The 61,891-nt window shown below is 39.8% G+C and overlaps 1 protein-coding gene across 1 annotated transcript; it reads right to left on the minus strand.

The window, feature by feature from the left end:
• Nucleotides 1-7,784: 7,784 nt before the first annotated feature.
• On the minus strand, nucleotides 7,785-37,483 carry LOC116860692 (nuclear envelope pore membrane protein POM 121-like). The gene is made up of 3 exons (XM_032846864.1): nucleotides 37,411-37,483; nucleotides 28,085-29,405; nucleotides 7,785-7,952 (listed from the first exon to the last, which is right to left on the minus strand). The coding sequence occupies exons 1-3, from the start codon at nucleotides 37,481-37,483 to the stop codon at nucleotides 7,949-7,951; spliced, it is 1,398 nt and encodes a 465-aa protein (XP_032702755.1). The 3' UTR covers nucleotides 7,785-7,948.
• Nucleotides 37,484-61,891: the final 24,408 nt, after the last annotated feature.

Raw genomic sequence — 61,891 nt, forward strand, 5'->3', positions numbered from 1 at the left:
GAGGCCGGAGTCCCCGCTTCCTGGGATATAGGCTGTTTTCTTACTCTCTGTAAACCCTGCTTGGAACTTTGCATTCCTGGCCCGGAGAGGCAGCTGGAGAGTGTGCCGCCCCGGGACATGGACAGGGGAGCAGCGCCCCTTTGTGGTCAATGTTTGGTGGCTTCGAGGATGATGGGAAACCCTCCCAAGTCAGAGAGACTGCGGGGCCTAGGAGTACCTTATGAGTGAATTCGAGCCGCGGAACATTGTTTCTCCCACCAGACTGGGAAACGTTACAAGAAGAGGTTATGGCTGTCGTAAACTGGCCAGGTGGGAAATTAAAAATGAGATGCTCTTCCCGGAAGCCTTTAGGATCAAGGAATCCAAAGGCTTTCTTAAAAGTGCGTCTGCTTTGATCTAGCTGTTCCTTTTTTAGGGATTAATCTTGAAGTAGAAAAGGGGTAGTGAGTTAAAGGATTACACAGAAGCATTGCTTATCATAGCAAAATTAAGAAAAATATGCAATTGTTTAGACCACCGTGCAGTTATTAAAAATGATACTGTGACTATTTTGTCATTGAATTGACGACAAACGTTGCTAAATTAACTGAAAACAGGGTTTAAAACAATACATACACCCTTGTCACAGGTCGGGCTCTTCAGAGCAGATGGTGGAGAGACCATGGGTTGGAGAAGCGGCAATTAGGGATCCACATCTATGAAAGAAGTCAGCAGAAGCAGGTTTGGGCAGAGGGGGATGTGATACCGTAATGCTGGCTCAGCAGCGCTCAGCCGGCAGACAGGGATTCTGGAACAAGCATGACCCATGAGAGCTGGCTAGGTCAACACACAGGGGCCAGATCTTTACACCCACACCTCTCCCAGGCACAGGAAGGGGCTGCCAGGGAAGGGCCTGACCTCAGGAGGCATCTCTCTGCCTCTGAAGGTGACTGCTGGAGCTGATAGCCAAGGGCTGTGCCCTGAACAAACTCCTCGCAGGTGAGCCAGCAAGTCCCCCCTTCCAAGTAGCACATCTCTGTATCCACCACACCTTATGTGTATGTACATATATATGATACGTGTTTTCAGAAAATAAGAAAATAAGTTTGTGCCCCTGGGAAAAAAAATCCGAAGGAAGATAAAACAGGAACTCCAGTAGAACAACTCCGAAAACGTGAAGAGGCCTGTGATGGTTAATTTTATGTGTCACCTTGACTGGCCATGGTGATAGAGTTTTGGAATGCGTTGGTGAGGTCCGGAGCAGTCAGCAGAGAAAGAATTCTTGAGACATCTTTGGTGCAGAAAAGGCAATTTTATTAAAGCAGGGGGACAGGAGCCGTGGACAGAAAGAGCCGCTGCACTGGGGCTGTGCGGAGTGGCTGATTATATACTTGGGTGCTGGGGGAGGTAAGGAAAAAGGGAGGTGCCCAAAAGGACTTTCATATGCTGAAGAAGACTCAGTTACAGAGGTGTTGCTCTTGCCAAGTTAAGGTTGTTTTTCCTTCTATAAGGCATTAATAGGACAGCTGGGGGATGCCTGAGGAATGCTATACTCTATTACAACTCCTTGTCAATAGGCTGCAGGATATAAAGAAATTTAATTTTGTTTACATTCCCTTTGACTCTGTTTTCCACATCCCCACCGGTGGAGGGGAGGGTGATGTTAGGGCTCCAGGAAATTGAGTTATGGGTCTCTGGAAGTTAGGTAATTGGTTAAGAAATCTTTTCCCTTGTAAATCTCTAAGACATTGGTAAACTGATGACTCGGGTCCTCTAATTTTTATCAGTTCACCGTTTATTTTTCCTTTCCCTTAGCTTTCTGGCAGCCAGAAGTGCCTGAGGAATGCCAGCCACACACAGCCAACCTGGGAGTGGGTATGGGGGGCCGGGGTGGAGTGAGGTGTCAGCTTGTGCTTTGCCTTCAGCTTGCCTTCTGCTCCCTGGTCAGTGGGGTAGCCAGATCAAACATTGTTTCTGGGTGTGGCTGTGAACGTGTGTGTTTCTGGTTGAGATTAACATTGGAATCAGAGGACTCAGTAAAGTAGATTGCCCTCCCCAATGTGGGTATCATCCAGTCCCTTGAGGGCCTGGATAGAACAAATGGTGAGGGAAGGTAGAATTCACCCCTTTTCTACCTCATTGCTTAAGCTAGGACATCTGCCTTCTGCTCCCCACCCCTGGGACTCCTGGGTTACAGACCTTCAGACCTAGACTAGACTCTGCACCACTGGATTCCCTGGTTCTCTGGCCTTGAGACTCGAATTCAATTACACCACCAGCTTTTCCTGGTCTCCCATTTGCAGATGGTAGATGGTGGGATTTCTCAAACTCCATAATAATGTGAGCCAGTTCCTTGTAATAAATACCAGCTGTACACACAACACACCATTGGTTCTGTTTCTCTGGAGAATCTAAGACCCCAGGCATCCACAGAGCAAATATTATTACTCATCCTTCAATGAGGCACCCATAAGGTATCTGCCAGCTGCAGCATTTTGCTCCCAGGAGGTTAAACCTAGTGAGAAGGCCAAGGACTAGAAGAGACAGAGGAGGGATAGACTCAAAGCCAAGTCAAGCCTGAAACCAAGCCTCCCATTACAGGCTGATCTGTCCCACTGAGTAGAGCTCCAGCAAGGCTTAAGAGAGGCACCCTTTGTCTTCCAGGCAGCCCCTGGTATCCATAGCCTGGAGGACCATCCCACCAGAGTGGGTCCTGAATACCTGCCCCACACAGAAGTCTCATCTCCAGGCAATGCTCTCTCTGTTCAAGGCCTTTGCTCTTGCTGCCTGAGCAGGTCCAATGCTCCCTCCCTTTCCTCTGCCCCAAGCAGAAAGTCTCCTGTGACTACCCAGAATAAAGGGATCCACAGACATCTCAGGAAAGGGTGTCCTGCAGAACACTGCCAAGGGCCATGAGATCCCCACCCCCTGCCTCAGTTTACCCATGCCTCTAATGGGGTCCTCAAGGCACTGTGGATACAAAAGTCAATGAGTCAGAGCCCATGTCCTCAAGGCAGTGGGAGAAGGACTCCAGTGTGCAAACCCAATAGTGATGCTGCAGGAGAAGAGACTAAAGGTATAGGAGGGGACATGGTAGTTCTACCTGGTAGGTCATATGGGGACTATTGACTGGGCCCGCACCTGACCCCAGATGGAGATTCAGGATCCCAGGGCCTGAGTGTGTCTGTGTGGTGCTTGAAAGAAAAGGAAGCAAAAGCAGGGTGTCTGGCTTGGGGGTAAGAGTGGCAAAAGTTCCTCCTGCGGACCTGGAGCCCAAGAGCCTTCCGTCCTCCCCCGGGACTTGGATCTCCCTGGTTTCACTCCTGGTAGCGGAAGCAGGTAGGGGCTTTAGATTGAGGTGGGACCAGGAGCAGGATCAGGGCCTCAGGGGAGGGAGAAGATGAGAAGGTCCAGATGGGAATGTCTAGGAGGGGAAGAGAAGAGGAAGAAGTGGAGATGGGAAAGGAGGGAGTGGGGGGAGCTACGTTCCTGCCCTCTCTCTGGCTGGGGGTAGGAATGTGCAGCCTGTGAGTGCAGTCAAATACTGGAGCCCCAGCTAACTGCCCTCTGCCCGGGAAGAAAAAGAGTCCATGAGCCCAGCGCTGGCCAGGGGACTGTCAACTGCTGTTTTGTTAACCTTTGCCCCTGTAAGACATCTCTGCCTTGTGCCCTCTGCCTCCTGGTCTCCTTGGTTGCAAAGGCTGCTTTCCATAGGACTCATTACAGGGAACCCCACCCCACCCCCAGAGCACCAGCCAGCAGGACCTCAGGATCTCATGGTTTCCTGAGATGGGGAAGCTCAGCAAGCCTTTCGTAAAGCTAAATGATGTGTGTTGTTTGAAGCCACTAAGCTGGTGGCACTTTGGTCCAGTGGCAACAGGAAAAACACGTTCCCCCAGGGGAGCAATGTTCTTCCCCTCGAGGTGCCCGGATGCCAGTCCCTCTGATCTGCCCTAAAGCTCCCTGTTCCTGGCAGCTGGGCTCAGGTTCCCTTTTGGCCCGGGGAGGAATGGTCACTGTTCTTCTCTCTCAACTCCGACCCAGCAGAGCCCCAGGCCTTGGCAAACTGGCCAGGCCCTGCCAGCTGGTCTGCAGCTGCCTCACCAGTGGGACACCCGGCTGGACTTGAGGTGGTGGAGGGAATCAGAGATGCATTCAAGCCACCAGGAAACCAAGGTCTCCTGATGAGGGTTTTGGTTTAAAGATGGGTAAGACAGTGTTCAGCTTCCAAACCTTAGAAACACCTTGGAATCTGCTATGGACAGCAGGAGAGAATCTCTGTACCATGGTGCAGGACTGGCCAATACATTAGAACTATTTAGCCTTCCAGAGGAGAGAAAGGCTGCAGTGAAGGACCAGGGAGGGAGTTGGGGAGTATTCCTGGGGGGTTGTGCCTTCCTCTCCAGGATCTCCCTCCAGGGTTGACTGGTTGCATTCTGGACAGGCAGAGCTAGACAAGAGACCCCTCGGGTCCACCTCCTGGAACTTCCCCTAGTCTGCTTCCCGAGCTCTCTTTAGCCCTTAGAGCTGAGCCCAACCTCCTAAAACCCCCAGTGCTGCCTCCTTTTGGATGCTGTGAGCACTAAACGGCCCTCTGTCCCAGACCCCAACTCTCTGTTGTCCTTGACTTCCTTTCTCACCAGAGAGCACCACCAATGAGCTGGCCAAGCCTCCCAACCCCTCCCCGCAGGGCTGTTACTGCACCCTGGGCAGGGACCTTTATTTTTTTTCCCCTGCCCTGTTCACAATCCCACCCTCCTTTTATCCTATTCCCCCCATCTTCTCTAGAAATTCTCCACTTTTCTCCATTTTCACAGTGCTTTTTAAATGGGTTTGCTCTGTGCCTTAATGCAAGGAGCGTTGCTCTCCTGGGTCGGCCCTGTTGGGGTCCTTGGATCCTTCTGGGAGAGCACCTCAGACTGGGAGCTCCGCTTTCGCTATAGCAGGAAATTCCCCAACTACAGTTCAGTGAGCACAGAGGTGGTGCCCCCAGGAATCGCCCCCAGGTGGTCAGTGTGTATGCAAATGAGCTCGGAACCGGCCTGCCAGATTGGTGCCTCTCAGTCCCCATGTCCAGCGGGAGAGGAGCTCCCGCAGGCAGACCGGTGGCTCCAGATTGAATGAGGACCCAGCTTGGGGCGCTCTGCCAGCCACCTTCCTTCCTTCTGTGTCTGTCCCATTCCTCTCTCCTGTAATCCCCATTAGCGCTCTCTGAGTCCCCTTCCATGCTCCCTTTGGTTTCTTTCCAGCTTTGCCTGTTCTGCACCCTCTGCCCCCCACCCTCCCATTCTTAGTTGCCAAATTCTCCCATCTTGGCTTTCCCACCCCCAATGAAACACATCTGCCCCAATGTTTAGGAAACAGGGCAGCAGACAGCACCCCCAGACCTGGATATTTCCAACTCACATTGCGGAGATCACGGGGTGTAATATCAGTGAGCGCTTCCTGGCCTGGGTGACCAGGACACCATCACTCTCCCTTAATGATCCCACAGTCTGTACCAGTCTGACGCTCTTCTAGGCCCACTCATTTCCAGAGGGGGGGCGGCCCTGGGATGCTCTGAGAACGTTAGCATGTTCTCTTCCCAAGTCTGCTTCTCCTCTTCCAAAGCAGACCAGAGGGATAGGAGGGAGCAGAGTCCTGGGCACCTCCAGGCCTTTCAGGTTTAGGAATGAATGAGTGCGATCTGTTTCCCCAGCCAGCTCCCTTGGTCAATGGCTATTTCAAATGCGAAGATGTTGGAAGTGATAAATCCTATATCTGGTTGGTGATGAGGAAAAATGGGTCCTTTCACACATCACAGGAGGAAACATTTTCAGACCCTTGAAAACAATTTGACAACGCCTCATAGCATTAGAATATATCCTTGGGCCCTCTAATCTCATTTCTGGATATCTATTCTGAAGAAATAACTAATTAAGATCACATACAAGAAAGTTATTGCAAAAATCCTGGTGAGGGGGTACATTGCAGTTTCTCTCCCCCCTGGATTAGCACCATTAGGGTTGGTAGGATTAGGGTGTGGGGATTAGGGTTCTGGTGAGGACCTTAATGTTAGGATTGGAGTTAGGGCCTTAAATTTAAGACCTGAAGGTTAGGACTTGGGTTGGTCCTTTAGGTTTAAGGTGACCCTCAGGATTAGGGTCTTAAAAGGAAAGAGCTAGATCCCTATTAACTGATTCGTGCAGATCTCTTAGGTGTGTTGAGAGGCAGAGAAATATATATATTATAATCCCATTTTTGTAAAACAGGTGGTGACCAACTTTTTCTGTGTGCCATTTATGTATATACATATACATTCATTTGAGAATGTTAACATTGGATAAATGCAGGGGAAGAAGGGGGGAAAGAAGATTTTTTTTTTTGAAAGCTGCATTATAAAAGAAGGCATACCTACCTCTTTTGACACCACTGACTTAACAGGGAAATAAGCACTGGTCTACCATATTATACCCACCCACTTGTCCATGGACCCCTTGGTTTATAAGATGTGGGGTAGCCACATCCTTCAGGAAAGATCCAGGCCCTGCCTTTCAGGCAAAATGCAGCATCTCAGATAATAAACCTAAGGCCTCCGGGAGAGTGTCTCACCTGCAGAAGCCAGAGCATTGTGTTTTTTCAGGAGACCATTCAGAAGTGGAAGCAGGGGATACTCCTGCCTCAGGTCAGCCTCTGCCCCTCCAGGAACCCAGGATCTCTCAAGCTGTGCTAGACACTGCCCTTTGCACATAAGCCATGTGGCATTTGGCATGTCCTCTGAATCATCCATTATATCTGGAGGCCCTGAGCTGAGGGCCAGCCTGTTGTGTATCTATTTGATCACTGCTAGGGGAAGGACCAGGAGTTCTGGACACAGTCAACTTTCCCAGTCCCCTGGTACAGCCACACCCTGGGACTCAGCACCGGTTGTAGTAAACAAATGCAGTAAGGGTCTTACTGTGCCTGCACATGTCTGTCATTCCACAGTGAACAGCCCAAGAGATCTGCTATGGGACCTCCCCCTCCTTAATACCCTCGAAAGGCACTTGCGGGATCATTCCTCTCTCTAACACTAAGCTCTCCTCCTGGCAGATCTGTCTCTGTCCAGTCTAGAACAATGTAGCCCTCCTCTGGCACTGCCTTCACAGAGCCCTCTGTTCTGGGTTGATGGCACATCTTGCCTCAACCAACCCCTTGTCCTTCAGGAATTACCTCTGATTCAGGTCTCAGGCACCTTGTTCTCCTTCATTTTGAACTGCTGAAGCTCTTCCCTGTGTCTCTCATTATCCTCGAGCAGGAAACCAAGTTTGATTCAAAAAAAGCTAGCAATGGAGAAGATGAGTGGCTGGGAGTGGGACAATGGGATAAGAAGACAAGGGAAATTTGGAGGAGGGGACACAGGCAAGAGAGGAGGAGGGTGTCTGGGGTCAAAAGATTCTCTTTCCTCAACTCAGTCCCACATACTGATCTGAGCACCTATGGAGATGCTGATGGTGTTACTGAAGAGAGATTTTATGATGCTCTGGACATAAAAGCAGATGCTTCCATGTCATGACACAGACAGTAGATCTAGGGGGAGGAAGCAGTGCTTCCTGTGGGCTCTACATGAAGGCCAGCACCTCTGTTGGCACCTTGAAGAATGAGAAGTTGAGAAGCATCTATCTGGTCAGCCTCGGCCAATACATGAACATTCCCATGACAGCCAAGGGGAATGGGAGGATTTTCTAAGGGAGTGTGGGGCCGCAGATATGGCCGGCAGAGGAGGAAGAAGTCATAGGGGATAAAATGTACCAAACACAAGTAAAAGGCACATACCACAGTTAGCACTTTAGATGATTATCTTATTTAAGTATCAAAATGACCCTACATGGAATGTAATATTGCACTACAAGCACAGAGTAAAGCCTAGACACTCAGATTTGAGGGTTAGCTCATATGCAGAAGAGTCATGATGTCATGGTCCTCAAGTTTGCTCTGGATCTTAGCTCCATCATCTATAAAAGACAAAAATAATAGTGAACCACATGAGGAATAAAAAGGATAATAATGGCAAAGCACTTGACATCATGGAAGACTTATAGAAGCATTCTGTAACTCTTACTTATGATTATCCCTCTTTTATCTTTAAGGAAACAGGATCAGTAACTTACCCAACACATACGAGTCCACATTTCGATTACTGACTATGACACCAGAACACAAAATCTTGTCCATGGGAAAGTACTTGCCCAAAGACTCAAAACTTATAGTGTCTTCAAATAACCATGCCCTAATATCAGTGTGGGATATCAGGGGATATATCAGTGGGATATATCAGTGAGATATATCAGTGGGATGTATCAGGGGATATATGTATCAGCCTAAAAACTTTATACCTATCTATATTTCAAAAGTAAGGACTAAAAAAGTCATTGAAGAGGGGCGCCTGGGTGGCTCAGTGGGTTAAAGCCTCTGCCCGGGGTCCTGCTTCCCCCTCTCTCTCTGCCTACTTGTGGTCTCTGTCTGTCAAATAAATAAATAAAGTCTTTGGGGAAAAAAAAGTCATTGAAGATACAAAATAATCAAGAGAACTTACTCCCATACAGCCTCACTGCAGAAATTATTGAAGAATAATTTCAGCAAGAACAAAGGTGAACCTAGAGAACAGACCAGGAATACAGGAAAAAATGATCCCCCAAATGTTTATGTAATATAATTAGTTTCTTTACTCATTTAAAAAGCAGATGGGAATAGTTGAGGGGTATTGGGACTGTGCTAGGACCCTTGAGAAGAGGATACAAGTATGGGATAAATGAGACTTTTGTCAGAAAATGTAAAATTAAACTGATTTGGGGATAGGACTTCCAGAGTGTCAGAGTGAGGTGATCAGCAAAGCCTGTCCTCAAAGGCAGTGTTAGAGACACCAGCACCATAACAAGACGATATAAACTTACTATTTCCTGCTTCTCCCTTCTAGTGCAACAAAATACCTCAGAAATTATTATTGCAGACAACGGTAAAAAGACACTCTAAAGTCTGGAAAAATAAAAGTGAACTGACTAAGAACCTCATGATTTGAGGAGTGACATGTGGTGAGTTCCCTCTGTGTGTGTGTGTGTGTGTGTGTGTGTGTGTGTGTGTGTGTGTGTTTAATCTCTCATATATATCCAGGACTTAGTGTCAGAGAGGCTTGGAACATGGAACTACCAATGGGTGTATACAAAACCATAACAATAACAAAATCCTGCTTTCACTGGCAAAAGGACAAGAAAGGAGAATCCCAACAGAAACTGAGGAAATTCAACCCTCACTCCACAACTGAGTCATCAGAAAGCAGCCTCATCTGCCCATGGCGGCAACAGCAGCAAAGCCCTAGGTCTCCCTACCCTTTCTTTACCCATGACATAAGTAGACCCAAAAGAAATGGCCTCTGACCCAATCCCCCTCTTCAACAGAAGGTGACCCAAGGACACCAAATAACCCAGTTGAACACACCTTGTCCCCACAGACAACACCAGCGGGAACTGAACAGGAGTCCCTGGAGCCCCAGAAGAATGAAGCAGATCAGAACAGCATTGCAAGACTGAAGTTATACTGTCAAGCTCACGAAAAATAGGCTGGAATCTAAAGGCTAACCTTAAACAGCAAAACCACCTGCTAAACAGAAGACTAAAATAGGGTAAAGAATCTCAACATCATGACAAAAACACTGAGGACATAACAGAAAAATCATTCCTCATACCAAAAACCAGTGAAACCGCAATTTGATTAAGAAAAGACAACTGGCTGACACCAATACCAAGACAAGTAATATGGATTGTCAGACAAGGATTTCGTTGGGTTGGTTTGTGTGTGGGTTTTTTTTAAGATTTTATTTATTTATTTGACAAAGTGAGAGAGAGTGCACAAGCAAGGGAGCAGCAGAGGGAGAGGGAGAAGCAGGGTGCAGGGAGCCAGATGCTGGGCTCAGTCTCAGGATTCTGGGATTATGACCTGAGCTGAAGGCAGATGTTCAACCAACTAAGGCACCCAGCAACCCCAGTGGACAAGGATTTTAAAGCAGTTGGCATAAATATGCTTCAATAATCAATTACAAATTCTCTCTTGAAACAAATAAAAAAATAAAATTTTAAAGAATGAAAGAGAACTTATAAAGAACAAAATGGGAAAAAAGAACCAAGTGGAGATTGTACAACTGAAATGCGATAAAATTTTAAAACTTGCTAGATAGACTTGCTAGTAAGTGAAGATGACAGAGAACAGCATCAATGAACATGAAAACAAATCAGTAGAATTTACCCAGTCTGAGCAAAGAGAACATAGTTGACAAAAACAAATAAACAAACAAAGGACCGTCAGGAACTTAAAAAACTATAGAAAAAGGAGGTCTAGCATTCACAGAACTCATATTAGGAGAGCCCCAGAAGTAGGAGAGGACAAAGTGTGGATATGAATATGTATTGGAAGAAATAATGGCAGAAAAGCCCATTGGCAAATCTGGCAAAAGAGAGAAACTTACAGATTCAAGAAGCTGAGCAAATCCCAAAATCCATGCCAACACACAACATAATTAAACTTCTAAAAGCTAACAAACTTGTGAAAACTAACAAGGAAACAATTTTTAAAAAGCCAGAGAGAAGTAAGATATTGCATAGGAAGGAGGGCCAATTTGAATGACAACAGATTTCTCATCTAAAACAATGGAGTCCAAAAAGAAATGGCACATTTTTCAAGTGCTGAAAGCAAAAAACTGTCAGTTTTTAATCCCATTTCCTTCCTTCAGGAATGAATGGGAAATAATAATGATATTCTAAGACAAAAGAAAACTAAGAGAATTTATTGTTAACAGAGAGGAAGATCTCCAAATAGAAAGAAAATAGTAACAGAGAGAGGTTGAGAACTTCAGAAAAGAAATAGAATGGGTAAAAATAGAAGTGAATATAATGCACAATCCTTTACCTCATGAGTTTCTTTAATCACATTTTATGGTTGAAGCAAACGTAACATCATCTAATCTGGTGCTCGATGTATATAGTGGAAATACTTGTATTTTAAAAATGTGGAGAAGGTAAGTCAAGTTTCTACATTTCACTTAAAATGGTAAGACATCAACACCGGTAGGCTGTGGTTGCACATGTATAAGATTATACCAAGCAACTACTAAGAAAACTACAGAAAAAGTAATATGCTGAAGAACATTATAAACAAATCAAAATTGAACTCTAAATGCTCAGGTAACTCACAGAATGGAAGGGGAAAAAAACAGAAGAATGAGAAATATACGGGGCAGACAACAAATAAGAAAATGACAGAAGCATGCCCTGTTATACCAATAATTACTTTAAATGCCTATGGTCTGAATACACAAATTGAAAAGCTTGGCAGACCTGAGTATATGCTGCCTGCAAAAGCTCACTTCAAACATAATGATATAAATGATATAAATAGGCTGAAAGTAAAAAAAAAAAAAAAAAAAAAAAAAAAGCATGCAAACATTTTTTCCACAGGAAAGGCTGTATTAATATCAGATAAAGTAGGCATTATCTGTTAGTAGGGACAAAGAGGTACATTACATAATAACAAAAGGATCTATCCACTAAGAGGTATGTTACATAATAACAAAAGGATCTATCCACAAGGAGGTACCTTACATAATAACAAAAGGATCTATCCAATAAGAAGATACAACAACTCTAAATGTGTATGTGCCAAACAATAAAGCTTCAGAGTACATGAAATAAAAATCTGAAAGTTGAAAGGAGAAATAGACAAAGCCATTTATGGGGACTTTGGTCCTCATTTATCAATTGATAAAATTAACACAGAAAATCAGCAAAATGGAACTCAGCAATGCTATCAAAAAAAGAATTTGATTGACATTTATAGAACTTCCAAGACAGTAAAACACACATTCTTTTCTGACATCCTTAATCTAGGGTCCTAAAACAAGGCTTAACAAATTTAAAAGGGTAGAAATCATAGAGTGTCCTCTGACCATAATAGATGAGAACAAGAAATCAAATACAGAATGACAGCCAAAAAAAACAAACAAACAAAAAAAAAAACCTCCGAATATTTGAAAATCAGGCAACATACTTCTAAATAATGCGTGCATCAAAGAGGGAGTGCCACAAAAAATAAAACTGAAAACACAAGGTACCAAAATTTGTGGCATGCAGCTAACACAGAGCTCAGAGAGGTACTTAAAGCAATAAATGTTTATATTAGAAAACAAAACTCAGTAGAACTCAATAATCTAAGTTCCTGTCTCCAGAAATTAGAGAAAGAACAAAAATTAAAGACCAAGCAAACAAAGGGAATGAATAAAAATAAAAGCAGCAGTCAATGAAATTGAAACAGGAAAAGAGATAAAATTAATTAAACAAAACTTAGTTTTCTGAAAAAAAAATCAACAAATGTTATCAAGATTGATATAAGGAATTAACCAATTGTCAGTAATTAAAGAAAATATCACAACAGATCTTGCAGCCATAAAAAGAATAATGAGGGAATACTATGAACAAATTTATGCTCATAAATTTGACAACTTAAAGGAATGGAGCAATTCTTCAAAACCACAAACTGAATTAAGCCAAGATGAAGTAGATAACATGACTATTCCTAAAACAACTAAAAAATTGGATCTGTAACTATAAGTCTCCCCAAGAGAAATCCTTGAGCCCAGATAGTTTCAATGGAGTATTTTACCAAATATTTGAGGAAGAATTAATCCCAATTTTGTACAATATTATCCATAAAATATAAGAAGGGAATATTTTTCAAATTGTTTTTTACAGCCAGTGTTGTGAGTGTGATACCAAAATCAGATAAATACAGTACATAAAAGACCAAATCTCTCATGGATGTAGGTACAAAAATCTTTAACAAAATTATAGCAAATCAAATCCAACAATGTATACAAATAATAATACATCATGAAGGGACAGCTGGGTGGCTCAGTCAGTTAAGCCACTGCCTTAGGCTCAGGCCATGATCCCATGGTCCTGGAATCGAGCCCCGCATTGGGCTCCTTGCTCTGCAGGGAGTCTGCTTCTCTATCTGCCTCTGCCTGCCTCTCTGCCTGCTTGTGTATGTTCTCTCTCTCTCTCTCTCTCTCTCTCTGATAAATAAATAAATAAATAAATAAATAAATCTTTAATAATAATAATAATACATCATGAAGAAGTGGAATTCAATTTATTCCAGGAATGCAAGACTGGTTCATTATTCTAACACCAATCAATATAATCCACCATATCTACACAGGCCAAAGAAAAAGCTTGTATGATCATATTGGTTGGCACAAAAAAGTACTTAACAAAATTCAACAGCCATATTCCTGATTAAAAAAAATCTTACTACAGTAGGAATAGAAATGGTCATCCCCAACCTCATAAAGAATAGCTTACAAAAAAAAAAAAATCTACAACCAACATCATAATTAATGGTAAAAGGCTGAATGCTTTTCCTCGAAGATTGGGAACAAGGCAAGAATTTTGGCTCTCTTTATTATTTGACATGGAAAGTTCTAGCCACTGTAATAAGGCACTTAAAAGCAATAGAAGGGATATTGATTGAAAAGGAAAAATAAATCCATTTCCAAATGGCATGATGGTCTGTGTAGAAAATCCCAGGAGAATCTGCAAAATAAATGCCCCTAAACCAAATTATTGAGCTTGGCCTGCTCTCAAGATACTAGATAAATACACAAAGATGAATTGCATTTTTATATACTGATGATGAATAGGTAGAAACCAAAAGCAAAGCCACAATACCACTTGTAATTGCTTCGGAGAAAATGAAATCCTCAGGTATAAATCTAACAAAATATGAACAGGATCTGTGTGATAAAAATTATGAAATGCAAATGAAAGAAATCAAAGATGACCTAAGTTTTTGGAGAGACATACCACATGCAAGGACTAAAAATCTCAACATAATAAAGATGTCAGTTCTTCCTGAATTCATTTATAGGTTGTTTTGTTTGTTGGATTCTTTTAATTTTTTTTAATTCTGGTGTAGATAACATACAGTGTTATATTTGTTTCAAGTGTACAATATAGTAATTCAACAATTCCATATACTACTCAGTGCTCAGTGTGTACTCTTAAGGGCACCTGGGTGGCTCAGTCAATTAAAGCGTCCAACTCTTTTTTTTTTTTAGGAAAATCACTTTATTCATAAATCTTTGACTATTGAAAATACCATTGGCAGTCTATACTGGTTTGTGTAGTTGGATAGAATTAAGTAGTATATTTGGCAATTGGCAGTACAAAACAGTAGCCTACATTTACACAGTGCTATCTAATTAAAAACCAAAAAACCTTTCACAGAGGAATACATATTCACCTCACATGAGGCTTTCAGGTAGCTATATCCAATTTTTGGATGCCAAACTGTGGCCTGGCAGAATTAAACTGGTTTGCCCAAGGTCATTCATCTGGCAGAAGTGGATTATTTTCTGTTCCCTAGATCCAAAATCTTGTCCACCATTGCCCCGCCAGCAAGGCTCTCCAACTCTTGATTTCACCTCAATTCATGGTCAAGGTCCTGAGATGGAGCCCCACATCAGGCTCAGGGCTCAGTGTGGAGTCGGCTTAGGATTTTCTCTCTCTCCTGCTCCTTCTGGCCCTCCCACATTGGCTGTCTCCAATAAATGAATACATCTTTAAAAAATAAAAGAGAGATGTATCTCTTAATCCCTTTACCTATTTCACCCATTCTCCCACCCACATCTCTCTTATCCATTCATCTTTCTGTGGGCAATTAGGTTTTCTATGGTTTTACTATTGTAAATAATGCTGCACTAAACATAGGGATGCATGTATCCCTTTGAATTAGTGTTTTTGTAGTTCTTGGGTAAAACCCTATAATGTGATTGTTGGATCATAGGATGGTTCTGGTTTTAGTTTTTTAAGGACTCTCCATACTATTATCCACAGTGGCTGTATCAGCTTCCCACCAAGTGCATGGGGATTCCCTTTTCTGCACATCCTCACCAACACTTGTTGTTTCTTGTTTTTTACTTTAGCCATTCTGACAGGTGCAAGGTGATATCATTGTGGTTTTGATTTCCATTTCCTAGATGATGCGTGATTTCGAACATGGTTTCATGGTTTCTTGGACATCAGTACATCTTCTTTGGGGAAATGTCTTTTCATGTCTTGTGCCCATTTTTAAGTTAGATTATTTGTTTTCTGAGTGTTGGATTATATTCATTCTCTATATATTTTGAATATAATCTAACCCTTTATCAGATAAGTCATTTGTAAATATCTTCTCCCATCCCATAGGTTGTCATTTAGTTTTGTTGGTGGTTTCCTTTGCTGTATGGAATCTTTTTATTTTGATGTAGTCCCAAAAGTTCACTTTTGCTTTTATTTTCCTTGCTCAGGAGACTTATCTAAAAGGTGTCATTATGACCAATGTCAGAGAAATTATTGCCTGTGTTCTCATCAAGGATTTTTATGGTTTCAGGTCTCACATTTAAATTCTTAATCCATTCTGAGTTTGCTTTTGTGTATGGTGTCAGAAAGCCGTCCAGTTTCATTCTTCTTCATGTAGCTGTCCAGTTTTCCCAACATCTTTTGTTGAAGAGATTGTCTTTTTCCCAATGAATAGTCTTGCCTCAGTTGTTGAAGATTAATTGGCTGTAAAATTATGGGTTTACTTCTGGGCTTTCTATTTTGTTCCATTGATTTATGTGTCTATTTTTTGTGCCAGTACCACACTGTCTTGGTGACTACAGCTTTGTCATATAACTTGGAAGTATGGAATTGTGATACCTCCAATTTTGTTTTTCTTTTTCAAGATTGCTTTGGTATTCAGGGTCTTTTGTAGTTCCATACAAATTTTAGGATTGTTTGTTCTAGTTCTTTAAACAATGACAATAAGTCTGGCTACTCTGGTTTTCTTTTGACATCCGTTACCATGATGGATGGTTCTCCATCCCCTCACTTTCAATCTGCTGGTCTTTAGGTCTAAAATGAGTCTCTTATGGGCAGCATACAGATGGGTCATTTTTTTTTATCGATTATGATACGCTGTATCTTTTGATTGTAGCATTTAATCCATTTACATTTAGGGTGTAAATGAAAGATATGAACTTAGTACCATTGTATTACCTGTAAATTCACTGTTCCTGTAGATTGTCTCTGTTCCTTTCTGGTCTTTGTCACTTTGTCACTTGTCACTTTTGGTCTTTCTCTCCCACTAAAATGGTCCCCTTTAATATTTTTTGCAGGGCTGGTTTAGTGGTCATGAACGCCTTTAATTTTTGTCTGGGAACTTCTTTATCTCTCCTTCTGTCCTGAATGAAAGGATAGAGTATTCTTGGTTGCTTATTTTTCCTCTTCAGCATGTTGAATATATCATGCCACTTCTATCTGGCCTGCCAAGTTTCTGTGGAGAGATCTACCACTAATCTTATTTGTCTTCCCTTATAATTTAGGGATTTCTTTTGTCTTGCTGCTTTTAGGACTTTTTCCTTATCTCTATATTTTACAAATTTTACTATGATATGTCTTCATATTGGCCTGCTCTTGTCGATTTTGATGGGAATTCTCTGTGTCTCCCAGATCTGATGTCTGCGTCCTCCCCAAGATAAGGCAAGTTTTTTAGCTATAATTTGCTCAAATAATGCTTCTGCCCCTTTTCCCCTCTCTTCTCCTTCTGGGACTCCTATGATAGGAATGTTATGCTTTATGGAGTTGCTGAGTTCCATAAATCTACATTTGTGATCCAATATTTTTCCTCTTCTTTTAAGCTTCATTGTTTTCCAAATTTTATCTTCTATATCACTTATTCATATTCTGTTTCTTCCATCCATGTATCCCTACATCCCGCTGTTTCACATTTCAGTTACAGCATTTTTTATTTTGGCCTAACTAATTTCTGGGTCTCTTATCTCTGTGGTAAGCAACTCCCTTGTCACTATGCTTTTCTCAAACCCAGCCAATATCCTTATGATTGTTGTTTTAAAATCTGGATCAGGCATATTACTTATATCTGTTCAATTAGATTCCTGGCCTTGACCCTTTCTTGTTTTCTTTTGGGATAAATTCTTCCATCTTGGCATTTTGTCTAGGTTTCTGTTCCCTTCTTTGTGTTAGGAAAGCCTGTTATATTTCTTGCTCAAGAGAATAATGGCTTTTTAAGGAGAGGTCATATACTGTCCAGGGCATAGTTCTTTGGGAAGTGTTTCTGATATATTCTATGTGCACTCTGCTACTATGTTTTGCCTGCTCTTTCCCTCAGGTCAACCCTCTGCAGAGTTTCTCCTTGCCTAGAGTGGGGAGTTTTGGGACCTTGTGATGAGTTTTAACTAGGTGTGCTCTGGTCTGCTTAAGAGAGATCTGATGCTAGTTCCACTAAAGCTAAAGCTTTATAGCACTCTATGGTCAGTAGACTTGGTGCATGCAGAGGGTTTGTACTGGTCTTCTGGGGGAGGGGACCTCTGCTCTGGTTCCCAGGCAAACTTACCCTAGTAAAGAAGTACCTGCTGAATACAGGAGGACATGGCTTTGTGTAAGAGGCTCAGATCTCCATTGTTGGTGCTGTCCTGCTCACTGAAGTCAGTCCATGCTGATGGAGAGGGGAGAAAAAAATGGTACCAGCCCTTTCCTTGTCCCCAGAGAGGGGAATTTGCTCCTGTTGATGTCCAGAAGCCCTAGCAGAAGAGCAAACAATCTCCCCTCATATGTCCCAGGCATCCCTCAGATACCTGTTTTCACCAGATGAGTTTTAAAACTCTAAATTTTAGGGACTTATTGTGGCACAGACCCACACCAGTCCTCTGGGAAAAAGTCTTGCCACTCTGGGGTTAGGGCAGGTTTGTCCCAAAAGGGCCATTGCACCAACACACTGGAGCTTGGAGTTTAGAGCAAAGCACAGCAAAAAACCAATGTCCAGGTTAGCCACCCTGAGCTGGTATCTCTGCCCCAGTGCTAAGGGGTGGGAGAGTTCAATGTCACCTGCCAATTCAATGACACCTCTCCCAGGTGCACTCCAAGAACAGGGAACTCTCTCTCCCAGTGTGTCCCAGGGGATCCCCAGATCTGCTTCTGGGTCTCTACCCTCCTTTTCCACAAGAGCACTGCAGCAGCCACCAGATTCAGCCAGGGTATGGATCTCTAAAACCAGTCTTTGAGCTCTGCTCATGGTAAAAACTCATAATAATCAGCCCCACTCCTTTTCCCAATTGGTGGCACTGGGAAATTATTTTCCTTGTGTAATCTTTATGTGCTCCTCTCTCTCTTCTTTCTCACCTCTCTCTGTGATCAGGGCTCCCTCCCCTCCACAGCACCCACAGGCCTTTTCTTCCCCAAATCATGTCTTCATACATCCTACCTTCCATGGTGTGGCCTTCTCTCTCCCTCTAGGTGTGCAGTTTGCTCTGTCAACCCTCAGATCAATTTCTTGGTTGTTCAGAATGATTTTATCATTATCCAGCTGTGTTCCAGGGATGATACAAGCATAGGGTCCTGCTACTACTCTGCCATCTTAGCTCTTCTCATGAAGAAACTTATTTATAAATGTTTATAGCAGCTTTATTCCTGATAACCTTAAACTGGAAACTAACCAAAGATTTTTCCTTTTTTCAATTTTTATTTATTTTTTAAATTTCTTTCCAGTGTTCCAGAATTCATTGTTTATGCACCACACCCAGTGCTCCATGCAATACGTGCCCTCCATAATACCCACCACCAGGCTCACCCAATCTTCCACCCCCCACCCCTCCAAAACCTTCAGATTATTTTTCAGAGTCCACAGTCTCTCATGGTTCGTCTCCCCCTCCAATTTCCCCCAACTCCCTTCTCCTCTCCATCTCCCCATGTCCTCCATGTTATTTCTTATGCTCCACAAATAAATGAAACCATAGGATAATTGTCTCTCTCTGCTTGACTTATTTCACTCAGCATAATCTTTTCCAGTCCTGTCCATGTTGATACAAATGTTGGGTATTCATCCTTTCTGATGGAGGCACAATACTCCATAGTATATATGGACCACATCTTCCTTGTCCATTGAAGGGCATCTTGGTTCTTTCCACAGTTTGGCGACCGTGGACATTGCTGCTATGAACATTGGGGTACAGATGGCCCTTCTTTTCACTACATCTGTATCTTTGGGGTAAATACCCATAGTGCAATTGCAGGGTAATAGAGAAGCTCTATTTTTAATTTCCGAAGGAATCTCCACACTGTTTTCCAAAGTGGCTGCACCAACTTGCATTCCCACCAACAGTGTAAGAGAGTTCCCCTTTCTCCACATTCTCTCCAACACACGTTGTTTACTGTCTTGTTAATTTTGGCCATTCTAATTGGTGTAAGGTGGTATCTCAATGTGGTTTTGATTTGAATCTCCCTGATGTTCATGTCTTCTGCCCATTTTTTGACATGATTATCTCTTTTGTGTGTATCGAGTTTGAGGAGTTCTTTATAGATCCTGGGTATAAGCCCTTTGTCTGTATTGTCATTTGTGAATATTTTCTCCCATTCCATGGGTTGCTTCTTTGTTTTACTGACTGTTTCCTTTGCTGTGCAGAAGCTTTTGATCTTGACAAAGTCTCAAAAATTCATTTTCACTTTTGTTCCTTTGCCTTTGGAGACATATCTTGAAAGAAGTTGCTGTGGCCGATGTTGGAGAGGTTACTGCCTATGTTATCCTCTAGGATTCTGATGGATTCCTGCCTCACATTGAGGTCTTTTATCCATTTCAAGCTTATCTTTGTGTATGGTGTAAGAGAATGGTTGAGTTTCATTCTTCTACAGATAGCTGTCCAGTTTTCCCAGCACCATTTATTGAAGAGACTGTCTTTTTTCCACTATATATTTATTCTTGCTTTGTCAAAGATTATTTGACCATAGAGTTGAGGGTCCATATGTGGGCTCTCTACTGTTTCACTGGTCTATGTGTCTGTTTTTATGCTGGTAGCATGCTGTCTTGGTGATCACAGCTTTGTAGTTAAGCTTGAAATCAGGTAACGTGATGCCCCCAGTTTTGTCTTTCTTTTTCAACATTTCCTTAGCAATTTGGGCTTTCTTCTGGTTCCATACAAATTTTAGGATTGTTTGCTCCAGCTCTTTGAAAAATGCCAGTTGAATTTTGATTGGAATGGCATTGAAAGTATAGATTGCTCTAGGCAGTATAGACATTTTCACAATGTTTATTCTTCCAATCCATGAGCATGGAATGGTCTTCCATCTTTTTGTGCCTTCTTCAATTTCTTTCATGAGTGTTCTGTAGCTCCTCGAGTACAGATCCTTTACCTCTTTTACCCAAAGATTTTTCAATGAGTGAATAGTCAAACTGTGGTACATCCATAAAATGGAATATGATTTAGCAGTAAAAAGGAATGACTATTGATATACACAATTTGAATAAACCTCAAGAAATTATGCTAAGTGAATAAAGCCAGTCTCTAAGAGATATCGTGATATGACTTATAAGAAACATATATTTGATCTTTGTCTTACTTCTGGCAAAATGTTCCTAAAATCCTTGGGTTTCCTAAGTAAAAACAGTAATGGGAGCATCTTTTGTTATGTTTTGTCTTTTGTCTTCAGTTCCTGAAATAGCATCAGGGCAATAAAGGTGAAAGGAATGTTTTGTTATTTGTAACAAGCCCCTTCCCACCACACCTTAGTATGTTAAGGAAGTGACTTTTGGAAAGCTCTTAAGTAATCTAAGAGTAGAGGCTGGCTGCCAGGGTATTAGAACTTTCATCTTCATCCCCTGACCATTAGGGAGGGGAGAGGGGCTAGAGACTGAGTTCAATCACTAATGGTCAATGATTTACTCAATTATTCCAATGCAATGAAGTCTCCATTAAAAATCCAAGAGGGCATGATTTGGAGAGTTTCCAATTTGGTGAACACGTCATATGCCTGGAAGGTGGCACATGCTAGGGGGACAGAAGCTACTGCACTCAGGACCTATCTGGAGCCAACCCTATATACTTCTTCATCTAAATGTTCATCCATATCCTTTATCCTTTAAAACAAAGTGGTAAAAATGAGTAAATGTTTCCCTGAGATCTGTGAGCCACTCTACCAAATTAATTGAACTTGGGGAGGGGGTCAGTAACAATTTGGACTTGTGAATGGATTCTGAAGTGGGGACAGTCTTGTGATACTAAACTTTTAATCCGTGGGCTCTAATCCTATCTCCAGGTAGCTAGTGTAATAATTGAGTTAATAGTTTGGTGGTGCTGGTGTATCAGAGATACATAGTGCATGACTCCACTTATCTAACATTTGGAAATAACAATTATACAAATGGAGAACAGATCAGTGGTTTACAGGGGTTAGGGATGAAGTGGGGTGACATTAAGGTGTAGCACGATAGTCTTGTGGTAATGGTGCAGTTTGTATGTTAGATGTGCCGTTTACATAAAGATCACGTGTTATAACTGCATAAACCTATATATATACACACACAACTAATTCATGTATAATTGGTGAAATATCAAAAGCTTTGTGGATTGTACCAATGTCAATTTCCTATTTTTTTATATTGTGGTATAGTTATTTACAACACTAACACTGGGTGAAAAGTACACAGGATCTCCCCATACATTTCCTGTAGTATATTAGTTAAAAATCAAAAAATTATTTAAAGATTTTATTTATTTGTGAGAGAGAGCACAAGCAGGGAAAGTAACATTCAGAGGGAGAGGGAGGAGCCCAATGTGGGGCTCAATCCCAGGACCCTGGGTTCATGACCTGAGCCAAAGGCAGACACTTAACTGACTGAGTCACCCAGGTGCCCCTTAAATTTTATTTTTATATAATTTTTTATCTGCAGGAAATCAGGGAGCAAAGTATCCTTCAGCCAGCTTCCCTCAATGACAATATCTTCTATAACTACAGTACAACATAAAAACAAGGAAAATTTTATTGGTACAATCTAGAGTTTATTCAGATTTCACTATTTTACATGAATTTGTGTTTACTTCTATGCAGTTCTATTACATGCAGATTTGTGTAACCACCACAGCAATATACAGAACTAATCTATCACCAAAAGCCTCCCTTGTGACATCTCTTCATAGCCATATATATCCACTCCCCCCCCATCATGCCTAACCCTTGTCAACTACTAATCTGTTCTCTTATTTCTATACTTTTGTTATTTCAAGAATGTTACATAAATGGAATCATATGTTATGTAACCTTTGGGTATTGGTTTTATTCTCTCATCATAATTCTCTTGAGGTCTATCTACATTGTGCATATCAATAGTTCATTTCTTCTTCTTGATGAATGGTATTTCATAGTATGGCTGTACATAGTTCTTTAACTATTCACTATTGGTAGTTTCCAGTTTGGGAATATCAGGAATAAATCTGCTATAAACATTGATGAACAAGCTTCCCCATGGAAATGAGTTTTCATTTCTTTGTGACAAATGCCCACAAGTGCAATTGCTCAGTCAAATGGTAAGTCCACTTTTGGTTTTCAAAAGAACTGCCAAACTGTTTTCTGGAGTGGCTGTATCATGTTTTTGCATTTTTAATTTAAATTCTTGTTAGTTAGCATATATGGTAAGATTGGTTTTAGGTGTAGAATTTAGTAATTCCTCACTTGCATATAACACCCAGTTCTCATCACAACAAATGCCCTCCTTAATACCAGGGTGGCTGTATCATTTTGCATTTTGACTAGCAATGTATGAATGACCTAGTTTCTCTGCATCCTCACCAGCATTTGATATCATCACTACTTACTTTAGGCATTCTGATAGGTGTGTAGTGATAGATCATTGTGGTTTTAATTTGCATTTCCCTACTAGCTAAAGACATGAAACGTCTTTTTATGTGTTTATTTGCCATCTGCATGTCCTTACGTAGGTACTTGAAAATTTAAGATGTATATTGCAATTCTTAGAGCAACCACTATGAAAATAACTTTAAAAAAATAGTAAAAAGTAAAGGGGGAAGAGAGATTAAAGTGATGCACTAAAAAAAAAAAATCTATTTAACATAAACAAAGGTAGTAAAGGAGGAACAGGGAAGCAAAAAACAAAAACAAAACAAAAAACATAAATGAGACAATAGAAAATAAGATGCAAAATGGAAAAAGTAAATCCAACCATGACAATAATTATAATAAATGTGAATAGATTAAAATGCCCAAATAAAAGGGCAGAGCCTGGATTTTTAAAAGCAATACTGAATTATATGCTGACTCTAAGAGATACAGTTTAGATTCAGATACACAAATAAGTGAAAATTAAGAGAATGGAAAAAGATATTAATTGCAAACAATATCCATGAAAGAGCTGTAGTAACTGTAGCAATATATGACAAAGCTGACCTTAAGGCTAAAAATATTACCAGGGAGAAAGAGGTGGGGCACATGGATGGATCAGTCAGTTGAGCATCCAACTCTTGGCTTGGGCTCAGGTCATGATCTCATTGGTCCTGAGACTGAGCCCCATGACAGGCTCTGCACTCAGTGGAGAGTCTACTTGAAGATTCTCTCCCTCTGCCCTTCCCCCCATTTACGTGCATATGCTCTCTCTAAAATAAATTAATAAATCTTAAAAAAAAAAAAACAAGGAAGAAAGAGGGACATTTCATAGTGAAAATAGACAATAAGACAACTACAGTTAAGTATCATAAAACTCCATTCTCAATAGCTGATAGAAAATTTGGACAGGAAATTAGTAAGAATCAAAAGACTTCAACAGCACTGTCCAAAAACTTGACTTGACATTGATTGAACACTGCCCCCAATAGCAGAATATACCTTTTTTTTAAGGACCTGTGGAACATTTTCCAAAATAGAGCATATGGTTGCCCATAAAAATGTCTCAACAAATATAAAAGGATTTAAATCATTAAATGTAGGCTTAAGGCCACAGTAGAATATAATTATAAATCAAAACCAGAAAGAAATGTGTAAAACTCTTCAAATATTTGGAAATTCAAGAACATACTTATAAACTATGGGTCAAAGAAAAAATCAAAAGAAAAATTAGAACATATATTGAACTGAGTGTCATCCAAACATAGAATCAACATTTTTCTAGTGCCAATAAAGGGGGAATTTGTAGCTTAAAATACCTAAATTAGAAAGGAGAAAGGTCTCAAATCCCTAATCTTCCATCTTAAGAAACTTGTAAAGAAGTAACTTGTAAAGGAGAGCAAACCCAAAGGAAGCAGAAAGAATTAAATAATAAATATTGGAAACTAAATTAACAAGTATAGAAAACAGCAAAATGGCAGAAGCAGCAAAAACCATGAAATTTTATTTCTTTAAAAAATCAACACAATTGATCAACCTTTAACCACACTGACCAGAAGGAAAGCAAGAATGTAGAATGGGAGACATTCAGATGGAGATACAGAGAAAAGGCACAAAGTTAGAAATGGAAGAGAGGGTATCGTTTTCTACCTTAAGGATAGTTATTAGGATGATAAGGAAATATGAATAATTTTATGCCAACACATTAGACAACTAATATGAAATGGGAAGATTCCCAGAAAGATGCCAACTATAGAAAATGATTCAGGAAGAATTAGAAAACCTTAGTGGACTTACAAAATATTGAATTAGTATTTTAAGTCTTCCCACAAATAGAAGAACAGACCCACATGGCTTCATTGGTAAACCCTCTCAAGCATTTCAAGCAGAAATTATAACAATTGTACAAATCCTCCCAGGTACAACAGGAGGGAACCCTTCCCAACTCATTCTATGTGGGTAGTATTATTCTGATACCAAAACCAGACAAAAACAACACAAGGAAGTAAAATTTCAGACCAATGTCTCTCATGAACACAGACACAGAAATTCTCAATAAGAGGCACCTGGATGGCTCAGTTGGTTGAGCCTCTGACTCTTGGTTTCAGCTCAGGTCATGATCTCAGGGTCATGAGATTGAGTCAGGCTCCACACACAATGTGGAATCTGCTGGAGAGTCTCTCACTCTTCCTCTTCTCTCTCCCCGTCTGTTCCTTGTCCCTGCTCTTGCTCTCTCTCTAAAAAAATGAATAAATAAAAAATCTTTTTTTTAAAAAAAGGTACTCAACAAAATACAAGCAAAGTGTATATCAAAAGAATGAGTTTTCCTGCTTGCAAATTAAAATCAACTAGACTGTTGGAGGAACCCCAAGTGGAATGCAGATTGTGAGAAATGAATCTTGGTGTGGTACAAATGGATCACATAACCTCACTGAAAGGAAGCTGAAAGCTGAACCCAGTGATTTTTAAAAGCAATGTTTTAGTTAAAGCAGTGGGTACTCTAAGGTTAAATAGAAATAATTGTACACAAACAATAATAATGAGTTGCCCACAGGGTTGGCAATTCCAAAACTACATGTATTGTAGGATTTGTCAATTAAATAAATATATTATAGATACTATGTAAGCATATTAAACCGGACAAATTTTGAAATTGGGCAAATATTAAATTGGAAAAATAAGTATAATATAGATAGATTAGACCAGGTCTCTCTGGAGAAACTGTTGGAGAAAGAAGTTACACATAAGCAAGGGAAATATTTCCAGAATGAAACCTATAGTTCTGAATTATAGGCTGAGGTATCAGTGTAGATTCATTTGCACACACACATGCACACACACACAAAGAAATATAGAAATATAGGTAAGTATGTAAAAACAGAAACATATACTTCCTAATTCTGTCTCCTGAGAGAACCTAGAAGCAGAGACTTCCTAGTAGCAATGAGCACATCTGAGTGCCCGACATTTTGTTTTTTAACTTTTATTCTCCAGTAAAAGGAACCAAAGCTCCTTGGAGCAGTAGGTGACTCCAGAACTGGGATAGGTAAAGTGCAAGATCCTGGAGCATCTTATGGGGCTAGAAGATAAAGAAATCCTACAGAAAAGGGGAAGGGGGGAATGCATGCATGTACAGGCATGTTAAAAAGGACTTACCAGCTAACCTGAAATAAGTTCACAATGGTGAAATTTAGAACAATTTGAACAAAAAAAAAATAGTGATAATATTAGATAATAGCCCAAAGAACAAAATAAACATTGATGAGCCTATCCAGATTTAAATGACTGAATAAACAAATAAATCAAGAGAACCTTTCCCTAGAGAAGAATTTTTAATTAAATGTAGAAGAAACAAAGGAAATAGAAAATCATCATTAAAACGGTACAAAAATAATTGCTGTAGGCAAGATCTACTGATGATGCAAAGTTTAAGGATAAACAGGATTCTTTTGTATCATCAAAGTATGATTCCCTCCCCCAATATTTATTACACAGGGAAAAATATACAGTGGAGAGCCCTGGCAGACACCACCATAACCAGGTAATCAAGGTTAACATTTCCCATAAGACATAGGGATATTATGTGCCCCTGAGATGACATTCTTAGAAGAGTACATCATCTCTGAGATTTTTCTTAAAAATCCGTAATTTCAGTGTTCTTCTGAGAAAACAGAGAAATCCAAATCCAGGGGAACTACAAAATACCTCATCAGTATTCTTCAGACATATCAAGGCTACACAAGGCATTAAGACAGAAATGGTCAGTTTGGAGGCGACTAAGGGGACATGACAACTAAATGCAACATGGGATTCTGGATTGATACCAGAATAGAAAGAAAACTTCACTAGAAAGGAAAATCCAATTAAAGTCTGAAGTTCATCTAATAGCGTCATATCATTGTTAGTTTCCTGGCTTCGGTAATTGTTTGGTAAGATGGTAACATTAGGAGAAGCTCAATGAAGACTAGACGGAGATTCTACTATCTGTGTAAACTGTCCTGTAAGTCTAAAATTGCAGCAAATTTAGGAATTAAATAAAGACTTCATTGTCACACATCATTTCCTAACATATACTAGGCATGATACAGCCCATGGTGATGTCAGGTAGACAGGTGAGAAGCAGAAGTGGGAAAAGGCTAGCGTGTGGACTGCCTTCCCATGGACTTGAACACAAAAATCAGGAATCAGCAACTAGAGGCAAAAAGTGGTGCTACTTTCCCATCAGCTGAGCCACAGAAAAACCTGACACAGTAGAAAAACTACTTACACAAATAGATTTTTCCTCCACTAGGTTCAAAGAGCAAAGACATGGAACATTCGGCAAATTAACAAACACCACATATATATTCAATATCTATCGTTATATGTAATATAATACACATTTTATAGTCTATATGTAATATATTGTACATATTATATGTTACATATATGTATATGCATTATTATACATATCATATATTACACACATGTGTATAATATACTGATATACATTATAATTATGTATTATGTACACCTGTATTATACATATGTATTGTGTTATATACACATATACATTATTCATATCCATTATACATATGTAGCATATATACTACATATTACATGTACATTATGTTATATAATAGATAATACATATACACATAATATATAATACATATATGACTATGTATATACATGACTATACATGACATATAAATACATATGACTATATATGTGTGTGACACATACAACTTTGTTCATTTCCTGAATGTTCATGCAGCACCAAGCATTCACATGTAGAAAGGAGAAAGACTGACAAGGGTCTAATTAAGCAAATGGGGAAGGAGGGAAAGGGCAGTTGTGGCAGCAGTGGGTGTCTTGCCTGCATCCTGCCCGAAGATAAACTAGTCCAAAGCTTCCCTCTTCTGTTGAGGGGTCCTGACCCCTGGGTGGACCAGCCTAACAAGCTCCAGCCGCCCAATTTCTAGGGACACCATCTGGCAGAATGACGATGGGAATGGAACATTGTCTCTATGGAAACAACTAACTTATTGATGGGTGTATTGGACCCAGAGGTACAGTGCCCTGGGCATAGCTGAACTTGGGTGGTTTCCTACAATTCTCCTCCAAAGAACCAGTAAGGTCCAGCACGAAGTACTGAGGAACAGACTCTGGTGAGCCAGGGGGAAAGGATCAATTTTTTACAGCCAAGCCAAACAAGGCAGAAGTTTAGGGAGAACCAAGAAAAACAGCCCATGGAGGTGCCCCGCCATCCCACCATGGGAAGGCCCCCTGGCCTGGTGAGTTCTGCACCTGCCAGAAGCTCTCCCGCTCTTCATTCGTGCTGGGGGCGGGGAGGAGGAGCGCAGACAAACAGGAAGGCTCAAGGGCGCCATAGTCAGAGGCGACCTCGGTCTTACCCTTCCAACACCTTATTGATCCACTGGATCGCAGCTCTCTTCTCTAAGTCAAGGTCTTCAGCGGTGACTCGATAGCCTAGCTGGAGCGGTGGAGGCAGGATCAGTGGGTCATTTCGCCTCGACGACCGCAGTAGAGGAATCTTGCGCTTCCGGGGCCTGGAACCGTCAGGGGGAGGTGAGTGATTGCTCAAACTTTGCTTCTGCCCATCCTCTCCCTCGGCAGCCTTTTCATTCCTGATCTTCCTTTGTGGTTCTACTGAGGCTGAAGAGCTAGAATGGCAGCTCTCCTCGCTGGCTTTCTTCGTGGGCGGCTGGGGCTGGGAGGAGGCTGCTCCCCAGATCCCAGTGGCGCATCGGCAGCATCTCTGCGGCGGGACACCTCGAGTGGAACTGTAAGAACTGGTGATGGCATTGCGTTTGCTGCATGAGCTCAAAAAGCAGGTGTGGGATTTCTTAATCAGGCCATCTTCTAAGCTCGTGGAGCAGAAGTCTCTCTTCAAAGGCCCAGGCCTGGGCACGAAGGAAGAGAGGACTCCGTTGACCATCAGCCGTCTGAATGCAGACGGCACACTCTGGCTGCTCTCGGCACCCCTTCTCAGATTATCCTGCTTCTCGGGGACTGGGTGTCCTTCCTCTGACTTGGCCAGCCCCTCCCTGCTCTCGGCCAGGGAGGCCAGCTCCTTCTCGGCCGTGGTGCTCACCTGGTGGTTCTCTTCGAGGGCCCTCACCAAGGTCTCCCTTACGCACAGATTTGGGAAGTGACCAGAAAGTGAGGACCACATACAGATGACCGTCTGCTTCAGAGCCAAACGGAGCGTCAGTTTGCCCTTAGCGGACACCATCTTCAGGATTACGGAGGCGCAGAACATCTTGGAGCTGCAAGCAGACAGCGCTGGCTTCGGGTGGCTGGTCGGGGGCACAGAGGAAAAGACCCCCAGAAATAAACACCGGGCCTGCTGGATTGGATATTGCCGCCGATGGGTTATGGCAAACCGCCGACGGTGTCGCCGCCGCCGCCGACGTGGTGAAGCCACAAGATCCTCGTATGACAGCCTGCGAGCTACGTCCAGGGTCGACGCCGCCGAGTGAACCCGGCCAGCCCGGGGAACACCGTGGGCGGGGTGCGCGGGCCCGGGCCCAAGGCTCTCAGTTGCCTCGGGCTGCTCCCCACCCAGCAAAGGAGAGGCTGCCAGCCGAGGGCGAGGCCGGCTCAGGTAACTGCCCATAAGGAGCAGTTCTGCAAGGTCGCGTCCTTCAAATGGAGTCAGTGGCTCAGAAAGGTTTCCGTTAGCTGCCAAAGGGGCCCCAGGCAAAGCGCGCACTGTTAGGTGTGCCGCCTATGACGCACGCTTGGAACGCGTGAGCGAAGAAAGGGGCGCGTGAGTACTGCGCGAGGAAAGGGTGCACGCACCCGGGGCGCTTCCCAACCCCTGCTTCCCATGGAAGGTGTTGGCACGAGGTAGAGTAGCTCATGGCGGCCACAGCCGCCCTTCACGCCACCAGCCTGCTGCTCCGTTAGGAGATGGTATAGTACCACGGTTCCAGAGCCCAAGAATCGCTCCAGGCTCAGGAGTGCCCACCCCAAGCAAGAGATTCAGAGTCAGCATCGGGGCCCACCATCTGTACTTCCTCTCTGGCTTACCCAGAGGCCAAGCCCCTCAGAGCCTGTGCTGCCCAGATCCTGAGGGATGGTACAACCCCCTGAATGTTCAGGAGGCGGGAGGACCCCAAGAGGGAACTGGCTAGGGCTGAGATGCCAGATCGCAGTCGCCAATCTACCGTCTCTCCTTTCTCTAGAATTTTACTCTCCAGGTATTCCTTCTTGTCTCTCCCTCCCCTTTCCTAGGAGGCAAGGATTCTAGATACCTTTTATAAAATCAGAACTTATAGACCCCAAAGAGCCAAGGCAATCCTGAGAAAGAAAAAAGCTGGAGGCATAATGCTCCCTGATTTCTAACTGCATTATTACAAAGCTTTAGTAATCAGAATAGTGTGGTATTGGCATAAGAGAGACAAGTCAAAGAACAGATGGAGAGCCCAAAAATAAACCCATGCCTATAGGGCCAATTAATTTACAACAAAGGACCTGGTGTTGGGAAAACTGGGTAGCCAGATGCAAAAGAATGGAACTGGACCCCTTTCTTACACCATACACAAATATTATCTCAAAATGCATTAAAAACCTTAAACCTCAGAACTTCTAGAAGAAAACATAGGTGGTCTATGGTGAGTGCTGTGAAGTTTGTAAACGTGGAGATTCACAGACCTGTACCCCTGGGGGGAAAAAAAAAAAAAAATATATATATATATATATATATATATATATATATATATGTTTATAAAAAATAAAATTATATAAAAAAAAAAAAAAAAGAAAACATAGGTGGTAAGCTTCTTGACGTCAGTCTTGGCAATGATTCTTTGGATGACCAGCAAAAGTACGCAAGTGAGATTATATCAAAATAGAAAACTTTTGCACAGCAAAGGAAACATCAAAATGAAAAGGCAACAAACTGAATGGTTGAAAATATTTGTAAATCATATATCTGATAAGAGGTTAATATCCAAAATATATGAAGAACTCATACAACTCAACAGTCAAAAAAATCCAATTAAAAAATGGACAGAAGATCTGAATAGACATTTTTCAAAAAAAGACAAAGATGGCCAACAGGTATGTAAAAACATGTTCAAAGTCACTAATCATCAGGGAAATGCAAATCAAAACTACAATGAGCTATCAAATCACACCTATTAGAATGGCTGGAATTGGGGCACCTGGGTGGCTCTGTGGGTTAGAATGGCTGGAATCAAAAGGCAAGAAATACTAAGTGTTGGCAAGGATGAGGACAGAAGGGAACCTTGTACAGGAGCAGTACTGTGCACTGTTCCTGGAAATATAAATTGGCACATTCACTATGGAAACTATTTTAATTTAATTTTAAAAATTATAATTAAAACAGCCATATGATCCAATGCCACTTCTGGGTATTTACCTGAAGAAAACAAGAACACTAATTTGAAAAGATTTATACACCCCCATGTTTTCTGCAGCATTACTTATAATAGCCAAGATACGGAAAAAACCCAAACAGTGGATGATTGAATAAAGAAAACAGGTATCTACAGGACGCCTGGGTGGCTCAGTCAGTTAAGCGTCTGCCTTCGGCTCAGGTCATGATCTCAGGGTCCTGAGATGGAGTCTTGCTTCAGGCTCCTTACTCAGTGGGGAACCTGCTTCTCCCTCTGCCTTTGCCTGCCACTCCCCCTGTTGTGCTCGCTCTCTCTCTGACAAAGAAAAAAAATTTTTTTAATTAAAAAAAAAATCCCCCCCTTAAAAAAAAAAAAAGAAAATAGGTATCTACACACAATGGAATATTTTTCAGCCATAAAAAAATAATAAAATCCTATCATTTGTGACATGGATGGACCTTAAGGGCATTATGCTAAATGAAATAAGTCAGTGAGAGTATAGGATCTCACATTTGGAATGTAAAATTTAAAAAAATTAAAAATAAAGTGTAAAAACACCAAGATCATAGATACTGAGAATAGATTGTTAGTTACAGGAGATGGAACGTGGGGGTGGGCAAATGGTTGAGAGAAGCCAAAAGTCACCAACTTCCAGTTAAGAAATTAATAAGTCATGGAGATGGGGTGTACAGGCTAGTGACTGTGGTTAATGATGCTGCATTGCATATTTGAAGGTTGCTAAGCAATTAAGTCTTAGAAGTTGTTTCATGAGAAAAAAAGTTCTGTTACTCTGTATAGAGACAGATATTAATTAGGCTTTCTGTGGTGATCATCTTGCAATATCCCCAAATATCAAATCATTACGTTGTACATCTGAAACTAATATAATGTGACATGTCATTTATATCTCATTGGGGAAAAAAAGAATCCATTAGATTAAAAAAAAAAATCAGAACTTAGAGGTAGCAACTTAATGTCTTTTGAGAAAACCAGAACGGTATATCTGGGACCTAAAATTGGATTCCTGTTTTCAAGGTCATCCTCTACCGTCATTTTAATATTTGTTTTCTGCACGTTAACAGATCCTGTGGGCCTTTGTGTCATTCTTTTCCAATAAGTCTATGTCTGTGGGGTAAGAGAGATGACCTGGCAATTCAGGGTGGACCTCCAAATTTAACTCCCTACAGACATTCTGATTCAAGTTACTATGATTAGTACAGTGGTGAACACATTAGAATATTTAGACTACGGCAGAGTTTTTGATGTTCTCATAATTAACCCCACTTCGTCATTGTTGTTTTTAATCTTTTGCCTTCATTTGGATCATTATCACGTAGTGGATTATTAATTATTAATAATTAAATTATTAATCATTTTACTAGGGCAGGTAGTTTTTCAAAGTAGTTATTACAGGGATGCCTGGGTGGCTTAGTTGGTTAAGCATATGACTTCAGTTCAGGTCATGATCCCAGGGTCCTGGGATCAAGCCCCATATTGGGTTCCCTGCTCAGCGGGAAGCCTGCTTTCTCGTCTTTCTCGGCTGCTCCTCCCCCTTTTGCTCTCTCTCAAATAAATAAATTAAATATTCAAAGTAGTTATTACAGTCTGTACTGCTCTCAGCAAGCAGAAGGAAATAAGATTTTGTATAACCAATATCTAAAAGGCTGTACATTAATGAGATACACAAATGGTCCTAAAATCCAGGAGTTGGAGACTATCATTTTTAAGCAGAATATTTTGACAATATTGACTTCTCACCCTCCCGATGTTTAATCAGCCTATTGTGCTTCAAAACCCTTTTTAAAGTGAAATAAGAGAAAAATTCATGATACCACCACAATATGAATAAAATTATCATTTTAGTAAAATGATAATTTTACTAAAATGATAATTTTAGTAGTGGGTTTAAAGGTAACCCACTACTCTATTGAAGAAATAAATCTTAAGTATAGGCACATTAAAGTAAAACATAATCATGTTTCTGTGATCCAACGAATATCATAATGAATAACTTTTCAACCATTAGGTTTTCAAACAGCTTTATTGAGATATAATTTACACACCATAAAATTCACCTATATTAAGATTACACTTCAAGAATTTTTAGTAACTTTACAAAAATTCCACCAAAATCTAATTTTTATAACATTTCTGCTAACCCAAAAAGAAAACTTGTGCCTGTTTGCAGTCACTCCCCATTCTTACTCACAGGCAAACACTACTGTTCTCTTTGTCTCTATAAATTTGCTTTTTCTGGACATTTCCTATAAACAAACTGTTACAATATGTGCTCTTCTGTGTCTTGTTTCTTTCACTTAGAACATTGTGTTTGAGGTTCATCTATATGGTAGAGGTTCATCTATGCGGTAGCACATATTAATATTTCATTACTGCTTTTTGGCTTAAACGGAAATTTATATGCTCACAATTCAGAGATCAAAGTGTCAGCAGAGTGGATTTCTTCTGAAGCCTCTCTCCTTGGCTTGTAGATGGCTGTCTGCCCACTGTATCCTCACATGGTCCTTTCTTCTGTGGGTGTCCTAGCCTAGCCTCCACCTCTTAAAAGAACAAGTCATATTGGGGGTGCCTGGGTGGCTCGGTCATTGAGTGTGGGACTTGGTTTCAGCTCAGGTCTTGATGTCAGTGTTGTGAGGTTGAACCCCACATCTGGCCCCATGCTCCACATGGAGTCTGCTTGAGATTCTTTCCCCTTCTTTCCCTCCCATTCTGCTCCTCCCCTGACTGGTGTTCTCCCTAAAATAATATAAATAGGGGCGCCTGGGTGGCTCAGTGGGTTAAGCCTCTGCCTTTGGCTCGGGTCATGATCTCAGGGTCCTGGGATCGAGCCCCACATTGGGCTCTCCACTCATCAGAGAGCCTGCTTCCTCCTCTCTCTCTGCCTGCCTCTCTGCCTACTTGTGATCTCTATCAAATAAATAAATAAATAATATTTTTAAAAATATATAAATAAAATCTTTTTTAAAAAGTCATCCTGGATTAGAACCCACCCCAATGACCTCATTTAACCTTAATTACCTCTTTAAAAACTCTGGCTCCAAATACATTCACATTCTGAGGTACTCAGGGTTAGAACTTCAACTTGTGAATTGTGCAAGGACGCAGTTTAACCTATAGCACTCCGTCCTCTGGTTCTTCCAAAATTCAGACCCACACATGCAAAATACATTCATTTGCCTTATCCTAACAACCACAAAAGACTCAACCTCTTCCAGCAACAACTTTAAGTCCAAAATACCATCTAAATAGCATCGAAGTCAGGTAGAGGTGAGATTAGAGGGATGGTTCATCCTGAGGCAAAATTCCACTATGGTGGTGAAACCATGAACCTGAACAAGTTATCTGCTTACAAAATACAATGGTGAGATAGACATAGGATAGACATCTTCATTCCAAAAAGAAGATATGGTCAAGAAGAAGGATGATGGGTCCTAAGCAAGCCCAAGACTTAGCAAAGCAGATTCCATTAGATTTGTAAGTGATTTACTGATTTAGTTTATTATATCAATGTCAGCACTAGCCTCTTTATTCTTCAGCCTGCAAAACTTCTACAGAACACGTTCACAAACATGAATACAAGCAGCTAATCTGAAGAGGCTTTTGTGGAAAATTCTGTTAGATTTCAAGGTTAGAAAACAATCCTCATTGGCTCAAATGTTCTGTCCTCCAGACCATCCAAGGTTCTGGTCCTGCTTCTTCACAGCCCTGAGCTGCAGCCCCAAACCCTCTGGAACCAAGAAGGAGACAGTCTCGCTGGCTGGGCATGCATCCTTTAAACCCATGGTGGCCATGGCAGCCACGTTTGGGGTCCTTTTTCCCTGTTACCAAAGGATGATGTGCATTCATCTCCAGACTGCTATGTCATCCTATATCCTGCCTCTGAAATTCCAGAGGTCTGACAGGCTTTCTTCATTTCATCCCACCTCTGTCCCCGCTCAGTCCAAGCCACAGTGCTTCTGCTGGGATGGTTGATTGGAACCACATGTCGCACACCCATGACCTCTTTAGTGGAGGTTGTCCAGCCACACACCTATGGTGTCCTCCCTCGAGAACACCTCATTTTTTGCAAATATGGATTAACTGAGAATTTTTCAAAATCTTCACTTTGCTTCCTTTTTGCTTGGTAATTCCTTTTCCAGTTATTTCTCTCCTCTCACATTTTACTATAAGCTGTCAGGAGAATGCAAGCCATGCCTTCAATATTTTTCCTAGAAATACTTTCAACTAAATATCCAGGTTTATCCCTTAAAATTTCCACTTTTTACAACACATGGGAACACAATGTGGCCAAGTTCTTTGTCACTTGGTATTCTTCCAGTTTCCAACAACATGTTCCTCATACCCATCGGAGACTTCACCAGGAGAACTTTTATAGTTCATATTTCTCCAGAGAGGAAAGAGGAGCTGGAAATGGAGTTAATAATTTATCATGCCGTGGGGAGCCTGGGTGGCTCTGATGTTTAAGCATCTGCCTTTGGTTCAGGTCATAATCCCCGGGTCCTTGGATCGAGTCCTACATCGGGCTCCCTGCTTCTACCTTTGCCCCTCTCTCTCTTTCTCTCATGAATAAATAAATAAAATCCTTTTTTTTATATTTTTTTATTTATTTACTTGACAGACAGAGATCACAAGTAGGCAGAGAGGCAGGTAGAGAGAGAGGAGGAAGCAGGTTCCTCGCTGAGCAGAGAGCCTGATGTGGGGCTTGATCCCAGGACCCTGAGACCATGACCTGAGCCGAAGGCAGAGGCTTAACCCACTGAGCCACTCAGGCGTCCCAATAAATAAAATCTTTTAAAAAAACTTTATTTTGCCATGTAAGGAAAACTCCATAAAATGACTATAGTGGGGGTCTGGAGAGCTTTGAGTTCAGCGAACACATCCACGTACTAGGAGAGTGCTGTGATCCACGACTATGAGGACAGAAGCTTCTGCCATTAGGACCTTCCAGACCTTGCCCAATGTATCACTTTATCTTGCAATTCATCCATATCCTTTAGCATAGCCTTTGTTATGTAATAAACCAGTAAACATTAGTGTTTCACTGAGTTCAGTGAGCTGCTGTAGCAAATAAATCAAAGAGGAAGGAGGTATGAGAACCTGTTATTTATAGCCAAGTTGGACAAGAGTTGTGGGGTAACCTGGAGACTTATTACTTGCAATTAGCGTCTAAAGTGAGGGGTGGTCTTGGGGGACTGAGCACTTAACCTGTGGGATCTGACTCTATCTCCAGGTAGGAAACGTCAGAATGGAATTAAATTACAGGAACCCCAGATGGGGTCACAAATTGCTTGGTGTTGAGAAAACCCACACACATCAGGAGTCACAAGTGTGACTTTGGGGTCACGTGAGAGCAATGGAGAAACATGCACGGGGAAGAGTGAAGGTTTTTTCCTACACATAAGGTTTCAAAGTTTCCTCTTATGTTTTTGTTTTAAGAATTATAAAATTCTAGGAATTTTGTAGTTTTAGCTCTTACATGTAGTTATATGATCCATGTTGAATTAATTTTTATATATTATGTGAGGTAATTGGCCAAATTCATCTTTTTTGCATGTGGCTATCCAAGTGTACTAGCAGCATTTATTGAAAAAACTATCCTTTACCCCCATTGAATTGTATTGGCACCTTTGTTCAAAATCAATTAACCATAAATGTAAGGGTTTATTTCTTGGCTTCTCAATTCTGTTCCATAAGCCTGTGTATCTTTTCTTATACCACTACCAAATTATCTTGATTACTGGAGCTTTGTAGTTTTAAAATAGGGAAGTATAAAAGACCCCAAATAGCCAAGCAATCTTGAAAAAGAAAAACAAAACTGGTGGTCTCACAACTCCAGATTTGTTATATAACATAACAAAGCAATAGTAATTAAAACAGTTTGGTAGTGGGCATCTGGGTAGCTCAATAGGTTGGGTCTCTGCCTGCTACTGGGGTCATGATCTCAGGGTCCTGGGATGAAGGCCTGCATCGGGTTCTCTGCTCAGTGAGGAGCCTGCTTCCCCCTTTCTCTCTGCCTGCCTCTCTGCCTACTTGTGATCTCTCTCTGTGTCAAATAAATAAATAAAATCCTTTAAAAAAAAGAAAAAGAAAAAGAAAAAACAGTATGGTAGTGTCTGGTTTGGCCAGCAAACCCTGAGAGGGTGAATGAAAGGATTACTCCCAATACCTTAGTAGGAGAAAGGAGAGGCCTGAGGGCCAAATGCTCTAGTGTCAAAAGGCCTTGAGCTAAGCTCTGTCTCTGCTTTTATTGTGAATTTAATTAATATACCACATGCCAGGCAAGGAGTTCATGAAGTACTGACCTCTACAGGTGTCTGCATTTCAGCATTTCCTACCTGGATGACACCCTTGAGCCCCAGTAAGAATCTGGCCACATTCAGCCAAGAAACTTGAGAAAAGGCCCAGCATTTCGGGCACTCCTCCTTTGCTTTCCAATTAGTCTCATCTAGGGAGGCATATACAGGTCAGGTTTTATCTATCCTGTGAGTCCCCACAGGCAGTGGCACAAAAATAGGCACATAGATCAGTGGTATAGAACAGAAAACCCAGAAATAAACCCACAATTACATGGCCAATTAATCTTTGACAAAGGAGGAAAGAATATCCAATGGGAAAAAGACAGTCTCTTCAACAAATGGTTTTGGGAAAACTGGACAGCCACATGCAGAAGAATGAAACTGGACCACTTTCTTCTATCACATACAAAAATAAACTCAAAATGGATTAAAGACCTAAATGAGAGACTTGAAACCATAAAAATCCTAGAAGAGAACACAGGCAGTAAACTCTCTGACATCAGCCATAGCGACATTTTTCTAGATAAGGAAAGGGAAATGAAAGCAAAAATAAACTATTGGGACTCCATCAAAATAAAAAGCTTTACCCAGCAAAGTATACAATCAACAAAACTAAAAGGCAGCCTACTGAATGGGAGGAGATATTTACAAATGACATATCCAATAAGGGGTTAGTATCCAAAACAAAAAGAATTGATATAACTCAACACCCAAAATATAAATAATCAAATGAAAATGGGCAGATGACATGAACAGGTATTTCTCAAAGAATACATCCTATTGACCAAGGGACACATGAAAAATGCTTACCATCACTCATCATCAGGGAAATGCAAATCAGAACCACAATGAGCTATCACCTCACACCTGTCACAATGGCTAAAGTCAAAAACACAAGAAACAAGTGTTGGCAAGGATGTGGAGAAAAAGGAACCCTCTTGCACTGTTGCTGGGAATGCAAACTGGCACGGCCATTGTGGAAAACTGTATGGAGCTTCCTCACAAACTTAAAAATAGAACTACCCTATGATCCAAGAATCCCTCTACTGGGTATTTATTCAAAAAAAAAATACAAAAGTACTCATTCAAAGAGATACATGCACCCCTATGTTTATAGCAGCGTTATTCACAATAGCCAAACTATGGAAGCATCCCAAGTGTCCATAGATGAATGGATAAAAAAGATGAGGTATATATATATACAATGGAATATTATTCAGCCATAAAAAGTAAAATTCTGCCATTTGCAACAAAATTGGTAGAGCTAGGAGAAAGAAATAAGTCAATCAGAGAAAGACAAATACCATGTGATCTTACAGGTGAGATTTAAGAAACAAAACAAATGAGCAAGGGAAATATGAGAGACAAACCAAGAAATAGTCTTAACTACAGAGAACAAACTGATGGTTTGTCTGGACAGAGGTGGGTGCAGGGAGATAGGGGATGGGGATTAAAGAATACATTTATCATGATGAAATTAAATTAAATTAATAAAATAAAATAAGGAATTATATGTCCTCCAACTTTATTGGTTTTTATTTTTGGTTTGGCACTTTATTTTTTCTTGCCAATTTTTTTGTTGAAGCATAATTAACATACATTGTTATATTAGTTTCAGGTGCACAATATAATGACTCAACATTTCTATTCATTACTCAGCACTCATTATATAAGTGTACTCTTTTTTTTTAAGATTTTATGTATTTATTTGACAGAGAGAGATATAGCTAGAGTGGGAACACAAACAGGAGGAGAGGGAAAAGGAGAATCAGGCTTCCTGCCAACCAGGAATCCTGATGTAGGGCTCGATCCCAGGACCATGGGATCATGACCTGAGCTGAAGGCAGACACTTAATGACTGGGTCACCCAGGCACCCCATAAGTATACTGTTAATTCCCTTTATTTAGTTCACCCATTCCCCACCACCACCTCCTCTCTGCAACCATCCATTTGTTCTCTGTATTTAAGAGTCTTTGTTCTTTTTTTTTTTTTTTTTAGATTCCACATATACTTGAAAACATACAGTATTTGTCATTCTCTGACTTATTTCACTTAGTATAATCCCCTCTGGGTCCATCCATATTGCTGATTCAGTTTTAGTAATTTGTGTCTTTCTAGGAATTCTCTATTTCATCTTAGGGGTCTAATTTGTTAGCATAAAGTTTATAGTATTCCTATAAAATTCTTTTTATTTCTGTAAGGTTGGTAGTTATAGATATCTCTCTTTCATTACTGATTTTGCCAGTTTGTGTCTTCTCTCATTTTTCTGGGTTAAGCTGGCTAAGCTTTGTCAGTTTTTTTTAATGTTATCAAGAACTGGCTTTTGGTTTCATTAATTTTCTCTACTTCCTCTGTTTCCTATTCAGTGTATTACCACTATAAACTTTTCTTTCATTCTTTCTGCTGACTTTGAGTTTTGTTTCCTCTACTTTTTCTAGTTTCTTATGGTGGAAGTTTAGATTATTGCTTTGAAATATTTCTTCTGTTCCTAATAAGCATTTCCAGCTACAAATTTCCCTTTAAAAACTGTTTTTTTATCTGCATCTCATAAGCAAACAAAACAAAAACTTTTTAAGTCAAAATTGCTATAAGAGATAAAGAAGGAAATTTCATGTTGATGAAAAGGAAAAATTTCTAGAGATTATATAACAATTATAAATATATGTACCTAAAAGAGCCCCATAATATATGAGACCAAAATTGACAAAATTGAAGGGAGAAATAGGTAGTTTTACAAAAATAGTTAGAGATTTGCTATCCCAACATCAATAATGGATGGAAAATTCAGACAGAAGATCAATAAGAAAATAGAGGACTTAACCAATGAGACCAGCAAACATCAGACACTTCAACCAAAACAGCAGAATACACATTCTTTTCAAGAGCACGTAAAACATCCTCCAGATTACACCATATGTGGAGGCTATAAAACAAGTCTCAATACATTTAAAAAGATTGAGATCAAACAAAATACTTTCTCCAAACACAATGGCATGAATTTAAAGATCAATAACAAAAGGAAAACTGGAAAATTCACAAATACATGGAAACTGAACAAATGAAAATAATACAACACACCAAAACTTAACAGAACGCATTGAAAGCAGTGTCGAGAGAGAAATGCAGAGCTATAAACACCTACATTAATAAAAAGAAAAATCTCAAATCAATTACCTAACTTGCCACTTTAAGAAACTAGAAAAAGAAAAGCAAATGAAATCCAAAGCTAACAGAAGGGAGAAAACAAGAAAGATCAGAGTGAGACATAAAAAAGAGAGAGAATAAGAAACAATCGGGAAACTCAGCAGAATTAAAAGTTGTTTATTTTAAAAGATCAACACTATTGACAAATCCTTAGCTACAGTGATCAAGAAAAAAGAAGACAAATTACTACAATCAGAAATAAAATTAGAGGGGCACCTGGGTGTCTTAGTTGGTTAAGTAAGCATCTGCCTTCGGCTCAGGTCCTGATCTCCTGGGATTGAGCCCCACGTTGGGCTCGCTGGTCAGTGGAGTCTTTTTTTTTTTTTAAGATTTTATTTATTTATTTATTTATTTATTTGATAGACAGAGATCACAAGTAGGCAGAGTGGCAGGCAGAGAGAGAGGAAGGGAAGCAGGCTCCCTGCTGAGCAGAGAGCCCGATGTGGGGCTCGATCCCAGGACCCTGAAATCATGACCTGAGAGGCTTTAACCCACTGAGCCACCCAGGTGCTCCTGCTCAGTGGAGTCTGATTCTCCCTTTCCCTCTCCTTTTATGTGCTTTCTCTCTCTCTCAAATAAATAATTAAAATACTTTTTAAAAAGAAATAAAAGTAGAGACATTACAACCAAATTTTCACAAATAAAAAGGATTATAATTAATGCTATAAAAAATTGTATGCCAACAGTTTGATATGTAGATGAAACTAATTCCTGGAAACAGAAACACTACTTAAATTGACTTAAGAAGAAATTTTAAAAAGCTAAACAGACCTATAACAAGTAAAGAATAATCAAAACTTCCCCCAAAAAAAAGCCCAAGATCAGATGTTTTCAATAGTGAATACTACCAAACATTTATGGAGAAATTAACACCAAATCCTTCTCAAACTCTTCCCCAAAATAGAAGGAACATCCCTAACTCATTCTATGAAGTCAGCATTATCCTAATAGCAAAACCAGATAAAGACACCACAAGAAAACTACAGAGCAGTATCCCTTATGAACATAAATACAAAATCCTCTGCAAAAATCATCAAACCACATACAGAAGCATATTACAAGGATTATACACCATGACCAGGTGAGATTTATCCCAGGAAAGAAAGCAAGGGTTGTTCAACATTCAAAAATCGATTTGTTCCACATTGAAAGAATGAAAGAAAAGCTACAATCATCGCAATTGATGGAGGAAAAACATTTAACAAAATCTAAGCAATTTTCATAATAAAAACACGCAGCAAGCTAGGAAGGAGGGGTCTTCTTCATCATGATTAAGGCATCTACAAAAAACAAACAGCCAACATCACACTTAATGATGAAAAGCTAAAAGCTTTGCCCCTTAGGACAGAAATATGATAAGGATGCCCACGCTCACCACTGCTACTCAACATAGTACTGGAACTTATAGCCAGGGCAGTTAGATCAGAAAAAGAAATAAAAGCATTCAAGCTGGGGGAGGGGGGGAAGAGAACTAAATTTATCTCTATTTAAAGGTGATATGACCTTATTATAAAAACTACTAGAGAATTCATAAAACAAACACACACACACACACACACACACACACACACACTACTGGAGCTAATGAATTCAGCAAAATTGCAGGTACAGGATAAAGACATAAAAATCTGTTGTATTGGGGCACCTGGGTGGCTCAGTGGGTTAAGGCCTCTGCCTTTGGCTCAGGAAATGATCCTAGGGTCCTGAGATAGAGCCCCACGTCGGGCTCTCTGCTCAGCAGGAAGCCTGCTTCCCTCCCTCTCTCTCTCTCTCTGCCTGCCTCTCTGCCTACTTGTGATCTCTGTCTGTCAAATAAATAAAATCTTTTTTAAAAAAATCTGTTGTATTGCCATACACTTGCAATGAACAATCCAAAAAAGGAAATTTAGGAAACAATTCAACTTATAATAGCATCAAAAAGAATACATAGGAAAATATGTAAGAAGTGTAAGACATGGCACGCCTGGGTAGCTCAGTCGGTTAAGCATCTGCCTTCAGCTCAGGTTGTGATCCCAGGGTCCTGGGATGGAGTCCCGCATTGTGCCCCCTGCTCAGGAAAATCCTGCTTCTCCCTCTGCCTGCATCTCTTCCTGCTTCTGCTCTCTCTCTCTCTCTCTGACAAATAAATAAATGAAATCTTAAAAAACAAAAAAAAGTGTAAGACGTATACACTGAAAACTAAAAAACATGCTAAAGAATTTAAAGACCTAAATAAATAGAAAGAAATCTCATGTTCATGAATTGGAAAACCTTTTTTATGACTTGGAAGACTTAACATTGATAATATTTCAGTACTCCCCCAAAGAGATCTACAGAGCCCTTAAAATCACTATCAAAATCCCATTGCCGTTGTTTGTTTGTTGTTTTTAGTTTTCATTTTATTTCTTTTCCGTGTTGCAGAATTCATTATTTATGCACCACACCCAGTGTTCCATGCAATACGTGCCCTCCTTAATACCCACCACCAGTCTCACCCAACCTCCCAGCCCCCTCCCCTCCAAAACCCTCCATTTGTTTCTCAGAGTCCACAGTCCTTCATGTCACTGTTTGTTTTTTAAGAAATGGGAAAGCAGGGGTGCCTGGGTTGCTCAGTCGGTTGGGCCTCTGCCTTTGGCTCAGGTCATGATCTCCCAATCCTGGGATCAAGCCCCGCATTGGGTTCTGCATTCTGTAGGGAGTCTGGATTCTCTCTCTCTCTCTTCCTCTCCATCTGCTCCTCCCTCAGTTCTCGTGCTCTCTCTCTCTCCCTCTAAAATAGATAAATAAATATTTTTAAAAAGTGAATGCTAGAATAATTCGTAAGGATTCACTTTGTGCACAATTTTTGAAAATCATGTGAATCCCTCCAAATTAAAAATCCCTCTAAATATAAAACAAAGTTATTGGGGGAGTGATTTTTTTTAATGTTTCTGGACTTATTTTTTTAAGTTTTTATTTAAAGTCCTGTCTGCTAACAATGAGTGTTATGTTAGTTTGATGTGTACAATATACAGATTTAACATTTCCATACGTCACCCGGTGCTCATCAAAAGTGTACTCCTTTATCCCCATCACCTATTCAATCCATTACCCACCCCCCTTCCCTACAATTCAGAGTGTTTCTTGGTTAGCCTCTCTCTCTCTTTCTTCCCCCTTTGCTTGTTTTGTTTCTTAAATTCCACGTATGAGTGAAATCATATGGTATTTGTCTTTCTCTGACTGACTCATTTCACTTAAGCATTACACCCTCTAGCTCCATCCACGTCGTTGAAAGTGGCAGTGATTTGAGCACTGGGTGTGGTGCATAAACAATGACTCTTGAAACGTTGAAAATATAAAATTAAATTTTAAAAATTAAAAAATAAAGGCACCCGTTTTAGGCACGTGGCCACATGGCACAACACAGCCACACGATGGCGCCATTTAGGCAGTAACCAAATTGTTGCTGCGGTTGTTTCAGACCTTGTAACCCAGGCTTCTAAACCCTGTATCTTCACCTGCAAGTGGTCTGCGTTGACTATTCTGTTTTTATTTCTTTTCTTCCTTCCTTCCTTCCTTCCTTTCTTTCCTTCCTTTTTTCTTTCTTTCTTTTTCTTTCTTCCTCCCTTCCTTCCCTTCCTCTCCTTCCTTCAACCTTTCTGTTTTTCCTTCCTTCCTTCCTTCCTTCTTCCTTCCTTCTTTCTTTTCTTTCTTTTTTCTTTTCTTTCCTCCCTCCTTCCTTCCTTTCTTTCTTCTTCTTCCCTTGTTTCCCTTCCTTCCCTTCCTTTCCTTCCTTCAATCTTTTTCTTTCCTTTCTTTCTTTCCTCCTTTCTTTCTTTCCTCCTTTCTTTCCTTTCTTTCTCTTCCTTTCTTTTCTTTCTTCCTTCCTTCTTCCCTTCCTTCCTTCCTTTCTCCCTTTCTTTCTTTCTTGTCTGTGACTATGCTGTTTTAAAATTCTTATCACACTGCAAGCCGTGTTCCACAGGAGTGCCACAGTCGAGTACCACATTCATCAGGGGGCAGAATTAGTGCCAGAGCTGAGAAACGCAAAGAAGAATCCGTGCTTGAAATCACATGTGCTACAATGTTATGAAGCCAAGGAAACGTCTCCCAACGTCTCCCACCGTATGCCATGCTATAATCCCAGAGAGTCTGTGAGGTGAAAGAGACGACCATGGAGGAGAGAAAAGACAGTATGAAAGTAGACATGCACGACAAGAGCCATAAAGAATGGGCATCAAGAAAACATACACTCACACACATGCACACACACACGGTTAAGGGGAAAATTAGCCTTGATAAATGTGTTTTCAATTACACAGGGTCTTCAGAAGCACATCATTTCCAGCAAAATGGAACCACGTGAAAAGACTGTGTTCCTAAATTGGCCCCCCAGAGACAGACAGCCCCCACAATAGCCCATTAGGTATTTGAGCATAGGTACTGTCCCCATGTGGGCCAGTCTCAGAGGGAATGAAGTCGAGGTCATGCCCTGTGCAGTGGGAGGGAATGAGGATGAACAGGCAGGGTGGCCTGTAGGGCAGGGTCGGAGCTCCTGGTGTGCATGGGAGAAGGGGCTCCACTTGGGCATCTTCCTTCCTCCATTCAGGTGGGCCCCGCAGCTTGGAGCTCCTGGTGTGCATGGGAGAAGGGGCTCCACTTGGGCATCTTCCTTCCTCCATTCAGGTGGGCCCTGCAGCTTGGAGCAGCAGCATACTTACCATGAGACGGTGGCAGAACTGGCAGGTCCTTGGATCTATCTGTCCTTCCCACATGTCTCCCTGCCTGCCTTCCTTTTTCTCACACTATATGTTTACTCTGTCATTTGCTTTTTTTTTTTTCCACTTAGTCATATCTCATGGGCATCTCTCCACATGAGTCCATATAAAACAATCACCTCCTTTAAGGTTGTCTGGTATTCCACGATATGGAGCTCTATTAATTTACTTAATCAAATCTCTTCTTGGACTTTTCTGTCTCACAACTGTGGAAGTATTAGACATATAGTCTGATAGTATTAGACGTAGACAAATTGTAACTCAGAGGCACAGAAATACATGGTTCTTGGGATGTCTGGGTGGCTCAGTCAGTTAAGCATCTGCCTTTGGCTCAGGTCATGATCCCAGGGTCCAGGAATTGAGTCCGGCATTAGGCTCCCTGCTCAGCAGGAAACATGCTTCTCCCTCTGCTTGCTTCTGCCCCTGCTTGTGCTCTCTCTCTGACAAATAAATCAATAAATCTTGAAGGAAGGAAGGAAGGAAGGAAGGAAGGAAGGAAGGAAGGAAGGGAGGGAGGGAGGAAGAAGAAAGCCCGATGCGGGACTCAATCCCAGGATCCTAGACCATGACCTGAGCTGAAGGCAGTGGCTTAACCCACTGAGCCACTCAGGCATCCCAACTTCTGCCCATTTCTTGACTGCCCATTTTTAAATTGAAATATTTGGGGTTTTGGATGTTGAGTTTTATTAGTTCTTTATATATTTTGGATACTACCCCTTATTGGATATGCCATTTGCAAATATCTTCTCGCATTCCATAGGTTGCTTCTAGTTTTATTGATTTTTTTTTATTGATTGTTCCCTTCACTGTGCAGAAGCTTTTTACTTTGATAAAGTCCCAATAGTTTATTTTTGCTTCTGTCTCTCTTGCCTCAGGACACATATCTAGAAAGAAGTTGCATGGCCAATGTCAGAGAGATTACTACTTGTGTTCTCTTCTAGGATTTTTATGGTGTCCTTTTGTACATTAGGTCTTTAGTCCATTTTGAATTTGTTTTTGTGTATGGTATAAGAAAGCGGTCCAGTTTTTTCTCTTGTGTGTTGCTGTCCAGTTTTCCCAACACCGTTTGCTGAAAAGACTGTCTTTTTCCCATTGGATATTCTTTCCCGCTTTGTGGAAGATTAATTGAATATATAGTTGTTAACTTGTTTCTATGTTTCCCCTCTGTTCTATTAATCTATGTGTCTATTTTTGTGTCGATACCATACAGTTTGATCACTACAGCTTTGTAATAGACTCTGAAGTCCAGAATTGTAATATCTCCAATGCTTTACTTTTTCAAGATGGATTCAACTATATGGGTCTTTGGTGGTTCCATACAAATTTTAGAATTGTTTGTTCTAGTTCTGTGAAAGAATGCTGGTGTTTTGATAGAGATAGCATTAAATATATAGATTGCTTTGTGTAATATAGCCTTTTAACAACATTTGTTCTTCTATTCCATTGGCATGGAATGTTTTTCCATTTCTTTGCATCCTCTTCAATTTCCTTCATCAGTGCTTAATAGTTTTCAGAGTACAGGTCTTTCACCTCTTTGGTTAGGTTTATTCCTAGGTATCTTACTTCCATTTGGTAAATGGAATTGTTTTCTTAATTTCTCTTTCTGCTGCTTTATTATCGCTGTATAAAAATGTCACAGATTTCTGTGCATTGATTTTGTATCCTATGACTTTGAACTCATTTATCTGTTCTAGCAGTTTTTTGGTGGAGTCTCTTGGGCTTTCTATCATAAATGATCAGGTCATTGGCAAATACTCAAAGTTTTACTTCTTCTTTGCCAATTTGGGTGCCTTTTATTTCCTTTTGTTTTCTGTTTGCTGAGGCTAGGACTTCCAGTACTATGCTGAATAATAGTGTTTAAGAGTGGACGTCCCTGTGTTGAAGCTCTCAGTTTTTCCCCATTGAGGGTGATGTTAGCTGTGGGTTTTTCGTATATGGCCTTTATTGCATTGAGGTAGTAAGGGGTTTTACCATGAGTGAAAGTTGTAGTATGTTGAAATGCTTTTTCTGCTTCTATTGAAATGATCGTATGATTCTTGTCCTTCCTCTTATATATGTGATGTATCAAAATGCTTTGCAAATATTGAACTACCCTTGCAACCCAGGAATAAAACCCACTTGATCGTGGTAAATGATTTTTTAAATGTAATATTGGAATCAGTTTGCTAACCTTTTACTGAGGATTTTTACATCTTTGTTCATCAGGAATATTGGTCTGTAGTTGCCCTTTTTCATGGGATGTCTACCCATTTTTGGTATCAGAATAATGTTGGCTTCATACAATGAATTTGGAAGTTTTTCTTCCTTTTCCTTTTGGAATAGTTTGAGAAGAATTAGGTATTAACTCTTCTTTAAATGTTTGATAGAATCTGCCTATGAAGCCATCCAGCCCTAGACTTTTGTTTGTTGGGATTCTTTTGGATTACTGATTCGATTTCATTGCTGGTTATCAGTCCGTTCAAATTTTCTATTTCTTCCTGTTTCAGTTTTGGTAATTCCTATGCTTGCAGGAATGTATCCATTTCCTCTATGTTGTCCAATTTGTTGGTGTACAGTTTTTCATAATATTCTTTTATAATTATTTGCATTTCTGTGGTGTTGGTTGTTATTTCTCCTCTCTCATTGGTGATTTTATTTATTCAGGTCCTTTATCTTTTTTTCTTCATAAATCGAGCCAGAAGTTGATCAATATCATTGACTTTTTCCCCAAAGAACCAATTCCTCATTTCATTTATCTGTTCTATTGGGTTTTAAAGTTTCTGTGTCATTTACTTCTGCTCTAATCTTAATTAATTCCCACCTTCTGCTGGCTTTAGGCTTCCTTTGTTCTTTTTTCTAGTTCCTTTAGGTGTAAGGTTAGGTTGTTTGATATTTTTCTTGCTTCTTGAGATAGGTCTGTATTACTATATGTTTCCCTCTTATGATCACTTTGGCTGCATCCCAAAGGTTTTGGACCATTGTGTTTTCATTTTAATTTGTTTCCACATATTTTATTTCTTTTTTAATTTCCTGATTAACCCATTCATTGCTTAATAGCATGTTATTTAACCTCCATGTATTTGTAGTCTTTCCAAATTTTCTCTTGTGATTGACTTCAAGTTACATAGCATTGATATTGGAAAATATGCATGGTGTGATCTGTATTTTTGTACTTGTTAAGGCCTGATTTGTGACTCAGTATGTGATCTATTCTGGAGAATGTTCCATGTGCACTGGAAAAGAATGTGTATTCTGCTGCTTTAGGATGAAAGGTTCTGAATATATCTGTTAAGTCCATCTGGTCTAGTGTGTCATTCAAGCCATTGTTTTCTTGTTGATGTTCTGTTTTTTTTTTTTTTAACTTATTTATTTGAGAGAGAGAGAGTGAGCATGAGCAGAGGGAAGAGGCAGAGGGAAAGGGCAAATGAGGGTCCCCACTGAGCAAGAAGCCCAATGAGGGGTTCGATCCCAGAATCACAGGATCATGGCCTGACCTGAGCAGAAGGCAGATGCTTAAGCAACTGAACCGCCTAGACACCCCTGATGCTCTGTTTAGGTAATCTGTTCATTCATGTAAGTGGGGTATTAAAGTCCCATACCATTATTGTATTATTATTGATTAGTTCCTTTATGTTTGTTATTAGCTGTTTTATGTATTTGGGTGCTCTTATGTTGGATGCATAAATATTTATAATTGTTATTTCTTCTTTTTTGGATTGTCCCCTTTATGATTACATATGATTATATATGTCTTTGTCTCCTGTTGCGGTCTTTGTTTTAAAGTCTATTTTGTCTGATATATTGCTATTCCAGCTTTCTTCTGACATCCATTTGCATGATAGAAATTTCTCCAACCCCTCACTTTTAATCTGCAGATGTCTTTATGTCTCTCTGATTGGCAGCATATAGATGGGTCTTGTTTTTTTATCCATTCTTTCACCCTATGTCTTTTGATTGGAGCATTTAGCCCATTTACATTTAAAGTATTTATTGGCAGATATATATTTATTGCCATTTTATTACTTGTTTCATGGTTGTTTCTGAAGAATTTCTCAGATCCTTTTTTGGCTCTTTTTCATGATTTGCTTATTTTTCTTTAGTTGAAATATTTGGATTTCTTTCTCTTTATTCCTTGCATATTTATTAGTGGTTTTTGATATATGGTTACCATTAGGTTTGTATATAACCTCTTCTGCCCATAGAAGTCTTATTAAGTTGATGGTCATTTAAGTTTGAACCCATTCTTTGCTCCTCTTCTCCCACTTTTAAGGTATATATTACATTTTATATCCTTTTTTGTGAGTTCCTTGACTTATTTTTTACAGAAATATTCACTTTTACTGCTTTTGTGTCTCCAATTTTATACTATAATTTTTGTTCTCTCCTTTCCACTTATAGAGTCCACTATAGAGTCCCCTCTAATATATCTTGCAGGTCTGGTTTAGTGATCACAAGCTCCTTTAGTTTTTACTTGTCTGGGAAACTCTTTATCCCTCTTTCTATTCTGATTGAGAGCCTTGCTGGATAGAGTATTCTTGGTGGCAGATTTTTCCCATTCAGCATACTGAATATATTGTGCCACTCCATTTTGGCTTGAAAAATTTCTGTTGAAAAATCTCCTGTTAGCCTTATGGGTTTTCCCTTGTAAGTCACTGACTTCTCTGGTCTTGCTGCTTTTAGAGATTTTTTTTTCTTTATCACTATATTTTGAAAACTTTATTACAGTATGTCTTGGTGTGGGTCTGTTTCTGTTGATTTTGATATGAATTCTCTGTGCCTCCTGGATCTGGATATCTGTTTCCTTCCCCAGGTTAAGGCAGTTTGCAGCTATTATTTCTTTGGATAAATTTTCTGCCCCCTTCTCTCTCTTCTTCTTCTGAGACTTCTATAATAAGAATGTTGTTATGTTTGATGGAATCACTGAGTTCCCTAAGTCTATTCTCATTTTGTGTAATTCTTTTTTTCAGTTTGGATTACTGTTACTCAGTCTTCTAGTTCACTAATTCTTTCCTCTTCTTGCCCCATCCTACTGTTCATTCCATCCAGCATGTTTCTCATTTCATTCATCAAAATCTTTATCTCTACTATGTTATTCCTTATCTCTGTGTTAAGGGTCTCACTGATGTACTCCACTCTTTTCTTAAGTCCAGTAAGTATCTTTATGATCATTCCTTTAAATTCTGTATCAGTCATGTAACTTATCTGTTTTGCTTACATCTTTGGCTGTGGTTTTATCTTGTTCTTCCATTTGGGATACATTTCTGTCTCCTCATTTTTTCTGCTTCACTCTACCTGTTTTTGTGTGTTAGGAAAGTCATATATGTCTTCTGCTCTTGAAAATAGTGATTTTATGAAGAGAAGGTCCTAGAATGCTCTGGTGTGCAGTGTCCTCTGAGAACCTAGCACTTCAGGAGAGTACCCTATGTGTGTTGCTTACACCATCCTGTCATATATGAGTCACTTTTCCTTTCAGTACAGTTGTCTTACTGACTTTTTGCCTGTGTGTGCTATACTTGCTCTCTGTGGTATTAGTGGGACCCATGCAGGCCAGCTCTGAGAGGACATGTATACCAGGGAACTTGGGAGCAGAGCAGCAGTGTTAGCAAAATTTGTATTGGGCCCCTAGTTCTATGCCAGATCTATCTCCCATTTGCCCTGGCATTATGTCAACTGCCATTTTTATATTGCTTCTCTGTGCAGGCTGCTGTCTCTTTAAGTGTGGCAGCCCAGCTATCACTCACTCTACCTGGTCACCAAGTGCTGGGTCAGTTGACTTTTAAAGCTCCAGGCCCTAAGTCCTGGTGATTTTTAAAATTCATGGCATTCAGCCCCTCAGGTTTATTCTGTTTTGTTTTGTTTTGTTATCTTAGAGAGAAGAAGAGAGAGTGCATGATCTGGGGAATGGGAGGACAAAGGGAGAGGGAGAGAATCTTAAGCAGGCTCCATGTTCACTACAGAGCCCAATGCGGGGGCTCAATCTCACAACCCTGAGATTATGACCTGAGCCAAAATTACAGTCTGATCCTTAACCAACTGAGATACCCAGGCACCCCTCATTCACTTCAAATTGTTTTCTGATTTCCTTTTTGATTCCTTCTTTGACCACTGGGTATTTAGAAATATGTTGTTTAATTCTGCATGTTTCTGAGTTTCTCAAATTTCTCTCTATGATTGATTTTTCATTTCAGTCTACTGTTGTAAGAGAATATGCTTTGTCTAATTTCAATTGTTTTACATTTATCAGCATTTTCTTTATGGCCGAGCACCTGGTTTCCTCAGGTGACTCTTGCTTGTGCACTTGAGAAGAATGTATGTTTCTGCTGTTAGGAGGTTGAGTGTCCTGTAGGTTCTATGGATCCAAGTGGTTTACAGTATCACTCAGGTCTTCTGTTTCCTTGTTGATCTTGTGCCTGCTTGGTCTATCCATTGTTAAAAGTAGGGATTAGGGGCGACTGGGTGGCTTAGTTGGGTGAGTGTCTGACTCCTGATCTCAGCTCAGGTCTTGATCTCAGGATCATGAGTTCAAGCCCTGTGTTAAAAAAAAAAAAAGTTAAAAGTAGGGTTTAAAATCTCCAACAATTTGTCTATAATTGTCAGCATATTTGTCTATAATTGCTATATCTTCAGGATGGATTGATCCCTTTATCATTACAAAATGTTCCTCTTTATATCTAATAACATCATTTGTTTTGAAGGCTATTTTGTCTGATATTAGCCTAGCCACTCCAGTTTTTGTGTGGCTGCTGTTTGCATGATGTATCTTCTTCTCTCCTTTTACTTTCAATCCATTTGTGTCTTTGAATCTAAAGTGTGTATCCTGTAGAGAGCTTATTGTTTCATCTTGTTTTTGTACAGTCTGATTATCTCTACCTTTAGATTGGATTATTTAATTCACTCACATTTAATGTTATTATTGATATGATGGGTTTATATTTGCCATCTCATTTTCCTGTTTTCTATATGTCTCATATCTTTTTTGTTATTCTATTTTCTTCATCTCTTGCTCTTCTATTCTCTTTTACAATAAGTGACTGTTATTTAAGGTTTATTTATTTATTTTTAAAGAAAGAGGGATCAATCATGAGTGGGAGGGACAGAGGGAGAGCATCCAAAGCAAACTCTGCTGAGCACAGAACCCAACTCAGGGCTTGATCTCATGACCCTGAGTTCCTGACCTGAACCAAAACCAAGAGTAGGACACTTAGCTGACTGTGCCACTGTAAGTGAATATTTTCTTATGTAACATTTCTTTTCTTTAACAATTTTTCAAACTAAACTTAGTGATTGCTCTTGGGCTTACACATACATCTCGACCAATCAGAATCTACTCACATTTATACTAATGTAATTCCAGTAGAATATAGGAATGTTACTGCTATATAGCTCCACTTCCTTTTCCCCTTTTTTTGTGGTATTATAGTTATACATATTTCATCCCTATTACAAATGAAATACACTTTTAAAACTTTATAGTTTTAATTAGAACTTCACAAAATTTTGTCTTTTATTTTTTAAATTAAATTAAATGTTATGTCTTTTTTTTAATTAAATTTTATTTTAATTCCAGTCTAGTCAGGTGTACAATACAATACAATATTGTGACTCAACAATTCTATACATTACTGAGTGTTCATTAAGGTAAGTGTACTCCTTAATCCCCATCATGTATTTCACCCATCCTCCCACCCACCTCCCCTCTGATAACCATCAGTTTGTTCTCTAAGACTCTGTTTCTTGATTTGTCTCATTTTCCTTTTTTTTCCTTTGTTCATTTGTTTCTTAAATTCCATAACTGAGTGAAATCATATGAAATTTGTCTTTCTCTGACTGGCTTATTTCACTTAACATTATACTCCCTGGTTCCATCCATGTTGTTGCAAATGACAAGATTTCATTCTTTTTTTATTCTTTTGTATGATTGAATAATATTCCACTGTGTGTGTGTGTGTGCGCACGCATGTGTGTGTGTGTGTAAACTGTGTGTGTGTGTGTGTATAAACTGAGATAAGAAGGGATATCAAGTATATAGTTACAGCTTCTACCATTTTAGCCTTCTTGTTTACTATTTCTGGCTCTCTATTTTTCACTGTGGCTTCAAATTACTGTCTGAAGTCATGTCTTCAACCCGATATAGCTTTTCTCACACCCTCTTCCCTTGTGCTATTATTGCACATATGTTACATTTCTATATATTAAAGGATCAACTAGTAATCATATACATATTGTTTTATATAATTGTTTTTAAATCCGTTACTAATAGAAAGGAAAAGAAATATGCAATTATACTGTCTTTTATAATTACCTTTATTGGTGGTCTTTGTTTTTTCATGTGGAATTGAATTATCTGCGATCACTTGCTTCCAATCTGGAGAAAATCTGTAGTATTTTTTGTAAGGTGGATTTCCTAGCAACAGATTCTTTCAGATTTTGTTTTCTGGGAATGTCTTTATTATTTTTGGAAGAAAGTTTTACTGTCTATAGGATTCCTGGATGACAAGATTTTTTCTTTAAACACTTGGAATATGGCACCCAAGTGTTTTCTGGCATCCATTTTTCTGCTGAGAAGTCAGCTGTTATTCTTACTAGGGAATTCCTGTAGATGATGATTTATTTTTCTCTGGCTGTTTTAAAGATTTTGCTCTTTGTCTTTGTCTTTTAGCATTTCTACCATGATACATCTGTTTGTGGACACCTTTGTATTGGGCCCCTACTATATCCTACTTATAGTTCATTGAACTTCTCAAATGTGCAGTTTTTCTCCAAATTTGGGAAATTTTCAACCATTTTTTTCTTCAAATGTATTTCTTCCTTTCATTTCCTTCTATTCTTTTGGCATTTTTATTACACATATATTGTTGGTACATTATTGGTGTCCTGCATTTCTATGGGGCTCTGTTCAATTTTCCTTACTCTTTTTTCTCTGTGTTCTTCAGATTGTATAATCTCTATCCCTCTATTATCAAGATTACTGATTCTTCTGCTAGTTCAAATCTAGTGTTAGGCCATTACTTTTCTGTGCTAGAATTTCCATTAGATTCTCTTTTTTAACATTTTGTTTATTTATTTGAGATAGCAAGAGGAGGAACACAAGGAGGGAAGTGGGAGAGGAAGAAGCAGGCTTCCTGCCAAGCAGTGAGCCCAAAGCAGGGCTCCATCCCAGAACCCTGGCATCATGACCTAAGCCAAAGGTAGATGCTTAACCGACTGAGCCACCCAGGTGCCCCACATCTGATTCTTTTTAATCATTTCTACCTCTTATTGATATTCTCTATTTAGTGAGACATTTGTTTTCATATATCCTTTACTTTTTTAAATTCAATTAGCCAAGGTATAGCACATCATTCAATTTTTATATAATGTTTAATGATTCATTAGTTGAGTATAATATCCAGTGCTCATCTATCCTATACTTTAAGCATGATTTAGCTTAGTTCTTTGAAGATATTTATGGCTACTTTGAATTTTGTTAAATCAGACACCTAATCTTTCCCACAGAAAGTTTGAACTGCCTGCTTTTTTCCTCCAGGTATGAGTCAGACTTTCCTAAAATTTTGCATGTCTTATAAATTTTTTAGTTGCAAACTAGGTATTTCAGAGAATATATCGTAACAACTCTAGGTACTGGTCACCACCCTTTCTTTCTCCAAGATTTGTTGTTGTTTGTTGTTTATTTGTTTAACAATTCTCTGGATTATTTTAGTGGCCTCCATTTTTCTCCAGCAGGGTGAACCTTATACTTCTCCTTGGCAACTACAGCCTACAACATGTACAGTTACCCTGGGATGATAGGGATTTGGGCCCTTTTGATTGTCTCATTCCCACCCATATCCAGATGTTAAGCTCCATTAATTGCTGACTGAATGCTCTATTGTTTTTAACAATGCTCTGGGGCTTCAATTGTGGCACAGACTGATTGAATTAAATTTGGGCTCCTTTACAAGGATAGATTTTTGAAGTCAGGGATTTGTTCTGACCTCAGAAGAGGTCTTTTTAGCCCTTATGGTTTGGCTTAGATCTCTAACAAACCTGTGAGTGTCCTCTTTTCTTATTTTCCCAAAACCTCCATTGTTTCTGGACATACCCTTAAGCTTGATCTTTCCTAATCTGTTGTGAATGAATTTAGTTCTTTTTGGAAGAGCTTCAAAGTACTCTGTTTTACACCTACCTCTCCCTCTGGGCAAAATCTCTGAGCCAGACTCTAGACCTAGGAAGGGGGATGGTGGTATGCTTCTTTCTGGGAAAAATACCTGCTTTAGGAACTGCGTGATCCATAGAAAGGAGAAAAAGCTGCAACCTTTGCTTTTCTTCCTTTGCCTCTCCTATCATAGGATCCCCACTAGACAAACTAGCTGGAGTGAGAGTAATCAGGGACCTGGATTCTCAATGCACCATAGCTGAGGTAGACCCTCTGTCTTATGAATGGGAGCTGGGCAGAAGATGGGGGCCTCACCTCTTGGCTACCTATACTCACCCAAAACCTAACCTCTGCAATGGGTAGCCAAGGGGCAGGATGAGAAACGCTGATGTCCTGCCCATCCAGGAAAGAAACCACGGGCCTCCAGTTGAGAGCTAGAAGGGAGGCTACCCTGTATTCTCAGGCACACAGGTCTGGAGTGGAATATCCATCACTCTGAGCTTGGGGAGGGGAGGAAGGAGGCAGGCTGTACTTCAGTGGCCAGAGACTGTCACTGTTTTTGCCGAATTTTTATAGGTCTTCTTGAATAAATGTTCCTTTATTTTCCATTCTATTTCTATTCTAGGACCATTTCCAGAGACTTTAAATGATTGTTTTACAATAATTTTCACCAGTGTCCACAGACTCCTGATGCTGCTATGCCAAAAGTAGAGCCTCTGCTAACATTTTTACTAGGTTCCTATCTTTTTCTTTGTTTAATGTGTTCTGATGACGTTTTTGAGTATTATGCCCCTGGTCCCATTTCCCCACTACACTGTGGTTTTTGTTGTGGGATTTGCATAGTCTGGTGATTTTTAGCAATGCATTAGAGGAGAATTTACTGCAAGTTGGGAGAAAAAGGATAGTGAAAGATAAACCAACACCTTCTAGTAAACAGAAAGCTGGTGTGCCTGTAATAATGTCAGACCAAGTAGACTTTACATTAAGACGTATTACAAGAGATAAAAGGTACAAGTATTACATAAAGGGGCACTGGCCTGGCTCAGTTGGTAGAGCATGCGACTCTTAATTTCCAGGTCATGAGTTCAAGCCCCATGCTGGGGGTGGAGCTTACTTAAAAACAAAACAAAACGAAAAAACAGATATCATATACAACTCAAAAGGTCAATTTAACAGGAAGTTATAACAATCTTAAATTTACATGCCTCCCAAAATATTTCCTCACATTACATGAAAGGAGGACCTGCCAATCACATTGTAAAAGGCATGGACACAGAGAGAAATAAAGAATGGTGGCCATCTAGGGGCGCCTGGGTGGCTCAGTGGGTTAAGCCGCTGCCTTCGGCTCAGGTCATGATCCCAGGGTCCTGGGATCGAGTCCCGCATCGGGCTCTCTGCTCAGCAGGGAGCCTGCTTCCCTCCCTCTCTCTGCCTGCCTCTCTGTCTACTTGTGATCTCTCTCTGTCAAGTAAATAAATAAAATCTTTAAAAAAAAAAAAAAAAAAGAATGGTGGCCATCTTTACAATCTACCACATTAATAAAAAAAAAAGTCTAATGATAAGAAATAATTGATTAGTCTATTAAAAAGGATAAAAACACCTCATTAGCCCATAGAAAATAAATATGTAAATACATAATAATATACATTCAAATCACATAAAGCAAAAATTAACCAAACTAAAAAGAAAAATGACAAATGAAAATTTACATGCCTCCAAAAATATTCCCTCAGAATACACGGAAGGACCTGCCAATCACATTGTAAAAGGCATGGACACAGAGAGAAATAAAGAATGGTGGCCATCTTTGCAATCTACTACATTATTACAAGAAAAAAGTGTAATGATAAGAAAATACTTGATTAGTCCATTAAAAAGGATAAAAACACTTCATTAGCCCATAGAAAATAAATAATAAATATATAGTAATATACATTCAAATCCATAAGGCAAAAATTAACCAAACTAAAAAGAAAACTGACAAACCCAAATTGTGGGTAGAATTTTAACATACCTGTTTCATTAACTGATAGAACAGGGGAAAAAAAAAAAACCCAAAAGTTAAAGATGCAGGAGCTTTGCATAACGTAATTAACCAATTTGATTTAGATGCCATGTGTAGTGCCATGCCATGCTATACTAAACAACCTCTTAAAACATATTATTTCCAAGTACATATGGAATGTTTACCAAGATAGAACACATCCTGAGCCTAAAAGGAAGTTTCAGTAAATTTCACTGGATTGAACTCACTGAGAATACACTCTCTGATCAAAGACAAACTAAACTAAAAATGAAAGTTGACTAAAAAAATCCCCGAATATTTATGAATTAAATAATTTCTCTCTAAGTAGCTCATAATTCACAGAAGAAATCATACTGGAAATTTAAAAATGTTATGATCTGAATTATAATAAAGATAGCAAATCAAAACTACAAAACATTAGGGATAGAAATAAAAGATTAGACGAATGGCTGGGCATAGTGTATTCATGATTGAAAATGATTAAGACGGTAATTCTTCCAAATCTATTCAATGGAATTCTGATTAAATTTCTGGCATATTTTTCATTTCCGAAAATGGACAAGCTGGTTCATTTTAGAATATGGAAATGCAAAGAACCAATAAAAAAGTAAGACACTCTGGAAAAAGAAGCAAGAGTTTTAAGCACTAACAATATCACATATTAAAATTTGTTACAAAATCACAGCCATTACAACTGTTTGGTATTGGGACAAGAATATGCAAGTACACAACACAAATGAAATATAACAGTCCAGAAACAGACCTCTCATGTAAGTAACATTGTTTATGACAAATGTGCCTCTACAATTCAGGGTAGAAAGGCTAGTTATTTCAACAAATTATACTAAGCCAATTAAATAATAATATAAAAAATGAATATTGACTCCTACCTTACACCATACACAGAAATCAATTCTAAATGGACTGGCAATTGATTTTTTTCTTTCTCTCTCTCTTTTTTAAAGATTTTATTCATTTATTTGACAGAGAGGAAACACAAGCAGGGAGAGTGGGAAAAGGAGAAGCAGGTTTCACACAGAGCAGGAAAGTACTGGGCAATGCAGGGCTCAATCCCAGGACCCGGGGATCATGACCTGAGCCAAAGGCAGCAGACCCTTAATGACTGAGCCACCCAGGCACCCCTGAACTGCCAATTTAGCCGTGAAAAGGGAACACTAATATATTGAGCAAAAAAAGTGGAGGAAAATATTTTTATGACTTTGGAGTAAGCAGAAAATTTTTAGAATAGAATACAATAGAAGGTTATGCACAAGGAAAAGATTATAAGATGGACTATTTTAGAAATAACAACTTCCATTTATCAAAAACAGCATTAAAATAATGCAAAGTCTAATTACTTACCACAGCCAAGATATGGCAGTAACACAAGTGTCCATCCATAAGTGAATGGATAAAGAAGATGTGGTATATATATATACAATAGAATATGACTGGGCAATTGAAAAGAATGACATCTTGCCATTTGCAACATGGATGAACCCAGAGCTCCAACGCTAAGTGAAATAAGTCAGAGAAAAACAAGTGCATGATTTCACTCATATGTAGAATTTAAGAAACAAAACAAATGAGCAGATAAAGAAGAAAAAGAGACAAACAACACAAAAATGAGACTTAAATACAGAGAATAAACTGGTGGTTGACATAGGGACAGTGGGGAGGGGAACGGGTGAGATAAACAAAGGGATTAAGAGTACACTTATTTTTTTTTAAGATTTATTTACTTATTTGAGAGAGAGCGCGAGCATGCAGGGAAGAGACAGAAGGACAGAATCTTCAAGCAGACTCCCCACTGAGCACAGAGCTTGACCCAGGGTTTGATCTCACAACACTGAGATCATGACCTGAACCAAAACCAAGAGTCAGATGATCAACCAGCTGAGCCACCCAGATGCCCCAAGAGTACACTTACCTCGATAAGCACTGAACTATGTATAGAATTGTTGAATCATGTTCTACATCTGAAATTAATATAACTCTGTATGTTAATTATACCTCAATTTAAAAAAATTAACTCAAAATCAAGTAAAGACTTGAACAAGAACAAGTAAAGAACCTGAAACCATAAAACTAGAAAAAAATATAAACAATAAACTCTTTGACATTAGTCTTGGCAATGACTTTTTGAGTGTGACACCAAAAGCAAAAACAACAAAAACAAAAATAAACAAGTGAAGGAAACTACCTACAAAATGAGAAGACAGCCTATGGAATGAGAGAAAATATTTGCAAATCATATACCCAAAGTATAAAAAGAATTCACACAACTCAACAGGAAAAAATAAACAACTTGATTAAAAAATGGGCAGAAGATCTGAATAGATGGCTTTCCAAAGAAGATATACAGATGGCTAAGAGTTACACAAAAACATGCTCAAACATTATTCATCATCAGGGAAATACAAATCAAAACCACAATGAGATATCACTTCACACCTGTTAGAATGGCTATTATCAAAAAAGACAAGATATAACAAGTATTGACAAGGATGTGGAGGAAAAAGAACCCTCATGCAACTCGGGGACTCAAAAAGATATTTGCACACTGGTGTTCATAACAGCATCACTCACGATAGACAGAAAGTAGAAGCAACCCAAGTGTACATTGACAGATGAATGGATAAACAAAATGTGGTATATACATACAATGGAATAATAGTCCACCTTAGAAAGGGAGGAAACTGACACACGCTACAACATTGACAAACGCTGAGAAAATTGTGCTAAGTGAAATAAGTCGGTTGCGAAAGGACTAGTACTGTATGATTCCAATTGTAAGAAGTACCTAAGAGTTGTCAAATTTATATGGATGAAAAGTACAGCGATGGTTTCCAGGGGTTTAGGGGAGGGGGAAGTTACTCTTTAATGGTTACAGAGTTGGGGTTTTGCAAGATAAAAAGAGTTCTGGAGATGGATTGTGCTGATGATGGCACAACAATGTGAGTGTTAAAGACGCTGGACCTAAAAATAGTTAAGATAGGGTTGTCTAGGTAGCTCAGTTGGTTGAGGGACCTACTCTTGATTTCAGCTCAGGTCATGATCTCAGCGTCCTGAGATGGAGCTCCAAGTGGGGCTCCACACTGCACAGGGAGTCTGCTTGGGATTCTCTCCCTTTCCCTCTGCCTCTCCCCCCACTTACGCACTGGCGCTGGCTCTCTCTCTCTCTCTCAAATAAAAAAAAATAAATCTTTTAAAATATGTGCTGGGATGCCTGGGTGGCTCAGATGGTTAAGCATCTGCCTTCAGCTCAGGTCATGATCCCAGGGTCCTGGAATGAGCCCAGCATCAGGCTCCCTGCTAAGAAGGGAGCCTGCTTCTCCCTCTCCCTCTACTGCTCCCCCTGCTTACTCTCTCTCTCTCTCTCTCTCTCGTAAATAATTAAAATCTTAAAAAAAAATGTGCTCAACCTCAACAGTAATTAGGGGAAAGCTAATGAAAGTTATAATGAGATGTCACAGAATGGCTAAATTAAAAATATCAAAACTGATGTCTGTGAAGATGCAGAGTATAGGGAACTAGTTACACTGCTGCAGAGTCCAAAATGGTAGCAAAAAGGAAAAAAAAGTAGTTGGCACTGTCTACAGAAGTTGAAGATACACATTCTCTGACCTAGCAGTTTCACTCCTGGACACACACCTAGAAAACAGGTCACATGTACACCAAGAAATATATATAAGCATGTCCTTAGCAGCAAAAATTGGAAACTGATAACAACTCAAACTTTTACCAACAGCAAATGGACAAATAAATTGTGGTTATCACATAGCTATGAAAATGAGGAAAGCATGGTTTGTCATACTGGTAGGTGAATCTCACAAAAGATGCTGGGCAAAAAGATATATGTGGGATGAATCAATATAAATAAAGCTAAAAAACAAAACACATATTTAGGTTAAAAAAAAAGATAAAGAAAAGCAGGGTAATTGATAAAGCCAGGATTTGGAAGTCAGGGAGGCGTTTGTGATGGGAAAGGGTGGAGACTTTTGGAATGTTGATGCCCTTCTATATTCCCTGATCTGGGCAGTGGAGACAGATTTTAAATTTCCATTCGTAACACATTGACATATCCCTCTTTCCATATGTGTGTTACACCTTACAATAACTTTTTACTTTAAAACTAAAACTACTGGAAGACCATCAATACAGAGCTGAGAAAAAGTCTACCTTCATTTGCTTGGTTGTCCGGTTCCTCCAACATTATTTTTTTACATCATCTGAACTATCCCCCACCGATTTGTGATTCCAACCTTACAACATACTTAATACTCGCAGTTTGAGAGTTGGTCATGGTTGTTATCAACAATCCCGTCCTGGTCTTCGGCCAAGACAACGGACTTTTGCGTACAGGGTGGGGCCGGGGAGGGAGCGATAGTCATCATCAGGGGATTTATTCTTAAATAGGAAAATTCTAGAGACAGAAC

Source organism: Lontra canadensis, unplaced genomic scaffold (assembly GCF_010015895.1).
Source record: "Lontra canadensis isolate GAN:19392208 unplaced genomic scaffold, GSC_riverotter_1.0 scaffold181, whole genome shotgun sequence".
In the NCBI taxonomy this organism is placed as follows: domain Eukaryota; kingdom Metazoa; phylum Chordata; class Mammalia; order Carnivora; family Mustelidae; genus Lontra; species Lontra canadensis.

Bases quoted from the DNA above. Each gene is read 5' to 3' on its own strand.
- LOC116860692 (XM_032846864.1), bottom strand. From the start codon at position 37,483: ATGCTGGGCCTTTTCTCAAGTTTCTTGGCTGAATGTGGCCAGATTCTT. The intron at 29,406-37,410 runs GTAGGAAATGCT...CACACCTAACAG, and splicing joins GGCTCAAGGGTGTCATCCAG to TGCGCGCTTTGCCTGGGGCC.